The following is a 72,089-nucleotide window of genomic DNA, read 5'->3' as shown; positions in this document are numbered from 1 at the left end:
AGAGTAGCATTAATGCGTACATAAATCTAAGATTTTTTTATAAGTTTTTATCATTTGTCATCAGTTTTCTGACTGGTCTGATGCACCCGCCATACTCTTCATCTCTGAATAGTACTTACATGCTACATCTTCGAAATTTTTTTGAGTATATCCCAGTCTCTGTAGGTTTTTCCTCTACAACTTCCTGAAGTGCCATATATGTTATTCCTTGATGTCTTGACACATATGACTCTTTCCCTTCCTCTTGATAATTTTTTTCGCTTCTTTTTCCGCCAATTATGCCCGGAATCCCCTCATTTCTTATCAGTAAACCCAATTTTTAAATTTCTCTTGTAGTATCAATTCTCTAAAACCTGGGTTCACTTTTTTCTTGTTTAGCCATAATTTATGATTCACTCTCGTTGAATGCTGTGATACAACCCTTTATTTCCTGAAATTTCGCCGGCCGCTGTGGTCGAGCGGTTCTAGGCGCTTCAGTCTGGAACCGCGCGACCGCTACGGTCGCAGGTTGGAAATCTACCTCGGGCGTGGATGTGTGTGATGTCCTTAGGTTAGTTAGGTTTAAGTAGTTCTAAGTTCTAGGGGACTGATGACCTCAGATGTTAAATCCCATAGTGCTCAGAGCCATTTTGAACCAGAAATTTCTTCCTCATAGTAAGACTTATGTTTGATACTTGCAGACGTCTTTTCACCAGGAATGCCCCATTTTCCTGTTTTAGTCTCTATTTTGTGTCACCCCTGCTTCGTCCATCATGTGTTACTTTGCTTCCAAATTATCAGAATTCTTCTATCTGTTTCGTGTCCCGAATGCTGATGTTACGTTTATCGCTAATATTGCAACTACTTCTCGTTATTTTCGTCTTTATTCAGTTTATTACAAATATATGTTCTGTTCTCGTTAGTCGATTGTTCACTCCGTTCAACATGTCTTGTAATTCTACGTCACTTTCACCGTCGATAGCGATATCATTCACTAACGAAAGCAGTGTCATCAGATAATCTTATCACTGATATCCTTTCAGTCTGAATATTAATCCATCGTTCGGATCTTTCTTTTATTCCTGTTATTGCTTCCTCAATACCCTAGCTAAACAGCAGAGGAGAGAAAGTCAATGCCTCTTACACCATTTTTAATTAGAGCATGTCTTTTTGTTCTCCCATTCTTATTGATCCCTCTGAGTCTTCAGCATATTGTGCGTTATCCGTCTTTCCTTCTAGCTTATATCTATTTTACGCAGAATTTCGAACGTCTTGCACCATTTTACACTATCACACCCGTTTTCTATGTTGACATATCCTGTGAATTTGTCTTGATTTTCCTTAAGTCTTGCATCCTTCATCAAGTGCAACATTCGGTAGTGACTCTCACATTCCTCTACCTTTTCTTAAGTCTAACTTTTCGTCATCTAACACATTCACAGTTTTCTGATCCATCCTTCTGCATAATACTTCTGTCAGCGACTTCGATGCAAGAGCTCGTAAACTGACGGGGCGACATCTCTCACATTTATCTACCTTTGGTATCTTCAGTATAGTGTTCACATTATTTTCTGAAAGTCTGATCTTCGCATAGGTACTACACACCAACTCAAACCGTCGCTTAGTTACCGTTTCCCCAACGATTTAGGAAGCTCCGCAGAAATAGTGTCTGTGCCTTCTGCTTTATTTGACCTCAAATCTTCCAAATCTCTGTCACGTGTAGGAATATTATTACGTTAAGTTAAATCACATCACATAGTTTCAGCTTATTACCATCATTAACATACCACATTAAGTTCAACTGTCAATCGATATCAGTGTGTCCTCATTTCCGCACGTAGTTGTTTGCTCTGGCAGAAAGACGACGCGAATCAATGTTATAAAAAAGAAGAGCGTTTTTATGTGAGTGAATCATCTATTTATTGATTAATTTATCTACATACACAGTAAACAACATAGGAAATGATGACTGCGAGTTGGTTGATTTTTAATGACTAACTACGTAGTCATTGTTGACTAACATTAAAATTCGCTGGTCCTATAGGAACTTCCAACGATTTGTGTTTTTCAGCTGCTACGATATTCCTTCCTCCTCTGATACATCCTAGGATTTAGGACAGATTACCAAGTAATAGATTAAAAAACGTGTTAGTGTTTCTACATTTCAAAAATGTGGCTTTTGCTATGAATTATGTCATAATCAACTGTCCGTTAGAGACTAGAAACGAGGCTACATATAAGGTTCCACGTATTTCAGTTTTGTAGGAATCGCCCCTACTTTTCTGTATGTTCCCGGCCGGCCGCGATGGTCTCGCGGTTCTAGGCGCTCAGTCCGGAACCGCGCGACTGCTACGGTCGCAGGTTCGAATCCTGCCTCGGGCATGGATTTGTGTGATGTCCTTAGGTTAGTTAGGTTTAAGTAGTTCTAAGTTCTAGGGGACTGATGACCACAGATGTTAAGTTCCATAGTGCTCAGAGCCATTTCTGTATGTTCCCCGTTTCCCTACGGACTGAAGTTCGTACTATTGGTACTTTACAGTTTTACTTTTTTAATATAATAATGCTTGATTTTAAATTCACATTCTTAAGTTTATGATCTTGTCCTTGTTAAAATCCCTCCGAACAACCCTCCGAATGCCCAACGATACCGCACCCAATGTGCCATCTTCAGCCGATAGGCGTCATTGGATGCGGATAAGGAGTCAGCACACCGCTGTCCCGATCTTTGTCAGTTTCCATGATCGGAGCTGTTTATTTTCCATCGAGTAGCTCCTCAATGGGCGTCACAAGAGCTCAGTGCTGCCTGCTTGCCAAAAGCGCTCGGCAGATCCGGAAGTTTCCCCATCCAAGTGTTAACCAAGCGTGACAGAGTTTAACTTCGGCGGTCTGACGGGAACCGGTGTTAACCACTGCTGCGAGACTGTTATCTTTGTTCTTGTTAACTAAAGCCAATATGTGTAAAATACGCGGAAGAGCAACAAAACAGTGAGTTTTTAAGGTCAATCATTTTGCCTCCTCGTTTTCATAATGTAAATCTATGAGATAGGCGAAATACTGTCAGACTTCAATATGAGTGTAGGCTAATAATTCCAATTTAAAAAGAAACAGGTGGTGTCAGGTACAAATATTACCAAACTATCAGTTTAATAATTCAGGGTTACAAAATACTAATATGGATTCTTTATAGAAGAATGGGAAAACTGGTAGAAGCCGACCTCGGGGAAAATCAGTTTGGATTCGCAGATTCCCTACGATTTACTTTAAAAGACAGGTTGAGAAAAGGCAAATCAACTTTATAGCATTTGTAGACTTGGAGAAAGCTTTTGACAATGTTGACGGGAATACCCTCTTTGAAATTCTGAACGTAGTAGGGGTAATATACATAGAGAGAAAGCCTATTTACAACTGTGAGGGGAGGGGACGGCTGTAAAATTGTACAGGAAAACCGAGGGACGAATACAGCAAGCGGGTTCAGAAGGATGTAAGTAGCAGTAGTTATTCAGAGATGAAGAGGGTTACACAGGATAGAGTAGCATGGAGAGCTGCGTGAAATCAGTCTTTGGATTGAAGACAACGACAGGGACAACTGTGAATCCCCTCTATCTGTTCCAACAATGTTTGTACTTCATGTGCAAAATGAACTTCTATTTAAAATACTCTATAATACAAGCTGCTCAGCGTTCAGTCCGCATGCTCTACATGAGAAGAGACCCCTCAGTGGCATTACGTCAGAAAATGTCTACAGGTTCCGAGCCCAGCCCCATTGTTTTTCACCACTTGTAAGGTAAACGCCGTTAACTTTTACATATTTTAAGTTTCAAGTATGGTATTTGTACTTTAGCTTTGACGAACTAAACCGACAAAAGTCAGTAAGAATTATACACATAGTGTATTAAGTGCTACCTTTTATTTGAAGCCGCCAGGCTTTTGACTTGCCAATGAAGACAGTGTCCCTACTTGTAATTTGCCAAAGGTGGCCATCCTAGCTGCATGGTACATCTTCGTACAGCTAAAGTTACACAAATACCCTGGAAACCACTTCACGATGTGTTGCTTAGGGTGCTTCAAGTGCCACTCTCTTTTTTCCTGTTCCATTTGTGACTAACATGCATCGGTATACATTATCAGTAAGATTCTATTGATTTATTTCATTGTATAGCCTAAAATAAATTAAATTGCGTGAACTTAGTCAATATTATGAATTAGGTTCTTCTACTTTTTGTTGGCCGAACACTTTTCCATTCTTTCAGATCGTGCCCTTCTCTCCTCATCCGAACTCAGGCTTCCCATTCTCTGTTCGTTAATTTTCATTGGTAATGTGATATGTTTGTTCTGAAGTATCTTGAGCGCATCTGCCTTGCTTTTCAAATCCACAACTGTAATCTCTAATTTCATCGTGTCCTCCTTGATCTTTGCGATCCATCTAATGCCGCTCCTACTATTCTGTAACTTTTCAGTTATTCTCCTGCTAATTCTATTGTCTGTTGTCCTCTTCAGAAGTCCTAGGAAAGATATCCGTTTATTTTCCATTGTACTTGTCACTGGTTCTATTTCTTTATAAAGTGTTTCGTTTGAAGCTATTCCCCAAACACACACTTTTGGAATTTTTTATTTATACTTGTTCTGATTATCCGTCGTTTTATTTTGAGTAATCTGTCTATTGCTGCAGTGTTGTTTGTTTTAAATATAGTTTCGCTAGCATATGTTATTTGCCGCTGTGTGGCTGTTTTGTAGTGTTTCAGTTATTTGGCTATTGAGAGGCATTTTTGTTATATGTGTCTTGATGACGTGATGTGTTTTAGTCAGATAGTTCTTTCTGCTTTGCCATGATGGTTTCTCTTCCAGGTTGTGTACTGTTATTTCTCCCATGTGGTTAAACTTTTCAACACTTTTTATGTCGTGTTCTCATATTCTAATTTTTTTCAAGTGGTGAATTAGTTAGCATTATCTCTGTTTTTTCAAAAGATATTTTAAGGCCAATACTCTGGGCTATTTTCTGTAATGATTGTGTTTCTTTTTTTGGTTTCGTGAATGTTGACGTAGGACTACATTTGACGTAGAAAATCTCTTATTTTTCCGTCAAAGTCGTTTTACGAAATGAATGTCGGAAACAGTAATGTGTTGCGTGATTCTTTTTTGGAACGTAGGCCGACGCTCTCAGTATTTTAAAAGTTATCCTCCCTGCAGCGCATAATACCTGTGTCTTCGGCTTCGCAGACGTTCGTCAAACGTGTGGAGACTACTGTAATATGACATCTTTTCTCCAAGAAGACCAGATTTTCGAGATTCTGATTAATCGGTAAATGAGTACATTATTATTGTGATGTTTGTGGCTTTGATATAATCTAAGAAAATACCAGTGCTGCTGATGTTGTTTTAAACGCTTCTGCTGAGATGTTATGTAAACGTTTTCACAACGGAAACCAAAATATATTTGCAGAATTACTGCACATGAGAATAAATCTGGACATACGACGTTTTCAACGCTCTAACACAAAGAAAGAATTACCCTTAAATCAAATTTTCTATCCTCTTAAGTGTGTGGATTAAGAAAGAAAACAGAAAATGGAAGCTGTTTAGCGGATTACGGCCGTAAAATACTGGGGGCACTAAACTAAGAGATCTGTCAGGAGTGGTTTGTGTCTTTGTAGCTTCATTGCAGTCCCCCTTCTCCAGCTCAGACGCGAAAGCGTTTCTGCAGCGTATGCTCACTGTCTGATGGAAATAACTGATCTATCTGTTACCAGATTAGCATGACTTGTCATTCACAAATTATAATTATTGGGCATCAAGTTAAACTTTAGCAAATGTTAAAGCCTGCTTTTGATGTCCTTTCAATGTTCACAAGACTTGAAATTAACCTGTTTGGTTGAGATTTATCTTGTGTGTCTGTTGACATAAATTTCTTGCAGAAACAAACGTCACAGCATGAAAGCTCCATGAGATACCAATGGACGTAATGACGATACACTGTCTGACAGAAAAAGCTAAGCACCCAGATTCGGATAAGGAAATGAAATGAATCTTCACCGGTTGACACGATATGTGATGTTATTTCAGTGATGAGAATGTCAAATGAAATTTACAAAGGGGTTGGCATTATGGGCCCACTTACCAGTATGACGTTGCAGCCCTTAGATTAGACGCACAGGGCGATTATAATTATAAACTTTCAAAACGCTGTAGAAATAACACCATTTGTCAGATTGACGTCAGATTACAGCGGAGTATTATCAGAGAAGGAGGAAAACGGATGGCATAAGAAAAAAAAGGTATAAAAATTGATCAATAGATGGCGCTGAATGTGTCAGAAAACGTAAATGAAAACATGTATCATGCACACGACCCATTGAAGTTGGTATAAACACGTGGGGTGCAAGGCTTTTCCTCCTTTCGCGTCTGCGACGCTCGCCATGACTCTCTCAATGCAGGATAGCGCTCTGCTTGTAAAGCTGTATTATAAGAATGATGACTGTGCACACGTCGCTCTGCAGAAGGCTTTGAAAAATGGTGTTGGTCCGATGACTGCGGTGGGTCTGGAGAAAATGATTCGGAAATTCGAAAAGACGGGTTCTCTTGGTGTGCAACCTGGTAGAGAGGGGAACGCCGGCCGCGGTGGCCGTGCGGTTCTAGACGCTTCAGTCCGGTGCCGCGAGACTGCTACGGTCGCATGTTCGAATCCTGCCTCGGGCATGGATGTGTGTGATGTCCTTGGGTTAGTTAGGTTTAAGTAGTTGTAAGTTCTAGGGGACTGATGACCTCAGATGTTAAGTCCCACAGTGCTCAGAGCCATTTGAACCAAGAGAGGGGAAACGAATTGATTCGACGTCAGTGGAAGCACTGGCCACAGCAATACAGGAGGAGACGAGTGCAACGTGTAGTGCACGGAGAATTGCCCGAACACTGGACATATCCGTGAGCAAAGTGCGTAATATCCTACGAAACATCCTTGTTTGCTATTCATTCAAAATTACCCATGTGAACGAGTTGCTTCCTGTTGGCCTGCTGGCAAGAGAGACCTTTGCTTTAGAATTTCTTGCTCGCGTGAAAGTGGACAATAATTGGCTGTGAAAGTTCTTGTGGACAGACGAAGCCCACTTCCATCAGACAGGATATTTCAAAAAAATTGTTCAAATGGCTCTGAGCACTATGGGACTTAACTTCTGAAGTCATCAGTCCCCTAGAACTTAGAACTACTTAAACCTAACTAACCTAAGGACATCACACACATCCAGGCAAGATTCGTACCTGCGACCGTAGCGGTCGCGCGGTTCCAGACTGTAGCGCCTGGAAAAACTCGGCCACTCTGGCCGGACAGGATATTTCAACACACAGCATTGTCGAATACCCACTGCACGGACATAATTCACCACAGCAACGGCTGAGATCGGGAAAGAGCTTCCTGAGAACATCCGAGAAGCTCACCATTTCACCAGAGAAGGCAAGGCTGGAGTTACAGAAGAAGTCGACGCCTCACCTGCACACGCCAGAAGCTGAAGAACTACCACCTGGACACAACGAGAGCTGGTTGGTGTGGAAATCTTTAAACAGATTACGATCAGGAGTTGGACGATCCAGAGACAACCTGAAGAGACTGGGCTTCATAACAGAATACACTTCCTATGAATGTGGACAAGAAAAAACCAGAAGCCACATGCTCCAGCGCCTTTTGTGCCCTACACCCTGCACGAAGAATGATCTCCTGCAAGCCACTCCAAGCGCCTTGGAGGTTGCAAAGTACTGGGCACATGTTATATAAATATATATATATTTGCCCTTAAAGAGCGCAACTGGACTAAACTACATGGCCAGTTCCTTTTGCTGCCTTCCTTGCTGCCCAAACTTCCCTCATTCGCTCGCTGTGTTTCTGTTTCCGGTCCTCTGTCCATGCTTTTTGTCGGCTTTGTGTCTTCGGCTTCATCTTGATTGCCTTTTTGGTTGCCCATATTTCTTTCATCTTCTGGCTGTGATCTTGCTTGCGTTCTTCGGTCCATTTTATGCCTGTTCGTTTGTCACATTGTATCTCATGTAGTTTACTCTTCTTAATGATGTTTCTGAATTTTATTCTATCGTTTATTGTGTCTGCTGTTATGTTGAGTTGGTTCAGGTCGTTTTCTACCTCTGCCACCCATTTGTTGTTTCTAGTGGTTACCCAGTCAAAGATCAGTTTGGTCAGCCTGTGTGATGGCATTCTGTATAGGTGTCCATAGAATTGTAGTTGCGTTTTCTAATCTTTTCTGTGATTGTCTCCGTATGTTTGTACAGTTCCTCTGTAGGTTTCTTGATCCATATTCCATTGTTGTTAGTTGCGCCAAATATTTTCCCAAGTATTTTCCGTTCTACTTTTTCTAATTGTCTGATACGTGTATGCCCTAGGAATAGTGTGGTCTCTGCTGCATACAGTGCCTCGGGGAGCACCACCGTGTCGTAATGGCGTAATTTGGCCCTACTGACTCGAGAATAAACTGTCGAATATGGGAAACGGAAATCGCAAATTGCAAATCAGCCACTACCACTTCAAACTGAAAAGGTCACTGTGTGGTGCGGGTTTACGGCATCATTTATCAGAGGGCCATATCTTTTCGAAGAGGGTGCTTCCGGTCCTGTTACTAGTACCGTCACTGGTAATTGCCATGAGTTTCTTTTGCGCAACGACGTCATTCCAGCTCTCCAACAGTGTGGCTGGGATAATTTTTATGCAAGATGGCGCACCTCCGCACATTGCAAATCCAATTAAACCGCTGCTGAAGCTATATTTCGGAAATTCTAGAATCATCAGCCGCCATTTCCCTACAGCCTCGTTGTCCCGATCACCTGATCTTAATCCATGTGACTTCTGGGCTTTCTGTAAGATGTTGTGTTCAATGTTCTGATTTCAAACTTAGATGCATTGAAGGCACGCGTTGCGCAACACATTCTGACCGTGACCCCGGAAACACTTCCATCAGTTGTGGAAAATGCAGTTCCTCTATTTCAACTTGTTGTAGAAAACGGTGTACAGCATACTGAACATGTTTTGTGCCAGTCACACGGAAATCAATAATCCGATTTGATTTTGATTGATGCTTTTTATACGGTTTCTGGCCTTAGGACAATTTGAAACCGATGTGATTGATGCTTTTTATGTGGTTTTTGGCCTCATGACAATTAAAAACCGATTTTTTCCATCCGATGTGACATGACCTTGCTGTGGTGGTTGGGCTTACGTAACTATCAGTATCACACCTGTACACGCACGCACACTGAGTAGTACAATTTGTTTAGTGTCAAACGTAAATCTTAGACATTGTTGTATGATTCACTTGTCATTTGTAGTCGACCGCTATTAAATTATGATGCTTACAGCTCCATCTGTTGCTACAGTTCGTAAGTATTTTTCTTCTGCCATACGTTTTCCCCCTTCTCCGATAACATTCAGTTGCAATTTGACGACATTATGACCAGCGGTGTTATTTCTATAGCGGTTTTAAAGTTTAACTTTAATTATAAACGCCCTGTACCTCTCTGTTATAAAAGGTCTATAGTGAGGAGACGGAAGGAGGTGAACCAGGATGTACAGAGGATGGACAAAAGTATGGGTTAGTGTTCGTGTGGTGGATGATTCTATTACCAAGCCAGACGAAGTGTTTGGTGTTTCAAGGGGCACCATATCGAAAATCCATACTATTGTAGGGAAGACGGTGAAAACACGTCATTGGCTATGTCACAACGTGGCCGAGAATGTGTGTTGAGTGCTCTCGACGGATCTTCATTGAAGAGGATTCTGACGGAAAATAAGAGGATGACAGCTGCAGAAGTCGGCAGAACTAAATGTCGCACTTGCGAACAATATCAGCATCGAAACAACACGATGGGTCCTTCAGAAGCAGGGAACTGCAGAGCGAGCCGGAATTGCAAAACTACACGTCAGTGATGCAAATGCCCATAACAAGAGAACGTGGCGCCGAAGTCATAGAATCTGGACTGTGAACAATGGGAGAAAGTCGTTTGGTTGGAAGAGTCTTGTATCGCACAGTTTCCAACTTCTGTCTGAGTTTACATCCAAAGAGAGAAACACAGAGGCGGTTCGATGGTGATTTGGGGAGCCATATCGTGGTATTGCAATTATCCCACGGTTATTCTGCAAGGTCGCATTGCTTCGAAGGATTATGTGACCATTTTGGTGACCAGGCCCACCCCATGTTACATTGCTTGTTCCCTAATGGTGATGCTGTGTTCCAATACGACAGGGCCCCTGTTAACAAAGTTAGCGTTGTCCAGCACTGGATTTGTGAGCACGAGCCTGAATCGTCACATCTCACTCGGCCATCACAGTCACAAGGTCTCTTCATTATTGAGCCTTTGTGGTCTACATTGGAGGGAAGGATACGTGATCGTTGTCCTCCATTTCACAGGAAGAACTGTATAAGATTCAATATAAAAGCATACCGAACCTGAAACTATAGTGAGATTAAAACTGTATGCCAGACCGGGACTCGAAGTTCGGGAACTTTTGGGAACTTTCCCTGGAAAGTGCTCTAGGGACTCCCCGCCTCAAGCAAGACTCACCCCCCCCCCCCCCGTCACAACAGCTTTACTTCGGCCCGTACCTTGTCTCCTATTTTCCAAACTTCACAGAAGCTCTCCTGCGAACCTTGCACTCCTGGAAAAAAGGATATTGCGGAGACATGGCTTAGCCGGAGCCTGGGGGAGGATGTTTCCAGCATGAGATTTTCACTCTGCAGCTTCAAAGAAGCTCTCCTGCGAAACTTGGTAGGTAGAGAAGACATAGGCCCGAATTCGAGTCTCGCTCGCACACGTAGTTTTAATCTGCCGAGAAGCTTCATATCTGCGCAAAACCGCTGCAGAGTGAAAATTTCACTCTGCATACGTATTAAAATCCATGGAGAAGAAATAAAAACTTTGAGGTTCGCCGATGACATTGTAATTCTGTCAGATGAACATCAACAAAAGCAAAAAGAGGATAATGGAATGTAGTCGAATTAAGTAGGGTGATGCTGAGGGAATTAGATTAGGAAATGACTCACTTAAAGTAGTAAAGGAGTTTTGCTATTTGGGGAGCAAAATAACTGATGATGGTCGAAGTAGAGAGGATATAAAATGTAGACTGGCAATGGCAAGGAAAGCGTTTCTGAAGAAGAGAAATTTGTTAACATCGAGTATAGATTTAAGTGTCAGGAAGTCGTTTCTGAAAGTGTTTGTATGGAGCGTAGCCATGTATGGAAGTGAAACGGACGATAACTAGTTTGGACAAGAAGAGAATAGAAGATTTCGAAATGTGGTGCTACAGAAGAATGCTGAAGATTAGATGGTTAGATCACATAACTAATGAGGAGAGATTGAATAGAATTGGGGAGAAGAGGAGCTTGTGGCACAACTTGACTAGAAGAAGGGATCGGTTGGTAGGACATGTTCTGAGGCATCAAGGGATCACCGATTTAGTATTGGAGGGCAGCGTGGAGGGTAAAAATCGTAGAGGGGGACCAAGAGAAGAATACACTAAACAGATTCAGAAGGATGTATGTTGCAGTAAGTACTGGGAGATGAAGAAGCTTACACAGGATAGAGTAGCACGGAGAGCTGCATCAAACCAGTCTCGGGACTGAAGACCACAACAACAACAACACAGAACGAATATTCATCCATTCTGAGACGATGGAGGCTATTTTGAATGCCAATGCGTTTCCTACACCATATTAGGCATGATAATGTGCTGTATTTTTGGTGCTTCCCCAAAGAACATGTCAGAAGACGAGAATCCATAATAATACATTCACAATACATTTTGCATTCTCTGACGTTTCGAAATACTTTGGAACCACGGCGAAGGGTATCGTTAGTTCCGACGTGGCCAGTGGTATAGTCATCGCGCCGTTTGTGTCAACTGGCTGGCAGTAGCTGTCTGGGCGTGCCGTAAGTGGAAACTGCTGCATCTGCAAGTGCTGTTATCAACATCAGCTGATAGTCTAAGCCCCACTGCATTCCGAACCAGTAAACGGAACTGTCAGACTGCTGATTAGCGGATTCAGTTAAACTAGTTCACACTTACGATGTTAAGGTCAGCAGTCTAGTAAAATTGTCGAACCCTCCGTGGAGCCTGGATCAGTCTGGAAGTGATTCTGTAAAAAAGAAATATTTTAGTTTGGGACTGTCTGTTTCAATTTTTCTTGTCATGCGTAAGCATATGTGTGAAATCTTATGGGACGTAACTGCTAAGGTCTTCAGTCCCTAAGCTTACACACTACTTAACCTAAATTATCCTAATGACAAACACACACACCCATGCCCGAGGGCGGGCTCTAGCCTCCGCTGGTGCGCAAGTATGAATCAGTATTACACTCGGTCTCTCTTAGACATATAAATAGACCACTTTGTCCCCAAATAATAAGTATTAAGTTAAAAGAAGCATAAATAATGACAAGTTCAAACTACACTATACTATTTTACTCGTCATCATTCATTACCAATACTATTCCTCACAGTTGCTCTTATACCTGCTACATTATGAAGTTGGAGCTGAGAAGTCCAGACCTAGTAACGTGTTCAAACTTTGTTAGTTCTCAAATACTCATATTTAGACACATTTTTTGTTCATCCCGATGCATTTCGTAAATTTTTTCAGTTTATGGATTATTACAGACAGCAGAAGAATGATAGATCCTATTGAATGAAAAATATAATGAACACAGAATATGGATTGAGAGGAAACCAAAGAACGACTAAAGTAACGTGGAATTGCAGAAATGAGATCAGTAATAAACATAATAAAAATAGAGGCAATCATTCATTCCACTCACTATTCGCGATTGAAGAGTTGGAGCGCTCAGTTAGCGGTACAAAAGTACCCTACGCCACACACCATTAGTTGGCTTGCTGAGTATCACGTAGATGTAGAATGAAACGCTATCTGGAATGAGGCAACAAAGGCAATACACAGAATGTTAGACAGTTACTGTAAGGCGTACAGAGGAAACAGCTCCCCATCGATCGACAGTATATCATATTTAGCGTATTATACGGGAAACTAATGAAGTGATTAACGAAACTACATTTGTCATACATGTTAAACTATAAAATAGGAAACGATAACTTCTCAAGAGGTCAGAGCTTTAGCACGTACATGAGGTAAGAAATGTAGGCTTAAGACAACTCAAAGAATCTATATTGAGATTCGTCTAATGAATTACAGTTAAGAATATCAGTATTACTATATTAAGCTGATCGAGCTCAACCTAAATCCAGTAACATGTCTTAGTCGTTTTCCAAATGTCTTAGCGGGAGACGAAGTATTTCGTAGAGACTCAATGCGTTTTGGGTGTTCTGCTTCGGTCAGCATTTACATTTATGACCTGGACAATTTGTAAATGCAGCTATTTGTGCGTAACTTGCGTCGTAGCCCGTAGATTTAACGACCCTAAATCACTTCTGTATCCTCTTACACGCATGAATTTAAGCGGGGAACAGAAGGAAATGAACAAGCTTTAAAGTATTACGGCTTAGAGCTACTGAGCCTCTGAATTATCTCCGTGTGGATAACAAGTAGCTACCATCCTTTCGTTCTCCAGCACAATGGTTCCTGGTGTCTTACAACGGCAGGAAACGAAAAGCAACACAGCTTTTCATGAATACTGGGCAATGTTTTGCACTTCATTCGTATCGTATGATTTGTTTGAAATTCAACGGCCAAATTAACAAGTTTGACGGAGACGTCTTCATGTCGAATGAATTATGAAAGTTACCAACTGTGAGGGATTGTATGACTTCCTCAGGAAAACAGTAAACTAGTAAATGAGCTATTATGGCACATTCATCTTTTCAGAGCCGCCTTCACAACATACTGCAACTGAATATATAGCGAACTTAAGCATGCAGGACATGGTGAATTACGTGACAGGGAGAATCAAATGAATTTAAATGAGGCAACGCATGAAAGATGTCTAACACGAGTAAATAATTATATGTAATTACCGCCTTATCACCGGCATTCTGTTACACAATATTGCCTAGAAAGCTACTTGATACTAACTTACATCACGCCGGCCACGGTGGCCGAGCGGTTCTAGGCGCTTAAGTCCGGAACCGCGTGACTCCTACGGTCGCTGGTTCGAATCCTGCCTCGGGCATGGATGTGTGTGATGTCCTTAGGTTAGTTAGGTTTAAGTAGTTCTAAGTTTTAGGGGACTGATGACCTCAGACGTTAAGTCCCATAGTGCTCTGAGCCATTTCAACCATTTGAACTAACTTCACTGGCACGGCTGCAGCGCTGCCCACACAACATACATACCAATTCAGCAACACACTAGGACTCTGAGGAGAGGGAGGAGTAGGTATCTGCTGCCATGTAGTAAATTCCTGTAACCTGTATACTGACCAGATGCTGTTTTGACAGATATGTATCGCCTGAGTGACGTGGAGAGTTCTACAATTTCCTACTGATGAACTGTTTTCTGGGAGAATCGACCTACAGTAATAGCTGGTACTAAACAATGGGATTGCAATTGAGAATTATGAAGATCACGGATAGTTCTCTCCGAAATACTAGGCTAAATCCCTTTCGTGGATATTAGCTGTTGAATAAACAGTGCTTGAAGTCAACTACGAAATTAGTCATTTTGTGTCTGTATCGCTCTCTCGGTTATAGTGTGGACAATTTTTACAATAAAGGAACAGAAGTTCGAGATAGAATCTGAAGTACGAATGTCAACAAAACTTCGTGTGGAGACGTAAACCCAAATACAAATGTCATTAATAAAACTAGAATTATGGCATATATCTGTTGATCAATAGTTCAACAAGGGTTATTGCAATGACTGCATCAGTAATTGACCATATGATGCAGCTGTAAATGATCTTCGACTACCAGAACATTTCTGCCAAATAATAACAATAAAATCATGTATGGGAAAAAATCCCTACGCTGCAGGCCTACAAAAGATATTCATCAGATATCAGAATAAAAGATTATTCAAAAGAACTAGCAAATCAAAGCTGGGATGAAAGACAGAGAGAATCCAATGAAAATGAGATAACTTCTTAATCCTTAGTAAATCCTTAGTAGTATATAAACTGAGCTTGGAATAAGTGTCTGTGAAAGTACTCACACAGCGGCTTTTTTTTTCCTTTAAGGAGAGCAGCGGGCATAAATAAGTCCTCCCAAAAACTTAACTACTTGAAATCAATGAAAATGAGTCGTAATGAGCCAGAATTCTTAAACTTGTATCATAGATCATAGGTACAATTATAAATATAGGAAGTGTTGACAAGTTATGATACAGGACAGAGAATAAAAGCAAAGTAGTTTGGGATGTCATAAAAATGGACTTCTAAAACTGCCCCCAGTGATATTCGCACCCAAACAGATATTTGTGAAACTTGCTGTGGGTATTCCTGGAAGCTACCTCAGAGTCCTCCTCCGACGGACAGGTTCCCTGTGAGATATAGTCTACTGGTACTCTGAAAGTTCTCGTCCACCCCAGTGATTGACCGCCTAGAGAATCAATGTCAGTACGACTAACTTGCGTAATGCCCAGTTCACGCGCCTTGGTGTTTGTGTGCCTACAGATTGGATACGGATGTGTCAACGACCATACGCGGTAAACCACGTCGCTACAATGAACGTTACAAAGTAGACGAGAGAGTGGCGCTGTTCAGAACATACATCAACGTAATAATGAGTACTACATAAGATCAAAGATTGTAAGGTGCTTAGTTGAAAGGAGAAGCAAAGTGGAGCACAGGATGACGCTCGCTTATAAGTAAAAACCAGGCGAAGGAGAGATCACGAGAGGAAAGGACTATGATATCTAAAATATATGCCGAAGAATTAGGTCACCTGCAAAGGCGAGGGTATGATTTTGTTATTGAAACGCGAGAATAGGAAGCAACACAGCGAATGTAAGACAACCACTGGACGAAATCACGAGGAAATCAGAAAAAACGAGAATCACGACAAGAAGTTAATCTTCAATCATTGGTACTAACTATGAATAACGGTAGTTGTATTCTTTTAACTGACGAGACTTTTGGAGATAGGGTCATAGTTCTTGATGGAGAAGTAGGAAGAGAAGCTCTAAAGAGTAACACTTTTTTATGGTTGGGAACTTAAAACGCTGTAGCAAGCAGTTTCCTCAAATATACACTATTCATGCAGACATTGGAAGTTCAAAACATGAGGCAACCATCCATCCTGAAGCCTTTATATTCTACCAGACAAAATAAAAAGACATATATTCGTCTTTTCCACAATATTATTGATGATGTCCCAGAAGAGTATCGTAAGAGTGTCATCGTTCATTACGAATCAGTTGTAAGCTCTACTCTACAATTTGTACCCTTTGTTGTTGTTGTTGTGGTCTTCAGTCCTGAGACTGGTTTGATGCAGCTCTCCATGCTACTCTATCCTGTGCAAGCTTCTTCATCACCCAGTACCTACTTCAACCTACATCCTTCTGAATCTGCTTGGTGTACTCATCTCTTGGCCTCCCTCTACGATTTTTACCCTCCACGCTGCCCTACAATACTAAATTGGTGATCCCTTGATGTCTCAGAACATGCCCTACCAACAGATCCCTTCTTCTAGTCAAGTTGTGCTCTCTCCAATCCTATTCAACACCTCCTCATTAGTTATGCGATCTACCCATCCAATCTTCAGCATTCTTCTGTAGCACCACATTTCGAAAGCTTCTATTCTCTTCTTGTCTAAACCATTTATCGTCCATGTTTCACTTCCATACATGGCTACACTCCATACAATTACTTTCAGAAGCGACTTCCTAACACTTAAATCAATACTCGATGTTAACAAATTTTTCTTCTTCAGAAACGCTTTCCTTGCCTTTGCCAGTCTACATTTTATATCCTCTCTACTTCGACCATCATCAGTTATTTTTCTCCCCAAATAGCAAAACTCCTTTACTACTTTAAGTGCCTCATTTCCTAATCTAATTCCCTCAACATCACCCGACTTAATTCGACTACATTCCATTATCCTCGTTTTGCTTTTGTTGATGTTCATCTTACATCCTCCCTTCAAGACACCATCCATTCCGTTCAACTGCTCTTCCAAGTCCTTTGCTGTCTCTGACAGAATTACAATGTCATCGGCGAACGTCAAAGTTTTTATTTCTTCTCCATGGATTTTAATACCTACACCAAATTTTTCTTTTGTTTCCTTTACTGCTTGCTCAATATAAAGATTGAATAACATCGGGGACAGGCTACACCCCTGTCTCACTCCCTTCCCAACCACTGCTTCCCTTTCATGTCCGTCGACTCTTATGACTGCCATCTGGTTTTTGTACAAATTGTAATTAGGCTTTCGCTCCCTGTATTTTACACCTGCCACCTTCAGAATTTGAAAGAGAGTATTCCAGTCAACATTGTAAAAAGCTTTCTCTAAGTCTACAAATGCTAGAAATGTAGGTTTGCCTTTCCCTAATCTAGCTTCTAAGATAAGCCGTAGGGTCAGTATTGCCTCACGTGTTCCAATATTTCTACGGAATCCAAACTGATCTTCCCCAAGGTCGGCTTCTACTAGTTTTTCCATTCGTCTGTAAAGAATTCGCGTTAGTATTTTGCAGCCGTGACTTATTAAACTGATAGTTCGATAATTTTCACATCTGTCAACACCTGATTTCTTTGGGATTGGGATTATTATATTCTTCTTGAAGTCTGAGGGTATTTCGCCTGTCTCGTACATCTTGCTCACCAGATGGTAAGAGTATTGTCAGGACTGGCTCTCCCACGGCCGTCAGTAGTTCCAATGGAATATTGTCTACTCCGGGGGCCTTGTTTCGACTCAGGTCTTTCAGTGCTCTGTCAAACTCTTCACGCAGTATCTTATCTCCCATTTCATCTTCATCTACATCCTCTTCCGTTTCAATAATATTGTCCTCAAGTACATCGCCCTTGTATAGACCCTCTATATACTCCTTCCACCTTTCTGCTTTCCCTTCTTTGCTTAGAACTGGGTTTCCATCTGAGCTCTTGATATTCATACAAGTCGTTCTCTTTTCTCCAAAGGTCTCCTTAATTTTCCTGTAGGCAGTATCTATCTTACCCCTAGTGAGATAAGCCTCTACATCCTTAGATTTATCCTTTAGCCATCCCTGCTTAGCCATTTTGCACTTCCTGTCGATCTCATTTTTGAGACGTTTGTATTCCTTTGTGCCTGCTTCATTTACTGCATTTTTATATTTTCTCCTTTCATCAATTAAATTCAATATTTCTTCTGTTAGCCAAGGATTTCTAATAGCCCTCGCCTTTTTACCTACTTGATCCCCTGCTGCCTTCACTACTTCATCCCTCAAAGCTACCCATTCTTCATTGTACCCTTATTGTCTGAAATGCATGGCTGCAATTTTCACACGAAGAAAACTCTCTGGAGGAAAGTGCAATATTTTGGTGAAAATGTGAAGAAGTAAAGATGGAAATTTGCATGTGTACTGTTTGGCGTTTCATCGATCTGATGATGACTGCAACGGCTGGCTCTAGTTGCGTTCGTTCATGGCTCGAGATACATTCACAAGCACCGTATATAACCAAGATTTCTCAGTTTTTCGACTATTTTTTAGATAGGTGGTTTGAAAATGACTAAGTCCCGATCAGCCTTTGCAGCTGGTACAGACAGCACAATTGTATAAACAACGTTGTAGAATGTTGACACAACAAAACTAATGATTTGCTCGGAAAATCAAATCATAAAGTTAAAGAGGTGATCGAGTGTATGAAGAGAGTAGCAGAGAACTCGGCGTGTGCAATAATGTCAGAGTAAAGTACGGATAGCAAACGAAAGATTACAACCTCCATGAAACTTGATGCAAGGCTTAAAAAATGGTAAAACAGTACAAAGGGTATGGTGACCTCAGGGCTTGTTTGTCTCCTACCTCCAAAAATTTGGCCATTGTTAGATGATATATATAAAAACAGGAAAATAAAGTAAATGGTACCTCATAAATTTTAAAAATAATATACTCTCATTCAAGCTGATTTTAAAAACCGCGTGGATGGCAATTTACTTTTGCGATTTAGTCAGAAGCATGGATAGAATGTGACGGGAATTGTTTTTTTATGAAAAATCGGCTAGACTGAACATCATCACTTCCTGGAAGAAACGAGATTTCGTGTATGGAGCACCGTGATGTACAATTGCGACCAGTTTCGCCAACGTCGACCATTTCCAGAAACAATGGAAAACAAAAACCAAATTACAAACATGTAATTTAAGAATCGCATAGCTTCTACTTTAAGAAAGCACTCTATCGAATAAGCATAAAGTAAAATATTGATTATTTCTGCGGAAGGTATTGTAAAGTAAAGTACATTATATGCGACGTCATTATAACTAAAGTGTCAGAAGTATGCACGTATATAGCTATACACAGTTGTATACAGGGTGTTACAAAAAGGCACGGCCAAACTTTCAGGAAAAATTCCTCACGCACAAAGAAAGAAAGTATGTTATGTGGACATTTGTCCGGAAACGCTTACTTTCCATGTTAGAGCTCATTTTATTACTTCTCTTCAAATCACATTAATCATGGAATGGAAACACACAGAAACAGAACGTACCAGCGTGACTTCAAACACTTTGTTACAGTAAATGTTCAAAATGTCCTCCGTTAGCGAGGATACATGCATCCACCCCCCGTTGCATGGAATCAGTGATGCGCTGATGCAGCCCTGGAGACTGGCGTATTGTATCACAGCCGTCCACAATACGAGCACGAAGAGTCTCTACATTTGGTACCGGGGTTGCGTAGACAAGAGCTTTCAAATGCCCCCATAAATGAAAGTCAAGAGCGTTGAGGTCAGGAGAGCGTGGAGGCCATGGAATTGGTCCGCCTCTACCAATCCATCTGTCACCGAATCTGTTGTTGAGAAGCGTACGAACACTTCGACTGAAATGTGCAGGAGCTCCATCGTGCGTGAACCACATGTTGTGTCGTACTTGTTCTAGCAGCACAGGTAGAGTATCCCGTATGAAATCATGATAACGTGCTCCATTGAGCGTAGGTGGAAGAACATGGGGCCCAATCAAGGCATCACCAACAATGCCTGCCCAAACGTTCACAGAAAATCTGTGTTGATGACGTGATTGCACAATTGCGTGCGGATTCGCGTCAGCCCACACATGTTGAGTGTGAAAATTTACAATTTGATCACGTTGGAATGAAGCCTCATCCGTAAAGAGAACATTTTCACTGAAATGAGGATTGACACATTGTTGGATGAACCATTCGCAGAAGTGTACCCGCGGAGGCCAATCTGCTGCTGATAGTGCCTGCACACGCTGTACATGGTACTGAAGCAACTGGTTCTCCCGTAGCACTCTCCATACAGTGACGTGGTCAACGTTACCTTGTACAGCAGCAACTTCTCTGACGCTGACATTAGGGTTATCGTCAACTGCACGAAGAATTGCCTCGTCCATTGCAGGTGATTTCGTCGTTCTAGGTCTTCCCCAGTCGCGAGTCATAGGCTGGAATGTTCCGTGCTCCCTAAGACGCCGATCAGTTGCTTCGAACGTCTTCCTGTCGGGACACCTTCGTTCTGGAAATCTGTCTCGATACAAACGTACCGCGCCACGGCTATTGCCCCGTGGTAATCCATACATCAAATGGGCATCTGCTAACTCCGCATTTGTAAACAGTGCACTGACTGCAAAACCACATTCGTGATGAACACTAACCTGTTGATGCTACATACTGATATGCTTGATGCTAGTACTGTAGAGAGATGAGTCGCATGTCAACACAAGCACCGAAGTCAACATTACCTTCCTTCAATTGGGCCAACTGGCGGTGAATCGAGGAAGTACAGTACATACTGTCGAAACTAAAATGAGCTCTGACATGGAAATTAAACGATTTCGGACACATGTCCACATAACATCTTTTCTTTATTTGTGTGTGAGGAATGTTTCCTGAAAGTTTGGCCGTACCTTTTTGTAACACCCTGTATAAGCTATACATAGTTCTCCTTCCATTCCTACCGTTACATGTGCGCTAGCTATATATGTGGTTTCAAAACGGCATAACAATCGGTAAGCCGTGAGAAAAACTGAAATTATACACAAAATGTTCCTAACTTCAGCCAATAGTTTGTGTAGTGTGTTGAACATGTGTAGCTACTGGAAGTGAGAACTGAATGAACAGTGCAGCGTTAGCTCTTTGAATCACTAAATTGATTGCTTTTAAAACAATATTGTACGATGGGGATAAATCAAATGAGGTAGCACTGTTTTAAACAGAGTGACCTTATATTCTGGAGAATACAGGCGCTAGCCTTCATCCAGCAGTCTTGATTTAACTTTTCCGTGGATTCCCTAAACTATTTCAGACAAATGGTGGAATGATTCTTAGTATAAGGCCTGTGCCATCCTTGTCACACCTTGTCATACTAGACCTGTAAGTTTGCGAATGATTTCATTTTTGTTGCTCTTTTAATACCAAGACATGTCCAATATCCTTGTGAAAGCGGTCTACAGAAGAATAAATCTACTAATATACTGTCTAGTCACGTAAATGTGAGCACCTGTTAAAGCCTAAATAGCCATATTCTGCTGCACGAACCGCTGCGAGACGTGCAGGAAGAGGTTCAGTGAGGTTCAGCGAGGTTCTGGACGGTACCGTCAGTGCTGCGGTGGCATGCCGACACTAGTGCTGTGGCCAGCTGTATTAGGTTTCTCGGTTGAGGGTCCATCGCGCAATAGACCAATCTAGGTGGTCCCACAGATTCTCTATTGGGTTTAAAGCTAGGGAATTTGATGGCATGGGCAATGTTTGTTGTTGTTGTTGTGGTCTTCAGTCCTGAGACTGGTTTGATGCAGCTCTCCATGCTACTCTATCCTGTGCAAGCTTTTTCATCTCCCAGTACCTACTGCAACCTACATCCTTCTGAATCTGCTTAGTGTATTCATCTCTTGGTCTCCCTCTACGATTTTTACCCTCCACGCTGCCCTCCAATACTAAATTGGTGATCCCTTGATGCCTCAGAACATGTCCTACCAACCGATCCCTTCTTCTGGTCAAGTTGTGCCACAAACTTCTCTTCTCCCCAATCCTATTCAATACTTCCTCATTAGTTATGTGATCTACCCATCTAATCTTCAGCATTCTTCTGTAGCACCACATTTCGAAAGCTTCTATTCTCTTCTTGTCCAAACTATTTATCGTCCATGTTTCACTTCCATACATGGCTACACTCCATACGAATACTTTCAGAAATGACTTCCTGACACTTAAATCTATACTGGATGTTAACAAATTTCTCTTCTTCAGAAACGCTTTCCTTGCCATTGCCAGCCTACATTTTATATCCTCTCTACTTCGACCATCATCAGTTATTTTGCTCCCCAAATAGCAAAACTCCTTTACTACTTTAAGTGCCTCATTTCCTAATCTAATTCCCTCAGCATCACCCGAATTAATTAGACTACATTCCATTATCCTTGTTTTGCTTTTGTTGATGTTCATCTTATATCCTCCTTTCAAGACACTGTCCATTCCATTCAACTGCTCTTCCAAGTCCTTTGCTGTCTCTGACAGAATTACAATGTCATCGGCGAACCTCAAAGTTTTTATTTCTTCTCCATGAATTTTAATACCTACTCCGAATTTTTCTTTTGTTTCCTTTACTGCTTGCTCAATATACAGATTGAACAACATCGGGGAGAGGCTACAACCCTGTCTTACTCCCTTCCCAACCACTGCTTCCCTTTCATGTCCCTCGACTCTTATAACTGCCATCTGGTTTCTGCACAAATTGTAAATAGCCTTTCGCTCCCTGTATTTTACCCCTGCCACCTTTAGAATTTGAAAGAGAGTATTCCAGTCAACATTGTCAAAAGCTTTCTCTAAGTCTACAAATGCTAGAAACGTAGGTTTGCCTTTCCTTAATCTTTCTTCTAAGATAAGTCGTAAGGTCAGTATTGCCTCACGTGTTCCAGTGTTTCTACGGAATCCAAACTGATGTTCCCCGAGGTTGGCTTCTACTAGTTTTTCCATTCGTCTGTAAAGAATTCGTGTTAGTATTTTGCAGCTGTGACTTATTAAGCTGATAGTTCGGTAATTTTCACATCTGTCAACACCTGCTTTCTTTGGGATTGGAATTATTATATTCTTCTTGAAGTCTGAGGGTATTTCGCCTGTTTCATACATCTTGCTCACCACATGGTAGAGTTTTGTCAGGACTGGCTCTCCCACGGCCGTCAGTAGTTCCAACGGAATATTGTCTACTCCGGGAGCCTTGTTTCGACTCAGATCTTTCAGTGCTCTGTCAAACTCTTCACGCAGTATCATATCTCCCATTTCATCTTCATCTACATCCTCTTCCATTTCCATAATATTGTCCTCAAGTACATCGCCCTTGTATAGACCCTCTATATACTCTTTCCACCTTTCTGCTTTCCCTTCTTTGCTTAGAACTGGGTTTCCATCTGAGCTCTTGATATTCATACAAGTCGTTCTCTTATCTCCAAAGGTCTCTTTAATTTTCCTGTAGGCGGTATCTATCTTACCCCTAGTGAGATAGGCCTCTACATCCTTACATTTGTCCTCTAGCCATCCCTGCTTAGCCATTTTGCACTTCCTGTCGATCTCATTTTTGAGACGTTTGTATTCCTTTTTGCCTGTTTCACTTACTGCATTTTTATATTTTCTCCTTTCATCAATTAAATTCAATATTTCTTCTGTTACCCAAGGATTTCTACTAGCCCTCGTCTTTTTACCTACTTGATCCTCTGCTGCCTTCACTACTTCATCCCTCAAAGCTACCCATTCTTCTTCTACTGTATTTATTTCCCCCATTCCTGTCAATTGCTCCCTTATGCTCTCCCTGAATCTCTGTACAACCTCTGGTTCTTTTAGTTTATCCAGGTCCCATCTCCTTAAATTCCCACCTTTTTGCAGTTTCTTCAGTTTTAATCTACAAGTCATAACCAATAGATTGTGGTCAGAGTCCACATCTGCCCCTGGAAATGTCTTACAATTTAAAACCTGGTTCCTAAATCTCTGTCTTACCATTATATAATCTATCTGATACCTTTTAGTATCTCCAGGGTTCTTCCATGTATACAACCTTCTTTCATGATTCTTAAACCAAGTGTTAGTTATGATTATGTTGGGCAATATGGTAAATTAATTCATGCTTTAGAACCACCTGCTTGCACTGTGAGCTGTGTGACAGATTGCATTGTCCTGCTGGTAGATGCCATCGTGCCAAGGAAGAGCAGACTGCACGTGTGGGTGGACATTGTCCCCAAGGAGAGATACATCACTCTGTTGATCCACTGCGCCTTCCAGTATGGTGAGATAAGCCAGTAAATACCATAAAAACATTTCCCAGTCTATAATGCTCCCTCCTCTGGCCTGGACCGTTACGACGACGTTCCACGCCGATGGAGCATAAAACGTAATTCTTCTGAGAAGACCTCTTGTCCCTATTCAGTGGACGTCAATTTGCAGTATTCAGGTACAAATTCCCGGCTTCATCGCCGATGAACAACAGACATCATGGGTCCACGAACCAGGAGCCCGCTCGGGAGGCCCTTAGGTCGGTATGACACTATCAAATTTCTTTGTCAAATGTCTTTATCAAAGAAATTTCATGGTGTAATAGGGAACTTTGTCAAATCTCGTCTGTCGTCAAATAAATTTGATCAAATCTAGAGCGTCGATGTAGAGTTGTTCAAAGAAGTCGCTTGTCTTCTGTTCACTGGAATGTGACATGTTACCACGTGGAGCGCTAGCATCGCTGCAGCGTTCTGTCATCTGTTTTTATAAACATTGCCAGTAAATACAATTGGTGTGTACCGACAACTACAAAATTAATAGAGATATATGAAGCAGATGAGGCGGTTTACGTCGTGAGGCACTCTGAATACAAAAATATATTAAGAAGATTGAAGACCTGACCTGACATGACGTAACCTAACCTAACCTAACTCTCTCCTGTAGCAAGGAATCGGAGTGTTACAACGAGCCTGTCTTCTGCACATATAGCAGTTCTTAACTGAGTATTGTGCTTTGTGATATGAGGATACTCTTCACTGTGCACATACTGAAATGTATACTCACCCATTCTTAAGTAATCAATGTACGACTTGACGTCCTCCACTACAAGCTCACGTAATAAGTTTTGCTGAATGCTTTTATTGTGTCGTCGTAAAACCCACGGCTTCAGCGTCGTACTTTTCCTTTTTACCCCCGCTTCTCTTCCGCATGTGCACACAGTGCAATTGTGGTACATGCAACTGCTACGGTTAATAACAAGTTGTTGTTGTCAGCCATCTTGAACTTTGACGAAAAATATGATTACGGTATATTAATAATTTTTACTTATGGACCGTCTGGCAGCAACTGAATAAAACACAATTTTAGTGCCTTTATTTTCTGCAAGGCATCATCAGTGGCCTGGAATATGTACATATGTTAGCTATTTTATTTAAATTTTTGTCATTGTGCCTATAGGTTATAAACAGTTCTGGTGGTTGGTATTTCCAATTAAGTAGTAATGTTTTGAACTGTACATACAGGTTGCGTGGACAATTTCCTACATATTACGCTCCTGTTGCATTTTTGTTGTTGTTCTTCTTCTTATGAACGCCAATTTGCGGTTTTTTTCCCCATTCCACAACACTATGCACTGAACGCTTGTTTTAAAGCAATGTTTTGGTTTCTGTTGCCGACTATCAAATGTTTCTGCCAAAGATCGAATGTTATTGCCAAACTTATGTGTGTAACTATTGAAGTATCTGTGGTCTGTTCGTGTATGCATTTGTGTGTGCGTTTGTGTATGTGTGTGTGTGTGTGTGTGTGTGTGTGTGTGTGTGTGTGTGTATGTGTTTTGGTGTGATATATATTTTTTGTGCTGTGTGTGTGTATTTTGGTGTTTATATGTTGCTGTGTGTGTGTGTGTGTGTGTGTGTGTGTGTGTTTTTGTGTGTCTCCAGATGATGTGGGGAAGAATTTTCTTTTTTTTATTATTATTTTTTGTTGTATGTTATCATTTCCTTTACTAAGTGTAGTAGGGAGCCTGTGCTGATGTGTGTTTGTTCATTTATCACATGTTTGTTTTCTGCTATGGCTTTCTGGATGGTGAAGTTTTCTTGCATTTGTATAAGATGTTTGTCATGGTTGCTTGTCCTCATTATTTTCATTTCTTGTTCCATGTTTGTAGGATGATGGTTGTAGTGTTTTAAATGCTCTGCAAATGTGGAATGGTTTGTTTCATACTTCCAACATCTGTTCTTTGTATCTTGTTTGAAAATTCCTGCATGTCATGCGTATGTATACTGCATCACAACTTTGACATTCAAGTTTATATATTCGTGATTGTTGGAATTTGTCTCTCTTGGTAGCTGGCTGGCTTAGGTGTGATTGAAGGGTTTGCCCAGGTTTAAATGCTATTTTGAAGCCCTGTCTCTTTAGGATGTTTGCAACTCTGTGTGTTAGTTTATGCGTGTAGGTCATGGTGTACCATCTGGTTCTTTTCTGTGTGGTGTTGTCATTGTGTGTGTTTGTTGAGTGTGTTTGTAAGTTTTCAGCTTGTGAGTTCTTTTGTATTGTGGAACTGTTGTGTTTGTTTTTTATTTGTGTTTTATTTTTTCATTAATGACTGTGTAATAACCCTTTTTAGCGCCACGTCAAACATCTTTGTCAAATATACACTCCTGGAAATTGAAATAAGAACACCGTGAATTCATTGTCCCAGGAAGGGGAAACTTTATTGACACATTCCTGGGGTCAGATACATCACATGATCACACTGACAGAACCACAGGCACATAGACACAGGCAACAGAGCATGCACAATGTCGGCACTAGTACAGTGTATATCCACCTTTCGCAGCAATGCAGGCTGCTATTCTCCCATGGAGACGATCGTAGAGATGCTGGATGTAGTCCTGTGGAACGGCTTGCCATGCCATTTCCACCTGGCGCCTCAGTTGGACCAGCGTTCGTGCTGGACGTGCAGACCGCGTGAGACGACGCTTCATCCAGTCCCAAACATGCTCAATGGGGGACAGATCCGGAGATCTTGCTGGCCAGGGTAGTTGACTTACACCTTCTAGAGCACGTTGGGTGGCACGGGATACATGCGGACGTGCATTGTCCTGTTGGAACAGCAAGCTCCCTTGCCGGTCTAGGAATGGTAGAACGATGGGTTCGATGACGGTTTGGATGTACCGTGCACTATTCAGTGTCCCCTCGACGATCACCAGTGGTGTACGGCCAGTGTAGGAGATCGCTCCCCACACCATGATGCCGGGTGTTGGCCTTGTGTGCCTCGGTCGTATGCAGTCCTGATTGTGGCGCTCACCTGCACGGCGCCAAACACGCATTGGCACCAAGGCAGAAGCGACTCTCATCGCTGAAGACGACACGTCTCCATTCGTCCCTCCATTCACGCCTGTCGCGACACCACTGGAGGCGGGCTGCACGATGTTGGGGCGTGAGCGGAAGACGGCCTAACGGTGTGCGGGACCGTAGCCCAGCTTCATGGAGACGGTTGCGAATGGTCCTCGCCGATACCCCAGGAGCAACAGTGTCCCTAATTTGCTGGGAAGTGGCGGTGCGGTCCCCTACGGCACTGCGTAGGATCCTACGGTCTTGGCGTGCATCCGTGCGTCGCTGCGGTCCGGTCCCAGGTCGACGGGCACGTGCACCTTCCGCCGACCACTGGCGACAACATCGATGTACTGTGGAGACCTCACGCCCCACGTGTTGAGGAATTCGGCGGTACGTCCACCCGGCCTCCCGCATGCCCACTATACGCCCTCGCTCAAAGTCCGTCAGCTGCACATACGGTTCACGTCCACGCTGTCGCGGCATGCTATCAGTGGTAAAGACTGCGATGGAGCTCCGTATGCCACGGGAAACTGGCTGACACTGACGACGGCGGTGCACAAATGCTGCGCAGCTAGCGCCATTCGACGGCCAACACCGCGTTTCCTGGTGTGTCCGCTGTGCCGTGCGTGTGATCATTGCTTGTACAGCCCTCTCACAGTGTCCGGAGCAAGTATGGTGGGTTTGACACCCCGGTGTCAATGTGTTCTTTTTTCCATTTCCAGGAGTGTATTTGACGAATATTTGAACAAATCTTTGACAACATATTTCATAGTGTAATATCGGCCTTAAGCAGAAATTTTCGCTGAACTGTCACTGAGGAGACATTGTTGCTAGTCCCTTGGTTCACCTGGGCGGTCAGTTGTTCAACAGTTGCACATCTCTTCGCCTTTACACCGCAACAGTCGTTCATCCCTGCCTATGGGCCACCGCAGTTGCCTCGGCGCCGATTTCGGACAGCTCCATTTTGCCTTGCAAGGTATACTTCAACCACAACTGCACGCGAATACTTTACAAACTTTGTGGTCTCGGAAATGCTTCCGCGCTTTGCCCGAAGTGAACACGTCCTTTTCCAATTTAGATAATTCGCTCAGTTTCCTCATTACGATAACGAGTGAACTGTACGCGTGTCCCCCCGACACGCTTTATATACCGTCTATTGCTAGAGCTGTCACTTGCAGTCTGCAAATGGTTGTCGCACGTTGACGTCGAAGGCGATGGCCACATTAATGTGACTAGACCGTACTACAACATGGACTAGTTTTTCCTCATCAACCACCAGGGTGTTGTTGGAATACTTGTGTTGTGACAGAAAGCAAAGACTGCACCCAAAAGTAGTGATAATTAAGCCTGCAACATTGAACATTGAAGCTGTGCACAAAAAAAAGCTATGCAAAAAAATATAATTCTTATATCCCACAAAACAATTTGGAATCACTGTCTGGCTCGTTATGTTTAGTAGAAATGGTCGCAGTAATATCACAAATTGAGTCCGCCTTGATGCAAAACACCGTGTTATTTGTTTATGTCTTTATTATCCCAAACTAGAAAATATGTCACAAACAGCGCCAATAATACTTAAAACATGCTGTAGCATACAATAAATAAGGTAGTATAAAAGTATCAATGCAAAACTATATTTCAAAAGATGATTTGTAAAAATGTAATAATGTTTTACTGTGTTTGTACAACCATACCATTTTCTGCATGTTTTAGATTTTAAAAACCCCACTGATGATGGTGATATTTCTCGCCTAAAACTAGTTTGGGAAAATAAAGAAACAAACAAATAACACGGTGTTTTGCATCAAGGCGGACTCATTTTGTGATATTACTGTTTTTCTATGCAAACACGGACCAAATGGAAGAGTTCCAAGATAATAGAAATGGTCACACATGCACACGTACTTTCATGCATCAGGACAACTGATGCACGTTCACTTGTGCCATCACTGTGCACACAAAATTCGAGGAATAAAACGTCCGGCCACTGTTTATGATGTACGTCGACTTCTTTCAGTTTCTTCGAAGGAGATACAGTTTTGTCCTTGTCGTAATTTGCAGCCAAAAGTATCACCTGTTAAACGTGTACAATTTATGACGACCTTGGAAACGGCGTGTCAATGCCATCTGTTTTTCCCACTTTGCTTGGTTTGGGCTTGTATCGAAGTTGCTCTTATATAATAAGGGAACACGTAAAAATCAAATACTGCAATGGTTGACCACTGTGACGAATACGCCAGTGATTTTACGCCATGCAGTCGATAGTGGAGGGAAAGTTGAAGATATACCGAAAATGCAGACAACGGGATGCTATGCCAGGAGTGAGACTGGATCGTTCTAAAGCTTTAATAACCTATTTCCGGCTCTGTTCATTGCACTTTCAGTAATGTGTCTTCCTGCTGCCTTCGTGGCCCTCTTACAAGGTGTGAGTCAGACAAAATATCCACATTAAGAAGACTTGTATTGTTTCTAGTGTACCAGAAAATTTACAAAAAAGCCGCAGGGAATTAACGATATTCCATTGTACGCATTTTTCCGTCTTTGTTTTTGATGGCAGACTGAAATACCCAGTTGCCCCTTTTCCCTATCACATACAGGGTGTCTCAGGAAGAATGATTTATATACGTTCCAAGCAAAAAGTTTACTAAACATGAGGTCTAAAATGCATAGCTTAAGACCCAAGAACACTTGGTCAGTAGAAAATATGTGTTTCATACTACGAGGGATGATCAATAAGTAATGCAACACATTTTTTTTCTGAAAGCAGGTTGGTTTTATTCATGATTTCAATACATCATATCATTCCCCACAATTTTAACTACATAATGCTATTTTCCAACAAAAATCTCCGTTCGATGCGACATCCCTACGCCACGTTACTGGAAGGGCATATACGCCCGCTCGGAACGACTCAGCTGGTCTTCATCGGTGCCAACATCTTTCTGCATCAGTAATCTGCATATTATTCACGTATTGTTTACCGCGCCAAACAGATGGAGGACGGAAGGTTCGAGATCTTGGCTATAGGATGGATGAGGAAGAAAGATGCCAATTTGGTTTTGTGAGCTTGTCCTGGATGTGCAGTATTTTTTGAGGCGTTGCATGGAAGAGGAGAAGTTCGTATGCACTTTTGTTGCGATGTTTCTTTAATTTCATGAGGGTGGCACAGCTGTGTACTGCCGACCGGCACGTGGGAGATCGGACAGGTTTGCGCGACCTTGTTACGATGACGACAGAAGCCTCGACCAACGACTTACTGTGCCTTTGTTCAATGCCAGGTCTCCATAGACTTTCATCAAATGCCTATGAATATCGGTGATGCTCAGGTTTTCCTCTGAAAGAAACTCAGCGACAGCTCTCTTCTTTGAAAGCACCTCCGTTACAGACGCCATTCTGAAGTATGTGTTGCGAATACATAGAAAGAAGGATCATTTATTGTATGATTATATGATAGCAGAACAAACAGTGGTAGCAGTTACTTCTGTGAAATATCTGGGAGTATGTGTACGGAACGATTTGAAGTGGAATGATCATATAAAATTAATTGTTGGTAAGGCGGGTGCCAGGTTGAGATTCATTGGGAGAGTCCTTAGAAAATGTAGTCCATCAACAAAGGAGGTGGCTTACAAAACATTCGTTCGACCTGTACTTGGGTATTGCTCATCAGTGTGGGATCCGTACCAGGTCGGGTTGACAGAGGAGATAGAGAAGATCCAAAGAAGAGCGGCGCGTTTCGTCACAGGGGTATTTGATAAGCGTGATAGCGTTACGGAGATGTTTAGCAAACTCAAGTGGCAGACTCTGCAAGAGAGGCGCTCTGCATCGCTGTGTAGCTTGCTGTCCAGATTTCAAGAGGTTGCGTTTCTGGATGAGGTATCGAATATATTGCTTCCCCCTTCTTATACCTCCCGAGGAGATCACGAATGTAGAATTAGAGCGATTCGAGCGCGCACCGAGGCTTTCCGGCAGTCGTTGTTCCCGCTAAACATACGCGAATGGAACAGGAAAGGGAGGTAATGACAGTGGCACGTAAGGTGCCCTCCGCCACACACCGTTGGGTGGCTTGCGGAGTATAAATGTAGATGTAGATGAAGGCTACGTCTGGCACGCCACCCATCTGAAGTTCATGGAACTATAGGGGCTGAAGCGGGAATATTCCACGATGTTCCACAAGAAATTCCTCATTTTTTCAACCAAAAGTGGCTGAGACATTATATTGCATTGCTTATTGAACGCCCCTTGTAGCAAAGATGAAGAAGTGCTTACACCTCTTAAGGTACGCAGTTTAGACATCATGTTTACTAACTTTTTCCCCCTTGTTTCTGACGGTAATACCACCTCTCAAAATATGGAAAGCAAAGAGGTTGCAGGAGAAGAGAGATGCTTCATAAACGAAGATGGAGTGATCATAGCTCTTAAAAGGTATCCATTGCTGGCCCCATGTTTTTTGGACTTTTTTACTTCGAATGATCGTTCCTGTCATATCCCTGTATAATGACCACTCCGCCTAGAACACCCTCTATTTTTATAAATGATTGAGAGAACATAGTCAGATGAGTGAATATCTCAGTAGCTCCTACGGCTAGTGCTCCACTGTCTGCACGGTGCTACACTCAGAGAGTTTTATCATTTGTAGTACAGGCGGCGACGCTGAAAGCCGGCGTTTGCACGCACTTACCCCGCAGCGCAAGTTTTGCGTTTGCTGTTGCGCCTCCGGATGTGCTTCCGGCAGTTAACGAGCACGTCGGTGCCGGGCGCAGCCGCCGCCGTCTTTCGCTGTGCAGTAGAGCCCTCGAAGAGGACTGGGGAGTGCGGGGTGCGGTTTCCCGTGCTCCAGTGTGTTGGGAGCTCTGGAGCAGTTTCACTGCTTAGGCCGGCGTGCGTCTCGGTGGAGAGCTGCAATGCAGACAAGGCAAACGGGACGGCTACTCCGTGATCATTAGTGGCATTCATTGTATAGACAAATGGTTAACGCCCAGTTATAGTACACGTACTCTACTACCTACTAGGGATGGGAGAAATCCGTCGGTTAAAACCGATACAGGTATTTTGGTTCTGAGTAACCCTACATTTTCGTTACTTATTTTGTTTCGTTTCGTTTTTCAGTATTTTGTTAATGAGCGGGTAAAAAACTGGCGCATGAAACTGCTGTTGCCACAGTGCTAAAATTTTTGGTTTTTATATACCCTCAGACCTATGTATATACACTGAAAACCGGAACAGAAGAGTATATAAGCATTTGAGATGCGATGCTACAGGAGAAAGTTTAAGATCAGGTGGAATGATAGGATAATGGTTAAGGAGATTCTCTGCAGAATAGGCGAAGGAAGGAACCTATTAAAAACACTGACAAGAAGAAGGGACAGGATGATAGGACATTTGTTAATGCATCAGGCAGTAATTAATCTATATGGTACTAGAGGGAAATAACCTACATGGTGCTAGAGGGAAGTGTAGAGAGTAAAACGCTGTAGCGGAAAAAAGAGATTTGAACACATCCAACAAATAATTAAGAACGTTCGTTGCGAGCGTTATTCTGAATGTGTGAATTTCTAAGGGACTAAACTGCTGAGGTCATCATTCCCTAGACCTAAACACTGCTAAAACTAACTTATCCTAAGAACAACACACACACCCATGCCCCAGGGAGGACTCGAACCTCCGGCGTGAGGGGCCGCTGAATCCGTAACATGGCGCCTCTAATCACGCGACCACTCGGCGCGGCGGTTATTCTAAGATGATGAGGTTAGCGCAAGAGAGGAGTTGGTAGTGGGTCGCATCAAACCTATCAGAAGACTGCTTGAGTATGACACAGGACACCACGTAAGCACAGAACATTTCATTGTCCAAAGTGCGTAATGTACTACTAATTCATCTCGATTTAGATGTTTGTTTGAATAAAACAGACTTTCATTGTAAAGTTATCATTTATATCAACACAGCGTATATTTAATATTGTTTTTCCATTAGTTTATTGAACACAACAGTAAATTAAAAAGAAAAATTAACCATTAACAACACTTTCTCTAACAATAATTAGAAAAGTTTGACATTTTCGAGTAGTTAACCAATTCTACGCCTTTAGAAACCTACTCACTCGGAGTGTTATTCAAGGTTTGAGGAATTTTCGCTCTGAATGGAATTTTCAGTACGTAATGGGAAAGGTAAACATTTGAGGTCACAATATCAGAAGAATAAGTGGCTTTCCAAACGAACTCGCGGGTGGTTTTGTTTGTGAAATCAGCAGAGTGTGTTACGATAAAGTAGCAACACTTGATCGAGTTTCTTTGGTCGTTCTTGTTACATTGCGATTGAAAGGTGTTAGTTGTTGGCAACATATGTCAGCTGTGGCAGATACAGTCTTGTGGAAGATTTGGTTGTGCGCAACATGCTTTTTGTGTCATCAGATGTAAAATATTATCTGCTCTCATTGCCCTTTGTCACAATATCTCTTTTATGGCTCGGTCAGTAATTTGTTCCTTAGAAGTTAAAGTAAAAACCTCATGACTCGTTACCAATAACAGTATGTGAACTGTTAATGTTAACAAATTGTAGTAACTGTCACCCGTTCGTTTTGTTGCTTTGAATTCGAGCATTCAGTACTCCTGCATCCGACGTCTCAAATTTTCCTACTGAAAGCAGGTTCCACGAGAAGGTCAAATGTCCTCATTTCATCACACTTGTCAGTTATCAAGCTGTAAAAGTTTCGCATATGCAACTCAGGTTGCGATATTGCACTCACTTACAGGAATATATATATATATATATATATATATATATATATATATATATATATATATATATATATATATATATATATATATATATGATTTTTCCTCAACTGACGGATGTTTAAAGAATGTAAAGAGTGATGCTACCACATATACACCAGAAGAAAGATTTTCGTTCAAGAAATTTACCCCATTATTTTTCGTGCACTCAAGGCACACGATACTCTTATTTTATAAGACGTGTAGGCATCTTCTTTGTCATATGTACACTCACATAACTCCTGTATGGCAAGTTACCGGAGAAGCCGTCCCAGGAAAGTCGGAAGCAGGCCTTACCATTCTTTAACAGTATTTGAGGATCCACATAGTCAATCTGCATATTTTCGAGCAACCAGTTAATAAAATTCATTTCCTTGAAAGAAACTGCCTCTGGACAGCATATAATCTCAAAGAATGGTTTATATACAGAGTGTGACAAACTGATACTAACAGACTTCGAGTATTCGTTGATGGGGTCTTGAGGAATAAATTGAGAGAAAGAAATCACATATGAGTAACGTCACCAAACGCTGAGGGCGTTAGACGGTGTAGGATGCACACATGCCTATCTCAGCAACGCACCTTGTTATATGAGTGTGTTGTGTCCATTCTTTCGTAAATGTCCGAAAGAACAGACACCACGCATTCATGGAACTGATTCGCCTAGATGGGCAATGGATTCACCTTCTTCAGTGCGGTTGCACAAGTACGCCTGACCTCCCGCGGAAATCTTAGCGTAGCGATCATGCGAGAAATGGACGGGGACTGCAGACATGTGTCGCTCGGTGGGAATGTGGGTCGGCCGTTAGGCGTGCTGAGATAGTCCGCACGGTGGCGATAAACACTGTGCCCCGGCTGACACAGTGGTTAACGCAACTGCCTAGTAAGCAAGACATCCCAGGTTCGAAACCCGAAAATGTTCAAATGTGTGTGAATTTCTAAGGATCAAACTGCTGAGGTCATCGGTTCCTATCACACACTAATTAAACTAACTTATGCTAAGAACGACACACACACCCATGCCTGAGCACTAGAACCTCTAGCGGGAGGGGCCGCGCAGTCGGTGACATAGCGCCTCAAACTGTGCAGCCACTCCGCACGGCTTAGAATCCCGATCCAGCACACACTCTCGTCGCCGCTGATTTCATGTAATTTCTCGATGCAGCTTGTAGGGAAGCAGCCTACTCACGCCATATACAATACATATGCTTTCCATTGTGTGCCAGCCTAGTACGCTGTAACTACCTATGACATCACAAATGTTGCGCAATAGCTTAAAAATAAAGTAAATAATCTGAAAAGTTAATAGAATGTCAGGAGTGATGCTAAAACAATAATGTGTTAAGTTTCAGTTTAGTAACTTCAACAGTTTTCGAAATTTGGACGTTTAACATAAAAGTCATTGACACAACAGGAAGGAGCTAGAAACTTCAAAATTTATATTCAGATTCCTTTTTCATTGTAATTTAATGGAAACAGTATGCTAGATCTCACAAAGTAATATTTTGGTTGAAATTCATGATTTTCTGTTTTTGTGTCCTAAAAGTTCGGAAGCAAGATACATTAAGTAAGTGATTAGATAAAGCTAGGATGTTTAGATGTAGGTAGATTGTAGATACGCTATAATAACAAAGATGTGGGAAGTTTCAAAAAGGTAGCTATAAAACTATAGCTGTAGCGTCTCTTCAAAGGGCAGGTTCAGAGCTCATCTATTGCGTGCAATACAACTAAAATAATTCTTTCGCCAAAAGTATTTAACCTATCCATATTAGAATTTTATTATAGATACTTAACTGTGTGATGATTATTTAATAAATTGAAGTGGTGGTTTGCTAGCCCAGCTGCTACTCAGTAAGGCATATGTTGTCGGCTGCGCCTTCGGCAGTCCTCACCACTGCTATACAGGGTGCTACAAAAAGGTACGGCCAGACTTTCAGGAAACATTCCTCACACACATATAAAGAAAAGATGTTATGTGGACATGTGTCCGGAAACGCTTAATTTCCATGTTAGAGCTCATTTTAGCTTCGTCAGTATGTACTGTACTTCCTCGATTCACCGCCATGATTTCATACGGGATACTCTACCTGCGCTGCTAGAACATGTGCCTTTACAAGTACGACACAACATGTGGTTCATGCACGATGAAGCTCCTGCACATTTCAGTCGAAGTGTTCGTACGCTTCCCAACAACAGATTCGGTTACCGATGGATTGGTAGAGGCGGACCAATTCCATGGCCTCCACGCTCTCCTGACCTCAACGCTCTTGACTTTCATTTATGGGGGCATTTGAAAGCTCTTGTCTACGCAACCCCGGTACCAAATGTAGAGACTCTTCGTGCTCGTATTGTGGACGGCTGTAACACAATACGCCATTCTCCAGGGGTGCATCAGCGCATCAGGGATTCCATGCGACGGAGGGTGGATGCATGTATCCTCGCTAACGGAGGACATTTTGAACATTTACTGTAACAAAGTGTTTGAAGTCACGCTGGTACGTTCTGTTGCTGTTTGTTTCCATTCCATGATTAATGTGATTTGAAGAGAAGTAATAAAATGAGCTCTAACATGGAAAGTAAGCGTTTCCGGACACATGTCCACATAACATATTTTCTTTCTTTGTGTGTTAGGAATGTTTCCTGAAAGTTTGGCCGTACCTTTTTGTAACACCCTGTATAGATAAGAGCGTGTGAGCTAGAGTAAGGCCCCAGTTCTCTTCTAGTTTCCATCAGCGCGCACTCCGTGTCGGAAGCCGCGACGCGTTTGTGCAGTTGCCAGGATCAGCCTTGGATGCCGTATTATGTAACTCGATATGCAAGTAACAATGAGTTCGCATTGTGGTAAAGTGTTGATTATGGAAAGACTCCAGTGATTTAGTCTCAGTTTGTGTATGTCGTATTTTCACGTGTCGCCCCAGGACAGACTTTCTACCATTACTAGCGTGGCATTTGATGAGTATTAACATCAAATTTTGGTGAGGATTCACATTGAACATTTACATCGATAACGATGATTGAACAGTTTCGTTATCTAGGGATAATAGGATCCGCACAATAGACTCTGAACAGCTCTGATACTACAATAGCTGATATGAGTAATCATTTATCTGGTATTTTACGCTTTATCGTTTTCAGAATATAGTGAAAATTGTTATAGTAAACTGCATTTTTTTATGAATCCGAAACATCATCCTAAATCCTCAGAGTAATGAACTTCAATAATTAATACTCTAATTACAGGCATCACGTTTTTGCTAATCACTTTCTGGTTGCCAACATTGTAGATAGAGAGCCTGTGTAGAGAATGGCAAACAAAAGAATATAGTAACTTTAATTTTCCACCTGCACCCCACAAGCTGACATCACTAACCTCTTCCCTTTCCTTTCCTTCCTCCCCCCTCCACCACCAATTTACATATAGCACTGCTTGCAATTGTCAGCGTCTGTGTTCGCAAGGAATGACATGCAGGCAGGTGGTGGCGCCTGTAATTTCGACGCTCTGTACCTTTGTTTGGTGACGTTCCTGCATAGCGGCTCCTATTTTCAATTTGTTTCCGAAGACATAGGCATAAGCTCTGATTTATCCTTAATAATTTTGTCATACTCTGCGACTGTGTGTGTGTGTGTGTGTGTGTGTGTGTGTGTGTGTGTGTGTGCGTGTGTGTGTGTGTGTGTGTGTGTGTGTGTGTGTTGTATATGGGCATAGGTGCAAATGATGATAGGGAAATCATTCAAGTGCATGAAAAAATGTGTCCACATTCTGATTGTCAGGTGTTAGTTGTGTACGGAGACCTGGGAGGACACGGGCGATGAAGATCATCTTCTGCTCCTCACAGGTCTCCAGACCTCACACCTTGTGACTCTTATCTGTGATGTTACGCAAAAGACTGCTTTTTTATCCCCCCCCCCTTGCCCCCTCGCTCCCCTACACGTGACACTCTTGGAAGTCTGCGACGTCCCAGTGTTGGAATTGTGAACTGGATAATGAGAGACCAGCTGCTTCCAATGTGCAATGTGGCAGGAAATGAGCAGCCGTTTTGATATTTGTCGTTTAATACATGGTGCTCACATTAAATGCGTAAATATTTGACCTTTTTTCTTTCCAGAAACGTTGGAGTTGTGTTTCTATCTTTTGTATTTTGCAAACTATTAATGTTTGAAATCTGTTTCTTCTTTTTGAGTAGTCGTGTACGTCCAGCTGATAACATTATCAGCATTTTGACTACATACAACATTTTGGCTTCATACATCATTCGAAATGTTGGTAGTTTTATTTCTTATGACGGGGCTACACACCCAGAATCTTATTCAAACTAACTCCATCAGCAAAAGCACAGATATACTTTTATATTGTCAAATTTTCATTACGTGCACTGCACTGTAAATGTCTCTAATACTGGAAACGAATAGAGACCGTATTCTGTAGTCCTCAGTTTCGAATGATAATAAACAGATCCAGTGAGAATATTGGTGAATGGCATTTGGCAAAACTTTTCAAAGGCTTAGAAATTTATGTTTGCTGCGCTCGGTGTGGATTCGAAACGGGAGACGGTAACTTGGAAAAATGGGTTTACGATGGACATTTGCAAAACTGCTAGTGCAAATATCAGTGTGCTGCCGGCAGTTTACGGCAGCAGCTAGGAACAGAGGGCGTATGAAATTTTTTTGTGGCTGTGGCTATTGCTGCTGCAGCACTGTGCCGTGTGCCACTGGTTGCCGCACCCAGAGGGGTTAGAGCGCGCTCCTTATTGGCTTCGTCGCGCATTCGCCGGCGCTTTTATGCGCCACGCTGCAGCGCTGCGAGTTGGCGTTTCTGGAATATTCACTCCCTCAGGTCCTCCTGCGTGGCCGCCCCAGGCTCTGGGCCACAGGCGCACTGCAGCTGTGCTCGTGTTTCACTCCACCAGCTACGTGCTCCGAGAGCTACAACACGCGTACGCGTTTTAATTTCTTCTAACATGGTGCTCACTGTTAGCGGAATCCTCTGCATCACTTCACCCTCCTGGGTTCCGTTGGCATTTAATTAGAATTTTTCATTCATTTTATGTCATTTTTCTCCGTAGGAAACATGTTCTCTCCCTAGCTTCTCCCACAACTCACCTCACACACAGACAGACACACACACACACACACACACACACACACACACACACACACACACACACACACACACGCACACACAGAAATTGTCCATGTATAATGTAGCAAAAATTACTACCTTGTACTAATTACTACTTCATAGTATGAGCAACGTTTAAATAATTTGTAAGACCAAATACATTATATTTGCAGACAAATAGTACTTTTCTTTTTAAGTCGGTCTCGATGTCTGCTCTGGCACCTTTGTTCCTATACAGCCTATTACACGACGGTTGTTGAAATGACAAGCCACCGGTTTTAGCTATTTTCTTCTTTTATTTATCTGTTCTTGAAACAAATTTTACAATAACACTTTTCGCGTACCTATTATGCCACTTTCTTGAGCTAGATGGTTCAAATGGTTCGAATGGCTCTGAGCACTATGGGACTTAACAACTGAGGTCATCAGTCCCCTAGAACTTCGAACTACTTAAACCTCACTAACCTAAGGACATCACCCACATCCATGCCCGAGGCAGGATTCGAACCTGCGACCGTAGCAGTCACGTGGTTCCGGACTGAAGTGCCTAGAACCGCACGGCCACCGAGGCCGGCTGAGCTAGATGAAGAAGGTAGTCGAACAGAGAACATCACGTACGAAAGGCAAAGTCAATATTTACTAAAGCCCCTCCCTCATGAAGGCTAACACGATCCTTACCCTGTCTGGCGCTGCTTTGACGCACTTCGAGTCAAAATTACGTTACGGATTACGAGCCGAGATTCCAGTACTTCCTAGAATATGATGTATTTCAAACTGGTATTAATACGACAGTATTAACTGAAATAGTTCTTCAGATTCAATTTACATAATATTTTCTGAAATAATTATTTACGTGAAGATTTATAGGCTTAATGGTTAGTAACAAAGGTTGCTGATTCTGACAATATGAAAAACAGCAGCTTTCTGTTATTTCATAAAATTTGGTTTTACCCAACAAATATGTTCGTAGATCCTCTTCAGATGAAAAATGTAGAGCGTAATTTAAGGAAGGAAATTAACCCAAATCGGGCCACAATTTATATGGAATCGAACATTTCAGTTATCCTGCGTAAGTTCTGATGAGGCAAGGCTCATTACAACACAAACACACTCACACACACACACACTTTATTATTGTCATATACTTTCTAGGGTCGTGGGCACGTTTATATGATAACCAACTGACACATATATGTATGGTACTAAAGTCTTTGTATACAGGATGTCCCAGGAGGAATGGACAACATTCAGGGGAATGAGAGGAACCATCATTAGAAGTCCAGTAGACACGGCCTCTAAGATGAGTACGTCAAGAGCTGTGAGCACTTCTTGATCTTCGATACATGAAGAAAATATCATCTACTGAACACTCTTCGCTTTCCGTAGCTTCCGAGCTGGCAGTAAGGATAAAAACAAGAAATAAGTCTAGTAAATTTGGCTTCCAAACCGCATACCTTAAGAGATATCAGCTCTTGTTCAGATGTGTTTCACAGTGGCGAAGAGCAACAAGTGCTCATAGCTCTTGAGGTAAGCAGGACATGTTTATTAGACATTTTTTACTTGTTTTGGTCCGTACTACCAGCTCTCAAAATATGGAAAGCAAATAACTGGCAGTAGAAGAGATTTTTATCGTAGTGCTGAAGATAATGAAGTGCTCTCATCTCTTCAGGTATGCATTTCAAAATATTCCCCATTCCTCCTGTGAAATCCTTTATTTATCGAGGTCGACTTACGCTGTTTCGAGACTTAAGCGTCTTCAAGAAAGCACACTAGTGCTTGAATTTAAACTGCCACTCACGTAATTCTTTTAATTTTACGACGTGTTTGCGAACCGTGGAGTACGGTCAGGCCTGTAAGTGGCCCTCAATTATTTCAATAAATTAATGACAAAAAGCAGTCTAGATCACAATAAATTATTTATTTTTAAATCTGGTAATTTAATTTGGTCTATTTGACAATGGTTCTCCAGACCAAAAGTGTTCAAATGTGTGTGAAATCTTATGGGACTTAACTGCTAAGGTCATCAGTCCCTAAGCTTGCACACTACTTAACCTAAATTATCCTAAGGACAAAAACACACACCCATGCCCGAGGGAGGACTCGAACCTCCGCCGGGACCAGCCGGGACCAGCTCCTCCAAACCAAAACCTACTACCACAACTAAAAATGAGTAGTTAATTGCGATTGGAACTGTATTTAACTATCAAAATATTAAGTACGATCTCTGTGGCTTCTCAGTGACGTCAAAAATTATTATTTAAATAAATATTTTATCTTTCCTAAAATCCCATCATACGCGAATTTAAAGCTTAATGCTACAAAAAACCTCTCATATTACTGGATTTCAATCGAACAGCCCAACTAAACGATAACGAGCCATGCCAGCACTTCCCTGTTGTTCGATATTAGAGAGGTTTGCCACGAGTCCATTGTGGCGCTGGTAATCTGTGATCGAGGCGGAAGTGAGGCAGCGTTGGTAGGTGCGCTCTCTGCCTGCGAACGAGGAAGGACAGCAGCCAGCCTGTGTATCAGAGTTGTGGCCGCGATCGCTCACCCACGAGGTGACTCCTGCACCGCATGCAACGAGAGTAGGCTGTCTGATTGCCAGCCTGTTCCCGGTGCCAACCACAGAGGGCAGAACTCGCATGAATGTGGTAGAGAAAGCAGCACCAGGTGCAGGCCATAGGCCCGGCTTTACCTCGGTGAGGTGTACCGATTACAATGGCCTCATGGGTGCTGCGAAATCACCTTCAACAGGCATAAGCTGTCTGCTTTTCATTTTCTAGATGCTGTGTGTATGGCTCCCGGGTACGTGCTATGCCTGTCATCGCTTGGTGTGGATGCGAAAACGGCGGCGTCACATTAGCATGGTGCTCAGCTCAGGCTGCACAAGAAGTCGATCATGTGCGAGAGCGACGATGCTTCGTCGGGCATTGTGGTTCGTGAGGGGATGCGGTTTTTTGGTATCTTTTATGTCACGTTTGAGTCGTTCTTTGAGATGTGTTAGTTTTCTCTCAGTGCATGAGCCCATGTCCCTGTTGAAACTGATACACGTGAGCTCTCTGTGTCTGTAAAAATATGTTTCAAGAGGTGCACATGAATGTCATTGGTTTTTGAGACGCTAAATTATAAAGATTTCCGACGTTACAACACCTTTAAATATTTATTGCGCTGTTACCGCTGAGGCCGTCTATCACATGGTTCGATATCTGTTATTGATCTCTTGGCGCCACCGTTTGAATCTGTTTAGTGCGCCAGTTGCGCTAGTGTTATGTAAATACTTCGATCGTGACAGGCTAACTGATGTACACGTCATGTATGTTCTTTTGTGTAGAGTTCTTGCATTATTGTTTAAAGAATTTTTTGGTTGCTTGAAACGTTTTTCACGACTGACAAGGAAAAGGTTCAACTGGTTGCGATGTTGCTATTACTATAAATTTAAATTTTGCCATAACATTTCTTCTTTTAATATTGGTAATTAGCATTCAGTTTATCAACTCCAGTGAATTACGGTGCGTTAATAGAATATGTGTCACTGAGTTTATTATTTGTTTTTGATATAATGTGCATGATAGGTTACAGCTACACAGCGTGAACATTAATAAAACCGACATATTGCACGGACAGGTTTCTGACTGGAAATGGACGAAAAAAGCTCTTATGAATACGTGTCCAGAAATGCATCGTTGCCACGGTAGATGCCGCTGACGAGTAAAAGTTTCTCTGACCACGTGCTGTGTGCTCGTTGTGTGTGCAGCGTACTGTAAATAGCAAAATGGTTCGGTGTTCACGTCGGGAACAACACGAGATGGTGTTTGTGTACGGCCAAGCAGATGGAAATGGTAAACACACAGCACGGCTACACCAAAAAAACTACCATCACAGGCACCAACCGCATCATACAACTTTCCAAGCCCTTTTTGGGCATTTATGTGATCGTGTGCCCTTTTGGACAGACGAACGTGCGTACACCAGATTTGGAGGACCAGCTTCTCCTGGATATTGGGACGAGGGCTCTGAGCACTATGGGACTTATCATCTCTGGTCATCAGTCCCCTAGAACTTAGAACTACTTAAACCTAACTAACCTAAGGACATCACACACATCCATGCCCGAGGCAGGATTCGAACCTGCGACCGTAGCAGTCGCGCGGTTCCGGACTGAGCGCCTGAACCGCTAGACCACCGCGGCCGGCTATGGGGACGAGCCTCAGTACAAGCTCCAGACAAGTGGCCCGCTAACATGGTGTAGAATTATGTGTAATCTGCAAGACAGGTATCTTTGAAAGCGTATATTGCATCCCATGAAGGCCACTTTGAATATTTGTTGTATCTTGGATGCGATGCAGCTCTGTACTGTGTTCCGGGACAATCTGTTATCGTTGCTCACACTGCGTCATTTTCCGGCGAGATGTTCGTAGGACCTTTCCTCCTCCATTTCCAGTCAGGAATCCGGTCCTGCAGTTTGTCGTTTTTATTCGTGTTTACCCTGCATATTTTGCTACAAGCTGTAAGACTTAAGATATGTTGTCCTGTTGTCAGATGTGGTCAAAAATCAGTCAAGATCAAACTGTTGTGATCAACCAGGGTTAAACTGCTCCTATAATGATGTGTAATGTTCTTATTTTGTTTCTATTAATAAAGTATGAATTGAAATTTGTCCAGTAAAATCCACCCCTCCCACTAGCATGCTCCCTGCTATTTCAGATTATGTCTGGTCTTTCACGGAATATAAGCCCAATTATGTTACTTCGTCAAAATAGAATGCAACAAACAGTGTTGATGGCGGTTCGTAACAGTGACGACGATGAAGGTAGTCGGAATATAGTGTCCAAAAAAATGAAAAAAATTAAAACACTAACTAAAACAATTTTCAAAATTTTGTCTGCTTTTAATTCTGGCAGGTAGTCAAACCCATGAACTATTCTACGTAATTTACTTACAAATAAATGTTTATATACAGCAGCAGTTTTTCACACACATTACACAGATACTGTTCGGAAACTTTAATTGTATACAAATACGTTTTGTTCTTTAACTTATAAGAGAAATTATGGGTGGTTATACAGGGAAAAGTGATTTAATGCAAAAAGTCGTAGTGACAAACACCTACTGCCGATAATGCCTCGGACTGAATTAGAAATATGGAAGAATATAAAAACAACAAACAATAATTGTGCTAAGCTGAATGAGTGGCTCGTTAATAGCTCAATCGATACAATAAAAAGCTAAGACCTCGGGTTCGTGTCCTGTTCCAGCGGGCAGTTGAATCTGCTAGAAAGTCTTGAAACATGTACTGTTCATAAGGATCAAGTGTGGTGTAGATACATCACGTACAGAGTAAGATGAACCTGAATCTGTGGATCCGCAACGATGGATAACACAAAATGTCATCGCGAGAACTATTTACGCCCTGGGTATATAGGTAATATTTGTGCTAACGGCGTATTGTAGTCTATAACAGCAATAAAAATTTCTAACACGTCGAGTTTCGGACACAATCACCAATAAAGCCGTCACCAAGGGCCAGCTCGGACCGTCTGTGGCGCATCCCTCCCACTACTGCCGGTCCCTGCAAACCGAGATCGCCCCACAGACCACGTGGAAGTAAAAAAAGAAATGGACGAACAAATTATTAGGAGGAGCAGAGCTTTACCACTGAACTCCTCGTTAATTTTGGCTCATCAGCCTTCTGGTTTCAGTCCTCTGGTTTAAAGCAGCCCGGCAGAATTTCCTCTCCGTTGCGACCTCTTCATCACCGACTAACTCCTGCAGCCTATGTCCTCAGTTCCCAGAATCAAATTTTCATATTGCAGTGGAGTGGGAACTGATATGAAATTTCCTGGCAGATTGAAACTGTGTGCCGCTCCGAGACTCGAACTGGGGACCTTTGCCTTTTTCGGGCAAGTGCTCTATCAATTGAGCTATCCAAGCACGTCCCCACAGCTTTAATTCCGACAGTACCTCGTCTCCTACCTTTCAAACTTCACAGAAGCTCTCCTGCATTCCTTGCAGAACAAGCTCTCCTGGAAGAATGAATATTAAAGAGATTGGCTTAGCCACAGCCTGGGGGAGGTTTCCAGAGTAAAATTTTCGCTCTGCAGCAGAGTGTGCGCTGATACGAAATTCGGAGGGTAGGAGACGAGGTACTGGCGGAATTAAAGCTATGGGGACAGGTACTGCGTTGTGCTTGTGTAGCTCAGTTGGTAGAGCAGTTGCCCGCGAAAGGCAAAAGTCCGTCGTTTGTCTCTCGGTCCGGCACACAGTTTTAATCTGCTAGGAAGTTTTACGTCCTCAGTTATTTTGCTAAAGATTTTCGAAACTCTGGTTGTAGCCTCTACAGCTCCCTCTAGTACTCGATATCTCAACACGTCCTGTCATCCTGTTCCTTCTTACTTGCATTGTTTTCCAGATATTTATTTTCTTGCTGAGTCTGCAGAGAATCACATCGTTTCTTATCAGTACTCTTAATTTTGAACATCCTTTTAGCACCACATCTCAAATGCTTCTATGTGCTTCTTTTCCGATTTTGTCACAGCCCGTTTCACTTCTGTACAAGCTGTGCTCCAAACATACATTCTCAGAAATTTCTTCCTCAAATTGAGGCCGATGTTTCATACTAGCAGATTTCTCTTTTCCACGAATGCCCTCTTCACCTGTGTAAGCGGTTAGTTACGTCCACTTTACGTTTCATCAGTCAGATGCTAGTTTACTTCCAAGACAATAAAATTCCATCACTGTGTCTCTTGCTTGCTCAATAATACTGATCTGAAGTTTTACGCTAAAATCATTTCTGCTCCTACTCATTACTTTCGTCTGATTTCCGTTAACTCTCAAGTCATATACTTTAATCATGAACCTATTCATTCCAATAAACACGTTCTGTAATTCTTCTTCACTTGCGCTGCTGAAATTAGCCATGTTATCAGTGAAATTTATGACTGAAATCATTTCACCCTGTATTTAAATCCCTCTTGAACCTCTCTTTTGTTTTTGTCATTGGTTCAATATACAGGCTGAACAGGAAGGGACAAAAGCTGCATCTCTGTCTATAGCCTCTTTAGTCAGAGGCCTCATTCCTGATCTTCTGTTCAAATTGTTCTCTCTTGGTTTTCGTACATATTGCCCGTATTTCTCTAAGGCATACGCTATTTTACTGACAATTTCGAATATCTTGCACAGTTATAGATTGGCGAAGGCATTTTGCTGTGTATGTCGACTAATTATGTGACTGTGCCTTGATTTTTTCAGTCTTGCTTCCGTTGTAAAGCGCTACATTAGAACGTCCAATCTGGTGCCTTCACCTTTACGAAAAACAAACTGAATTTACTTGCCTCGATATCTTCGAGATTACATCGATAATATTTTCTTCGAAAGTCTGATAATATGTCTCCAGTCTCATAGATTCTACACACCAATCTGAATAGTCGTTTGTAGCCTGATTTAAGAAAGAGTTATATGCATTCGGAAAGAGTTATATGCATTCCTTTCGCCTTGATTTCATGTCTTTCAAAACTGTTCAATTCTGTCTCTAATACTTGACGCTTCTATCTTCCATACCAACTCCAATTTATTCTTCTATCATGTCGTCATGCAGTTTTTCACACGCAAGGAAGACTTCAATGTACTCTCTCTATCTGGTCGCTCCTTCTTCCACATTTAACATTGTAATACGTCTTGTACTATTATTGTTGACGCCTTTGGTTTTAATTGGACCGAATGTTGTTTAAATTTTTCTATATACTGAATCTGTCCTGTCGAAAGGACATTTCTTCAAATTTTAGGTCCCGGCGGATGTTCGAGTCCTCCCTCGGGCATGGGTGTGTGTGTTTGTCCTTAGGATAATTTAGATTAAATAGTGTGCAAGCTTAGCAACTGATGACCTTAGCAGTTAAGACCCATAAGATTTCACATAAATTTGAACATTTTTTTTTCAAATTTTACAAGAAACATTTCGCGTTAGGTTCTCAACACTTCCTGTTAATTTGATTTCTATGTGAATTGCGTTCCTGTATTCCTGCCACATGGTAAATATTTGTGTACGTCTTTCTTTAGTCGATCAGTTCAAGTATTTCTTTTGCTATCCAATGTTTGTTTGCAGTTAGCTATATTTGTCTCTCCAACTTTTTTTACAGCCCTTCTTAGAGGTGTCCAGACCGCATCAACTGAGCCACCTAATGTTGCATTCATTGTTGCTGTATCTAGCGCCTTAGAAATGGTTCAAATGGCTCGAAATGGTTCAAATGGCTCTACGCACTATGGGACTTAACATCTGAGGTCATCAGTCCCCTAGACTTAGAACTACTTAAACCTAACTAACTTAAGGACATCACACACATCCATGCCCGAGGCAGGATTCGAACCTGCGACCGTAGCAGCAGCGCGGTTCCGGACTGAAGCGCCACAGCGCCCGGTTGCGCCTTAGGTAACTTAAACGCAAATCTTTATTCCTCAGCAATTCAATATCCCATTTCTTTCTACACAGATTCTTCCAGCTGATTCACTGAAATTTTATCTCACTCATCATCATTACTAATTCGAGTTCTTAATATATATCTGCTTCTAGTATGCCCTAGAATACGTTATCTGATTTTGGAATCTCTGTTTGAGCATGACCTATTGCGTTGGAATCTTCCCATGTATTCATGCATTTTCCAATTACATCCCCACCTCTTATGATTTTTAAACAGTGTATTCTCCGTTATCAGCTGAAGTCTACTAAAGAACTCTACCAGTCTTTCCAATTTCTCATTCCAACTACCGAGCTCGTTTTCCCGTATCCGTTTCTTCTATTCTTTTCTCTACTGGAATGTGCCAACCCAATGATTATTAGATTTTCACCTCCTTTTACATGCAGTAATAGCTGTTCGATGTCCTCATACACTTTCTCTATTTCATCTTCTGCTTGTGACGCCGATGTGCATACCTACACTGTCGTTTTTGGCGTTAGTTTGGTGTCGATTCTGATGAGAATTAAAATTGCACTTTTCACAATTACTCACTCTCTGTCCTCCAACCCCCCCCCCCCCCCCCCCCCTTCCTGTTGGCGACGAATCCTACTTTTGTTACACAATTTTCTGCTGCTGTTGATATTACTTTAACTCCTCTGACCAGAAATCCTTATCTTTTTCCATTTCACATCACTATCTCCAAATATGTCTGGACCTAGCCTTTGCAATTTCCTTTTTAGATTTTCTGGCTTCCCTCTCGCATTCAAACTTCTGGTATTTCACTCTCTGACACGTAGAATGCCACACTTCCGCTGATTATTCAATCTTTTTCCCACGGTCGCTTCCACCTTGGCAGTCCCGTAACAGAGACCCGAATGGGGGACTAATCCGAAATGTTTTCCTAATGGAAAGATAATTACGTGACCTTTTCAATTACAGACCACATTTTCTGTGGGTACACCTTATGTGTCTTTAATTCTGTAGTTTTCATTGCTTTCTGCAACTTGATGCCGTTGATCATAGCGGTTCTTCAACGTTTATGGGGACAGTCTGCCACCCGAAAGACTAGAGAGTACCTGAACATCACTATCTCTTCCACCGTCTGTGACAAACCCATTGGTGGAACGATGTGACTCCTTGTACCAAAAGTCAGTGGCTGCCATTGCTGAACACTTTTATTTAAATTTTAAGCAGTGGCTGATTTCTTACCCGAGATCCAGAATGTTTTGATTCCTAGCAGAAGACACTACGCCTAGATCACAGTCCTTCTCCCTTGATACCCGTAGAAACATTTGTACAGAAGGAATACATTTAGTCATCACAACGGATGAACAATATGCAGAAACTGCATTAGTAAACTGCTTTAATGGATTGCTTTGTGTAATCACAATACCCACTGGTGGCCATTAAAATTGCAGCGCGATGAAGATGAAATGCGATAAACTTGAAATTGTCTTCAGGTGCACTACATGCTCGATTATGCAAATAACTTTCAGCGCATACATACAAAGTATGTTGATGTAATGGCTTGCACATTTTGCACATAAGAAAACTGTTTGCCGTTCAGGAGTCGTAAGTGAATGTTGTTTGTTTGGATGAGATACTATTATGCCTCCTGTAAGAAGTAGAAACTTTTAGGAGCATGCGTGGAAATTCGAAAAATGTTCAAATGTGTGTGAATTCCTAAGGGACCAAACTGCTGAGGTCATCGGTCCCTAGATTTACACACTATTTAAACTAACTTATGCTAAGAACATTACACACACCCATGCCCGAGGGAGGACTCGAACTTCCGCCGGGAGGGAAATTCGACAGAAGCAGGGTGGTGTCCTATGGAGACTTCGTTTTATAGTTACAGTTGCCTGCTTTGGTCAGGATCGCACGACTGTAATTCAAATTTGGGATCGATGACTTGAGAAAGGTCATTCGCAGCGTAATACACGATCTGAAGGGCTATGAGTAACTAGCACCGAGGAGGACAGACAAATTTTTCGCTCCGCCGTGTAGGATCGTAGAGGAACGTCAAGATAAGGGACTGTTTACCCACACGGACACTGTGAAGACGTCTGGGCCCCCGTGGACTGCCAGTATAGCGAGTACTGTTGCGCTTTCCCTCGGCAGCAGCAGCATTGGTGCACCTAATGGCAACGCTGAATGTGGAAATAGCACTAAATTTCGCATCCTGTACACTTCAGATCGCCTATAAATACATGAAATTTTCTTACTATGCTATATATGCAAAGTAACTAAAGTTTAGCTACGTGCTATCTGTTGTGATGTAACCCTAAAGAACAGCACTTCAGATCATTATTAGATGTCTATTTGTAACGAGATGCAGGTTTCCGGTAGTGTGGGTTTGATTTAGGGATCGTCAACTGTGGACTTATTTTAAAATAACGTTTATTTTCCAGAACATGTATATTGGCAAACAAACAGAGTGACTCCAGTAGAAATGACAGGCAGTTAACAAGATATCAACAGAGTTTTGCCCAGAAATAGTCCTAATGTAAAATGGGCAAGGCCCAATAATAAATGATGAAATAAAGAACTTATTCTAAGGAGATAAGATACATAAAACTGTAATCTGACTCAGCCCCTGTGACACACAAGCGGACACCAACCGAGAACAACAAAGTAGCAACCAAAATCATCACAATTTCAGCCAGTAATACGTTTAACTGGGCAACCATAATAATACAGTACCATAAAATAATAAAAATCAACAGTAACTATCTCTGTTACCAAGAACCTCGACCAACTACTCTACTTCTACAGACTAAAGGACTACTCTAGGCTACCTGCTCTATTGACAATAAACATTAACATAACATTCACAAGGCTTGTATCCGTGTGCAATAGTTGAAATTACCTTCAGCGTCATTACAAAAGGCAATACGGTAGTCTCTCTTGTAGACAGTTGGATACATCTTCAGATCCCACAACATTGCACTGACCTCAATTTTCAGTAGGATTTTGGAGCCTATACTGTACTCGAACATTATGAATCACCCTCAAGAAAATGACTTATTGATACATAACCAACACGGATTCAGAAAATATCGTTCTTGTGCAACACAGCCACCTCTTTATTCCCATGAAGTAATGAGTGCTGTCGACAAGGGATCTCAAATCGATTCCATATTCGTAATTTTCCAGAAGGCTTTTAGTCCCGTTAATACCGCGACTATTAATCAATTAGCGTCCATATGGAGTATCGCCTCACTTGTGTGTCTGGATTCGTGATTTCCTCTCAGAGTGGTTACAGTTCGTAGTGATAGACGGTAAATCACCGAGGAGAACAGAAGTTATATCTGCCGTTCCGCAAGGTAGTGTCATAGGGCCCTCTGCTATACCTGATTTATATAAATGATATGGGTGATAATCTGAGCAGCCTCCTTAGATTGTTTGCAGATGACACTGTAATTTACCGTCTACTAAAATCGTCAGACGATCAATTACAATTACAAAACGATCTATAGAGAGTTTTTTCATGGTGCGAAAAGTGGCAGTTAGCACTAAAGAAAGAAAAGTGCGAGATCATCCACATGGGTACTAAAAGAAATCCGCTAAATTTTGGGTATACGATAAATAGCACAAATCTAAGGGCTGTCAATTCGACTAAATACCCAGGAATTACAATTACGAGCAAATTAAATTGGAAAGATCACATAGATAATATTGTGGGGAAGGCGAAACAAAGACTGCGCTTTGTTGGCAAAACACTTAGAACTTGCGACAAACCCACTTAAGAGACAGCCTACATTACACATGTCCGTCCTCTGCTGGAATATTGCTGCGCGGTGTGGGATCCTTACCAGGTAGGATTGACGGAGGACATCGAAAAAGTGCAAAGAAGAGCTGCTCGTTTCGAGTTATCGCGCAATAGGGGTGAGAGTGTCACTGATATGATACGCGAGATGGGGTGGCAGCCACTGAAACAGAGGCGGTTATCTTTGCGGCGAGATCTATTTACGAAATTTCAATCACCAACTTTCTCTTCCGAATGCGTAAATATTTTGTTGACACCCACCTACGTAGGGAGAAATGATCATCATAATAAAATAAGAGAAATCAGAGCTCGAACGGAAAAATTTAGGTGTTCCTTTTTCCCACGCGCCGTTCGAGAAGTAGTATGAAAATGGTTCGATGAACCTTCTGCCTGGCACTTGAGTGTGAATTGCAGAGTAGGCACGTAATCATGCTGTACACTGTCATACGAGGACTGATCAAAAGAGACCGAATTTTTCCTATGGAGTCCGTGATAGTTGACTATCTGTATTACGAATATTTGAAAAGATCGGTTTCTATGTATAATTCTCTTAGGCGGCAGCTCTTTCGTGTATGTAAGTTGGTAGTAATACACTATTTTATAGACGCTCTTTGCATTTCGCTCTTTGCATTTAGAATATCAACCAGTGGAGGAGTCACGAGATGAGCGGGCATGCCTTAATAAAATTCTGTGTTCACTTAAACCATGCAGCCACTGAAATGTATGAAAGCTGCAGCAAGCATAAGACGCACTACCCGGTGCAACAGAGTTTAGGTGGTTCAAGGATTTCAAAGAAGGCCGATTTGTTTGTATTAAGCAAGGTGTTTCAGCTTCCGCTATGACCGAAGTCAACATCAACACAGTTTCTATGATTGTCCGTGGGAATCGTAGAATAGCATAATGTAACCTCAAGGAAGTGTCGAAAACTTTTTGTGGCAGTGTCTTACGACTAGACTTGATTTTCTCCATATAATCCAAGGTGTTGCGTCTCTTTGCTAATGGTGGGGGAACGTTTCATAAATCGATTATCACCAGTGATGAGCCATGGCTACATCAATATAATCCTGAATGGAACGAACATGCGCAATTTGGAAATCGTCATGTTATCCAAAAAAGGAGGAAGTTGTTCCATTTGCTGAAAAAGTGAAAGTGATCACATTGTTTTGGCTGTCATGGCATGACTTACCAGCATTCAATTCCATCCACACTACTGTCACAGCAACATACTACACGTCAGTATTGGCTAAACTGAGAAAGCACATTGCAAGGAAACAATCAGGACTTTGCGACGAGTCCATCATGACGATGTGCGGCCTCACGTCGCAAATTAAGGCATGCAGTTTCTGGATCAGTTCAACGTTACCTGTGTGCCGCATCCGCCTTATAGCGACAATCTTGCACACTGTGATATTTTTTATTCCCATCACTAAAGACGAAACTTCAGGGCATTCGATATGAGAACTCTGAAGCAGTGCTCAAGAAAAATGAGGTGGTTCTCAGGGACTTGACAAAGACTGGCCTGCGCCATATTTTCCAGTACTGGCAGAAACGCTGTAAAAGTCACGTTCAAGTACGTCGGAGTGCTTTGAAAAATATCGTGTAAAAACTGGTGTGGTGCAATAAACAGCTGAAAAAAATCAGTCTTACCCTTTGTTCTTTCTTGATCAGTCCTTATACTCGTAAGAAATGCGTCATATAGAAACACACAAACACACACACACACACACACACACGCCAGCCACTGGCTGCCGTGATGGCGCTCGCTAACCTCCATACAATAAAATCAGCCTGGTCCTTGTAAGCTACTCACCAATTACACTGGACAACTTAAGAAATTGCAAAGCAATTACAAATATAGTTTGCTAGTTTTTGAGTTGTATTAGCTTTCAGTTGAAAGCGTCCCTGCAACTGATTGACCTGCAAGGTAATTCCAGTTTTAATGACAAATCCTGTTACGTTAAGGCTGTACAGGGCATCTACACTGCTTTCCTCAGGTAGAGTTACCAAGTCTACCTAACGACGTTGTAGAAGCATTTCCATCGACATATTTGTGTGAAAGACCTTTCGATTATAAAACTACGATTACATAGCAAATTGAGTGCGAAAATCTGAAATTGTCAGCATCCGTATGCCGACAGTTTGTACGATATGAAAATTATACTTATATAGTGCACCAAAAAAGTAAATAGTACGATAAATTTGTTTTGTATGTGATCAATGTTGTTGAGGAATGAGGAAGTGCGATTACACTGCCATTTGAAAACGGCTCATTTGCAGTTTCCCCCTCTCCCCTCTCCAAGGGATCAGACAGCGTAGAGTGGCAGTATGCTAACCAGGCTGAGCCAGGCTAACCAGGCTATGGCGCCAGTACTGGGGCCCAGACCGCAAGCTGATATCTCTGTCGCCCCTGCCTTTGTAGATAAGACGCTAATCAAGGTGGTAGGGAGAGAGTACGACGGCTATTCATGGACTATATGGGTTATCGATGATTGGCGACCGTCTGCAGTTCAGCACGTTGCTTGTGGTGGGCATGATCCCTTCCTGGTGTGCACAGAAACTGACAGTTAATATAAAGCTGTTTGTTTACGTGGTCAGGTCGAGCATATTATAGTCTACGGGTTATAAAGTTCCATAAATATGACGCTTCGACACACTTTGCAATAAACAGAGCAACCTTTCCTCCTGTGAATGAGTCTTGCCTTGAGGAACACATTTGTAATACGATTGAAACGTCGGTATTTTATATGTTATACAATGACGTGGTACAACGCCTACAATAATTTTGATCATCTTGCACTGGCTATAAAACCCTATGTATTTATGTCATTTACGTCTGTCTACCTTATCCTTCCTTCAGTACCAACAGTAAATAATTAATACTACTTTCATAATGCTTAACCCTACCCTGTAATATATACAGTTGCACAAGGTAAGATATCTCACTTTCAAAAAATAGTCCGAGCGAGGTGGCGCAGTGGTTAGCACATTGGACTCGCATTCGGGAGGACGACGGTTCAATCCCGCGTCCGGCCATCCTGATTTAGGTTTTCCGTGATTTCCCTAAATCGCTCCAGGCAAATGCCGGGATGGTTCCTTTGAAAGGGCACGGCCGACTTCCTACCCCGTCCTTCCCTAATCCGATGAGACCGATGACCTCGCAGTTTGGTCTCTTCCCCCAAAACAACCAACCAACCAACCAAAAAATAGAAGTGAGCACCAACCTAATATAGTCCATGTCACTTCTCATATCCGTCTGCTTCTCCACTGTTAATGCAAATGGCTCACCCATGACCTGTCGAAATTGCAGGGACAGTGCTGCTCCTTAGAACGGTTAACATCAAAGCCAATCTTGGAATCATGCACTTCTTAACCCAAATGACAGTGATTTACAAAATGTTAACACTCCGGAGAGGGGCTACAATTATTACAATGAAAAACATAAACAGGGTAAACCGCTCTGACACGACACAGAAGAATCCATTGTTGGAATCATACACTTCTGAATCCAAATGATAGTGATGTACAAAATTTTAACACTTTGGAGGGAGCTATAATCATCGTCTTGACCTTTTTCCATGTTTTTTTCTTCTTTTCTTCTTCCTGGAGTCCTTAGTGGCCAACTGTGCTGCATACTCTGCTTTATCAAGGCGAACCTTGTCCATCTGTTCAAGTTTTCTAATGCAGTATGCTCCAGGATTAATTCCCATATGCTGTAGTACTTTCTCCCTATCAATGTTGCAATCATTAAAAGTAATAACAGCATCACTGACCCCCACCTTAATGTTTTCATTCCAATAAAAACAATTTTTGGCAAGCGAGTCTATACAGGGTGTCCCAGCTATCTTGTCCACCCAAAATATCTCTGGAACAATAACAGCTATTGGAAAACGACTTTCACCGGTATCAATGTAGGGCTAGGGCCCATGAATGTACATATTTGGAAACATTCTAAAACGAAAGCATATGTGTTTTTTAACACAAACTTATGTTTTTTTTTAAATGGACCTCCTATATTTTTTCTTCAGCAATCCATAGCATGACAAAGCACATACACAATGGCGTTGATTGCATCGCAATATTCCCATTACATCCCGAGATATTGAGACGCGAAGTTGACGCTTGAAACACCCGACATGCGCTGCTAGCGCACGTCCTGAGACTCAGACGTGAACCCCATGCTGCCCGTAATCGTGATGTGATTGACAAGTGTAATCACACCTCCATACTTATCAAGAGTTCCGAAACGAATAATACGGTCTGCTGCCATCAACTCTCATAAGCACATAATGGTTTCCCTCTTGCACGTTTTACGTATCTACGTACACAATATGAACCAGTACCGATAGGTGTACACCCGTCAGGTTGTCTTATTTATCCTGCACACCCCAAATAAGGTTTATCTAATGCGTTATATGATCCATTGTGCCTGTGCGCAGGGCCTGTCTCTTCCTAGTCAAGTGTCCAACGTAGTTACCACTACTGCCACAGTTACCACTTCGCCTTGTTTGTGATTTGCGACCCATGCAAACTCCTGTACTCCACCACCCTCCAAGCATTCCAATTGTTGTTGCTTTGGCGTGCAGTACACCGCTTGCCAGTGTAGTCGTGCATCAGAGTAATCTAGTGACGGCACGGAGGTAGTACACATTGTGAATAAACGTTGTGTTGTGGAACTTATACAGTACAGTATAACGTACACACATGAAGATATGGTAGAAATGCTGCTGATCTATGGAGAATGTACGTTGACGGGAAATACGTTATGAGATTGCTTGTTTGTTGATAGTACTGTTAGCGAACATTATGATTATTAAGTTAATATGTCTGTTTTCTACCCTACTCTACATACCTGTACTGTACCCTGTTGTAGGTGGACGAAACGCTGTTCAGGCAAAACGACTGTACAGAAGACGATTCCCTGACAAGCCATCGCCTTCGCGCCGGATGTTTGGTCGTCTCACATCTCGTCTACGTGAAAAGGGAAGCTTCAATCCAAGACTTCGACATCGTCCTAGAACACGCACAGATGAACGTGCTGAAGTTGCTGTACTCGCTACCATAGCTGTGAATCCTCAAATCAGCACACGTCAAATTGAACTTGAAGTTGGTGTGTCGAAATCAAGTCCACAGCGTATTGTTAAACGTCATAAATTTCATCCATACCATGTTCATTTACATGTGTCGAAATCAAGTCCACAGCGTATTCTTAAACGTCATAAAGTTCATCCATACCATGTTCATTTACACCAGGATCTTCATGGAAATGACTTTCGCATTAGGGTAACATTTTGTCGATGGGCTCAGCAAAAATTTCTGACTAATCCAAAATTTTTTGCAGATGTTCTCTTTACCGACGAGGCATCATTCTCCAACAAAGGAATTGTCAATATGAGGAATATGCACTATTGGTCCGCAGACAATCCAAAATGGCTCCGTCAGGTAGAGCATCAACGTCCGTGGAAAGTTAATGTTTGGTGTGGGATTATTGGAGATGCCATTATCGGACCTTTCTTTATAAATGGCATCCAAAATGGCAGACAATACTCCAGATTGATACGACACAATCTTCCTGTTCTCTTGGACACCGTACCTCTGAACCGGAGAATGGTCATGTGGTATCAGCATGACGGATGCCCTGCACAAAACGGCTTACGAGCACGACGACTTCTGAACCGTAAGTTTCCTGGTAGGTGGATTGGACCAGGTGGCCCAGTTAGGTGGCCTGCCCGATCTCCGGACCTTACACAGCTGGATTATTATCTCTGGGGAGCAGTGAAGGATGCTGTTTACCAACATGAACCAACAACACCAGAGAACATGAAGCAACGCATTATTGATGCTTGTACAGCCATCAAAGAGGAAACAGTAGCACGAAGTAGCGCATCCTTCATCCGCAGAATGACCCTATGTATGCAAGCCAATGGGCATCACTTTGAGCATGAGATGTGAACGCTGTGTTTAGCATGTAGTGCTGGTATCACAGTGGAAGTTTCTACAAAGGGCCATTTTAGCCAGTGATGTTAAGAAACATTTGTTTGCAACAATTTGTCATTTAACGCATTAGATAAACATAACGTTGATAATTATGTGATAATAAAACTAATTGGTTAAACATGTTTACATTCATCTTCTATGTCCTACCTGAACTTCCCAAATCAAAACGGTAAAACTTTTAGTCCACTTGCTCGTTTCACTAAAACCATCAACATGAATTTTACTATTACGAGTGAATGATTAACTGTCACTTGCGCTAGATCTATAGTAAAGTAAAGTTTTAACGTTGAACGGCATTACCTTTTTAGTAACGGATTAACGATAAGCGAAGTTAACTTTGTGACTAACGTTGCGGTACACAGATATGTTACAGAACCGCATCACCCCTAGCCTATGGGATAAATACCTGCTGGAATGTACGACGTTAATGCAGGATGGCAGCAGACCGTATTATTCGTTTCGGACGTCTTGATAAGTAGGGAAGTGTGATTACACGTGTCAATCACATCGCGATTACGGGCAGCAAGGGGTTCACGCCTGAGTCTCAGGACGTGCGCTAGCAGCGCATGTCGGGTGTTTCAAGCGTCAACTTCGCGTCTCAATATCTCGGGATGTAATGGGAATATTGCGATGCAATCAACGCCATTGTGTATGTGCTTTGTCATGCTATGGATTGCTGAAGAAAAAATATAGGAGGTCCATTTAAAAAAAACATAAGTTTGTGTTAAAAAACCCATATGCTTTCGTTTTAGAATGTTTCCAAATATGTACATTCATGGGCCCCAGCCCTACATTGATACCGGTGAAAGTCGTTTTCCAATAGCTGTTATTGTTCCAGAGATATTTTGGGTGGACAAGATAGCTGGGACACCTTGTATAAGATTTTGGGTTTTTGAGTCTGACCATGCAGAAACTTCTTCAGTAGTACAGGATTTGCCAGGTCTCTGTAAATAGGTTTTATGATATCCATCACTGCTGCCGGGATAGAATGTTTAGGGCTGTATGAACTGTTTGAGCACTGGGCATTGCGGTAATTGCACCATGAATCGGTCCCGGAGGGCAACGGTTGTGTACTGGTTTTTCATCAGTTGACAGTCTGTGGAAGAAGATAGCCCATACTGCCTGCTTCATTTTCAACAAATTCACAGTATTATTTCTAATGGCCATCCCATAATACTGCTGTAGTTCATCAATTATTTTGTCTCTCAGCCTGCCTCTTATGGTTTTACCAGGAGAAAGTTTCTTGTCTCAGAAACTTGCTCAAAATTTCCTCAACCTGATGCCCATCCTCTTCTGGACATGACCAACACATTCCAGTTTTGTGATAATCTTCTCACCATAAGGCTGAGCCGCTACTACACTGTTACATGCTTTTGAGTCTCTATCACATAAGAACTTAGTGTAATACACTCCCCTGTCGTTCACAAAGTTTCAATAGCTGTAGAGGCCTCCATACCACCACTTGTTCCTTCATAATTTCTTTCACAGATATGCCCTTCTTCATTCCATGATTTACACTTGTAACAATGTTTGGTTAAAATCTGGAGATCTATTACCCTTCCAGTATCCACGCTGTTCACCGTAGCAATAAAACTCTTAGAACTGTAGCTGAGCTTCTGCCAAGTGTCATCAAAATCTACTGGTATGTCAGTCATACCATCATTTATTTCAAAAGCTTCGTTTGCAGCAACCTTCATTGACTCACATGCAACAGATTCCACAGCAACTCCAATAAATACTCCATACATGTCGATTTTACAGTGTGGGCGTGACATATTCAGCTTGGCACACATTGTTTCTGCTGCAGTGTGTCCTTTGCCAGTAGCTCTCAATCCATAAAACCACCTAACATTTAGTTCAAAATAATTATCTTTACACTTATCGGAATTCCAGAATGGATGAGTATAATTACAATTGGCACAATTAATGATAAGTTTCCTGACTAGTCCATTTGATACCTCACTGTCTTCATGTAAACTAACTGGCCTTCCACATATTTTACAACATACATATTCAACTGACACCCTTGTTAGGATGTGTAAATCTATGCCGGCCTTTGGTGGCCGAGCGTTCTAGGCGCTTCAGTCTGGAACCGCGCCACCGCTACGGTCGCAGGTTCGAATCCTGCCTCGGGCATGGATGTGTGTGATGTCCTTAGGTTGGTTAGGTTTAAGCAGTTCTAAGTTCTAGGGGACTGATGACCTGAGATGTTAAGTCCCATAGTGCTCAGAGCCATTTGAACCACTTTTTTTTTTGTAAATCTATCACAATATAACCTAACCTACCATTTACATCACTTTCGTTTTGAGAAAACTGAGTATTACAGTGTTTTATTTTAATCTTCTAAGCACTAATGGGTGTTTCTCTAGATGGTGACGAGTTTGCTTGAATTTATTGTCTGTAACTTCATGCGCCACATGTTGAACACAACGTTTCTCTGTATTCGAAAATCTATTACCATGAAACCCACTTTTCTTAAAAACACTTCGTTTTGCAGTCATACTTTCCTTTTTGAGAGATTTACCAATCTATTCGTCACTTTTCCTCGGAAAAACGTTAGCACTTCGACATACGACTCGTATTATAGTATGAAACGATACGATACTGTTTTTGACAGCACTACCAATACAAGCCCGTAATTTAACCTTTATAACACGGCAATTCACAGCCTTCCATACAAAAAATTACCGGTTTCATTAGGTCTTGAAGTAATGCACGTAAAAATTTTAACGTTTTCACCTGGTGTAGATTATACTTTAAGAAAATAAAATAAAACACTTCGCATGTGAATTTATAAGTGATATGCACATAGTTTTATTCGAAAAATTGCAAATTTTATAATGAGATAAAAATCCGAAAATGTGGAGAAACATTTTTTCCATTCAAACTTCTCTTCATTTCACTGAACAGAAAACAGCTGTCATGAAAGGAAATTGGCGAAAACGTTCATCGTGTTCGTTCAAAATTAAACTTCTTCCATATTACATTTATGGAACTATTAGTTCATAGTTCTTCTTTTTGTTATGATAACTTGACTATAAAAGATGACCCAACGAATCTGCAGAACAATAAGCTCAAGACTAAATGTTGAATCATGTGGTTTCTTTACTCTGTGCTTTTTTTCTTTCCTCACTGTATTTCTGTTTAGATTAGGAGACTTTTTGCCTCATTTACAATTTATCTTTCTTTCTGTAGGTTTTTTCTTAGGTTAACTTCTTTTCTGTTTACGTGTGGTGTGAAATCGAGATAGCACCGCAGATTTTGCAGTGTGTCACAGTAAGCTTAGATATACTTCTGGAGGAGGTCGAGCGTATACTACAACACGCATAAAATATTAGATCACTTTTTTAATATTTGAACACTCCAAATTATTTATCTATGAAAAAAACCGTATGTCCACCCGTGTGTCACTATGTATTTGTTACCATCTCTGAACACTGTACTTGCTATCACATGAAAGAATACAGAATGATAGTCACATCTCGAAATACAATACACAGTCCTGACCAACAGTTGTGACAGTTCGCAGCCGGATATGAGCTAAGACGATGCTGTCGTCGTAGGCGATGATTACTGAGTCAGCTGAACGGAGCCGCGCTGTGACGTAAGCAAGTTTCCGGCAGCGGTGGCGAATGGAAACTCCTGAGAGCGTCTCTACACTGACATCCGTTGCTGCGTGTGGCAGCGATTGTATTTAGCTTGTGGTGCTGTTATGAGATGCCAACTGTGGCCTGGGACCTCACTCTTCGGTCGACGCCACAGATTTTTATTACTCTGTTGGTAGTGACAATCTGTTAAATTTTCTGAATATAGCCTAGATCCGGTCCAAGAACGATTTACAGATTATTGTGTGATAAAGTCGTCTCCTAAACCTGCTCGCTTTTGCTTTCATTTTTTGCATTACTGATTTAGCTGCTACAACCGATTCTTGATAGCGTTCAACATTTAATGTAATGAAATTCTTAAACAGCATAGCTATTCTTTTAATTTATGATGGGTCATATGGTAGAATGAGTCTACATCCGGGCGGTCTTGGGATAGATAGCGCCAGACACAGTATTCGTTACATGACTGGAAACATCTAAGACCCGAATCGCCACGAGGTTCAGTCTTAGGAGCCCGAAGTTGGTGAATGCCGATGATGAGACAGTAAATAGTGCTAGTAGAACATCGAAGCATTGTTTCATGAATTATTGGCCTTCAGTTGACTGTTAAACATGAGATTTCCTGGACGTTATTTCGACTGGTTACTCACAGAACTTATGAAGCAGAACGTCTATTACGTGCATGCTGAGCTGCCTTAACAACCCCTCAAGATAATACACTCAGTTTGGTAGTGGATGGTACCAAGCGCACATAATCGGAAATAAACATTCAGTTTCTCACAATTTTATTTTACCAAGTAACTCCAAGGAAACCGACCCATTTAGAAATTCAGTGACAACAATAAAGGCCACAAAAAAATGTACAACAATATTTCTGAAGAACATGTGCAGTTTAATTTCTTTGTGCGTGCAACATTTTCGAACAGCCTTAACAGAGCAACCGCTGTGTCCGGCATTCCAAACGTTCCTTTATCAAACAGATATCAGTTATTATTATACTGAAGGGATCACACTCTTCAGTGATCTAAATCACAAATAAATATAAATATTAATAACTGTCCCACAATGGAACACTCATTTAAAACGTTATTCACTCTAAAATAAAGACTCACTTCATACAAAAGCCCCTTGGTAAAAGACAGTGAAATATTCTGGGTAATGTATATTGAAAACCAATTAACGATGCTAGAACAGATCTTAAATCAGGGGGCCCTCCTTGGATCTTAATCCGAACATTACCTACGGTTTAGATATACAAAGTTTTACCAATACTTGACCAAAATGCTAGACATAAAGGAAAGATTTCTCTCAAGCACTATTTCAAATCACCTAGAATAACATGAATAACAGGCTAGTCACAACGTTTCTCTCAAAAAGACGGATTACTAATCTTAGCTACGAGCTGAGCTACAGAAATATATTTCTCTTTTAAACCGATTTAAAGTATTTAAAACTATTAGCAATTTTAAAAAGATTGCACCAGTTACTACAAAAACGAGCAATCAAAATGCTCAATGGCACTCAGCCAAAATTAACTAGTGAAGACATCAGTGAATGTGTCTGACAACAGAGTACGCCACTCGCCGTCGCTTCCAAACATCATCAAAATATTAAACAAAGCTAATCAATGGCTTACATTAATACCAGAGGCTGCCAAGTGTTTGCGTACTAAATTGTAAACCCCACCATTTGTTTTCGTGTTCTTCCTTCTTTTCATACAACGAACATCCGCCAGCAATGGGGTGGATTCCAGCCAAGTTAGCAAATGGCATACGCTCTACTTGTTACACCTGCTGACCTTTAGATAATCCAGAAAACCTACTGAAAATTGCATGAACTACTCGTAGCCTCCACGGAAAACTGTCTGGCCCACCAAGGGTGACATTTTCACAAAAGTGCTCAGTTTAGACTCAAGACATAAAACCCCACTTCAAGGTGAAAAACTGAACATATACTATAAAAGACGTCACCGAGCTTCCAAGTTGCCGTCAAGTCTTTGTCTAGTTCACATTCACATTTCGAGGGGTGGAAGGTTGTCCTAGTTCCACCTCTTACCGTTAGCGCTGAACGTCGTACTTGATTCCGTGTGAGTTCTCGTGCGCGTGGCACTGCTGTTTGTCGGCTAGTGTGTGACGTTTGTACAGCCCTTCTTGGCGCAGCGTTGTCTCGCGCCGTGATGTCCAACATGTTCCCCACGTCTGTTCCATGCCCAGGTAATGTCAGCTTCAGTTTTGGTAAATCTACGCGTTACGTTCAGCCCGGCTCTTCAGAGATGCACGAGTAGCTGGTGGAGAAGATATTATTACGGGCGAGATATTATTACGTCACAGTACTATGGTTCCCTTTACTCACCGTGATTGCTCCAATAGCACAGTTCTTTTGGCGCATGCAGAAGTGGTCTACACAAATTTTCGGGATTTTAGTCATCCACCCGTGATAGACAGTTTTCTGAGGTCCATTCTGCTCCCTTATGGGGATGTACGACATACCCAAAGGAAACGCTGGTCTGGTCACTATCGTATAGACGCCTATAGCAGTGTTCTGTCGGTAGAATGGTGATTAAAAAAATATTCCCTCACTTGCAGGCACGTGGTTAAATGTTAATATACCGGACAGAAAGGGACCTGCTTCATTAGTACTCGGAACGGCCACCTCTGTACTAACTGTCCGCGTCGTGTGGTGGTATTTACTCCGTTTGTGGACAGCATAAAAATTTAACTTTAGCGGATCTTCTCCTACAGGATTCTGCAGCTGAGCCAAGCCCGATTATTAAGGAGCAAAGTGGGTATTTGAGAGATAAAGGGACACGAACGCCGTCATTCCTGCTGTGCCGGCCCCAGTTATTCAAAGGAAGCATCGCAGACCACGAGACGATGATGCAGTTCAGGACTTTTTTCCTTTGTCTCGCCTTGGGATGGTACTCCACTAAAGGACTCTTTTCTCCGGTCTGAGTTTGTCGAAGAAGAAGCCATGCGTGCTGCTACATTTGATTAGGCGGTTACTGATTAGCCACCTGGAGATTCTCCCGTCATCCAGGCCGCCTCGTCGGTGCCGCTTGTTAAGGAATCTGTCTCATGACCCCACTTGTCTCCCCTGTTGTCTCAGCTTCCCAAACTACTTCTGCGGCTTCTGTCGCGACCTTTACGTCACAACGCCGTGATTAGCATAACTTGACCCCGTCGTTACTAAACAAATCTCCACACGCGAGCCCATGACCGTCGACGAGTGGGGTACGGAGATCTGTCCTCGTCTGAAACTGATTTTTGGTATGATCCACCCACACAATCGCATGAGGTAGCGACAATTTGGAGGAGCAGCTGTAAACAACGTATATAGCATCAGAAAGTCGCATCACGGAAGAAGATAAAACAGTTGGAATAAGGCGGAGATGTCCACACTTCTCCTTCCATCTCGTCCACTGATTCTGCCGTGGGTGATGGTTTTCAAGTATATGTAAGTGTATACTTTTCTCACTTTGCATATTAACAGAATTGGTTCTGAACTCCAGCTCGCCGCTTTGCGACAGGAAGTATTGTTTAACCGGTTTTCAAGTTCTGGGTTTTCAACCTTTATTGACGTGGCTTCCGAACTTTCTGCGGGCACTGCGTTGTTTTATAGGGAAGGAATTCTATTACGAGGTGCCGAAGTTAACGATGATGGTAGGGGCAGGGGATGCACCATTTGTGATCTCGCTTTATTTTTACTCTACGCTCCTTCTAGCTCTAGTCGTTCTGCTTTGTTGTATAGGGCGGGAATTCTATTACGAGGTGCTGAAGTTAACGATGATGGTAGGGGTATGAGATGCACCATTTGTGATCTCGTTTTATTTCTTCTCTACGCTCTTTCTGGCTCTGGTCGTTCTATGGAACGGTTGCGTTTCTACAAAGATAAAATCGTTTACCTACTTCGTAAATCGCCTAAAGAGATTCTATTCGGTGTGATTTGAATTGCGTTTTCCGGCCTGTGGACCACACTCCTAATTGTAGCTTTAATAAAGAACTGGATGACAAGGTAAGCTCCTTGCACCTAAGCAACGCCTGGGTCTCTCGGTATGCTACACTTGCCCGATACACTTACTTTACTGACACCTCCAGCAGTTGATTGCTTTTACCTTTCTGATTCCTTATGCGGGCACCTTTCTGAAGATTGTGCTGAAGGCATCACGTTTAGTTACGTGTAGCAGCCGGTGAAATTGTATCATTTTCCATGGATGCTCAGGACAGCATATATAGAGGTCCATCCTTTCGTGTTTTCATTCAGGAAGTATGGTCCCGTTGCTCTCGTGGTACAGAACGGTACTAGTCTATTGTGAAATGGTGGACGCTGCATGCCAAACCGCAGATTCGTAAAATTCGCCGGCACGGTAACTCAGCGTGTTCGGTCAGAGGGTTAGCTGCCCTCTGTAATAAAATAACTGAGTTAATGGATTAACGACGAGCTGAAACGGGTGTCTTGCGACGTCCGCCCCGAGCAGATACAACGAACGAACACGAAAAAGAAAGAAAAAAGAAAAAAAAAAGAAAATGCCGGCACGGTAGCTCAGCGTGTTCGGTCAGAGAGCCGGTTGGCCTCTGTAATAAAAAAAAAAAAAACTGAGTGGAAGGATTAACAAACGAACTTGAACGGATGTCATTGTGACGTCCGCAACGACCAAACACAACAAAAAAAAAAAAAAAAAAAAAAAAAAAAAAAAAAAAAAAAAAAAAAAAAAAAAAAAAGAAAAGAAAAGTGGGCAGCGCGACAGAATGGCCCAGGTTTGATTCCCCATTTTATTGTTTTGCTTTCAGAACCCTTTTTCGTCGCAATGCCATGCAACTACGTGTCTGGACTATATTGGGAGAACGGTTCGTACATACGCCGACGACGTTGTGGTTTTAGTACGAAATTTGGACGACATATCCGACCTCATGGATACCTTGGATATGTTTCGTCGCCTTTCTGGTGCTCATATTAATGATTGAAAATGCACGTTACTGCCGTTACGGGGCTTTAACCAAGCGGTAGTTCCTTGGATGACGGAAGTCAATTGCCACAAGATTTTAGGGATCATAGTAGATAGCAACCCGACCAAAATTGCGGCACTTAACTGGCGAAAGGTAAGGACTCGCGTTCAGGAAGGGATTCTTGAAAACGAACGCCGTTCCCTTACTCTCTGCGGGTCTTAGACAACTATATTTTTAATAAAAAGTATTACATTGCACAGATATTCCCGCTTACCGTGAGGATGATCACATGGAGGTTTGTTTTGTTCGCTTTTCTTTCTTATGCACATAAAAAATAAAAGAAAAAATATATAAATAAAATAAAAGAAAAATAGACAGTGGGTTGGGAGTTAGTTTCCTGGTCTTCTTTTCCTGTTATTTTGTTACTAATAATTATTTATTTTCTGAGTCTGCAGCTCATATTAAGTGATGATTTTGACTGTGGTCGGCAGACTGTTCATGAACTACCAAGTCAATCTAAAGACAAAAAGAAAAAAAAGAAAAAAAACGATAAAGCGCTTGATTCGAAACCAAAATGTCGCAGGATTGAAACCTAGTCGGACCTTAGCTTTTTCAGTGTACGTTTTAACTTAGTCTCCACTTTTCAACGCTGTGAGGAGTCGCCAGTTGGATAACTGGGGTACATTAGGGATACACAAGTGGCGTCCAGTTGAACGACTTTCACTAAACCCTTGAGCCACATGGACAAAACACTGCGTCATGTGGCATTAACGCTACAAGTTCACAGCTCTCCCTCCCTCGCACAAGGCTGCCTTTTTCAATCGCTGGGTTGCATATACGCTGCAACAAAGCGTCCAAACGGAAACTTTTTGAAAGCCCCTTATGTTACGGCTACCTAGAAAGTATAGTCTGCATAGATTCTTCTTTTTTGTTTCTCTTCAATCGAATTTTTATGATGTTCACAAATTGCAACACCTTCTAAACTATTCACGGTAATTAAGGCCGTAGAAGCACGGTCTTTTCCAGATGCGCTTTGCACCAAAAAGTGATTCTGATAGCTGGGATCCAAGGTTTTTGTTAACACGCATTTTGCGTTCTTGTGGAGATATTTCAATAGACTTTCATCACCTAACACATATTTCTATATCTAATCAAGAAGTGAAATACCAATTTTCACAGATTCATATTTAAAAATTTTTGTAGTATAACAAAATAATTTCTTAAAAGTTCTCATTCCATATTTCATCCGGTTTGGTGCCGAATTTTCAAAAACAGTGGTACGCGTATTTTTTTATTTCTGACAGAGCAGCTAAGCACAAATTTTCATAGATTTATCTTTGAAAATACTTTCGCTATGAAATAATTTCATAAGACTTTTCATCCCCTATTTCACTCCTTTAGGGGCCCGACATTCCAAAAACACTGAAACACGATTTTTTTCACAGATGTAGCTTTAGAAATACTTTAGCTTTAGTAGTTCTTGTATAATGATTTATACAAAAACCTTTCACCCACCATTTTACCACCTCAGCGGTTGAATTTTGTGTTTGTATCCTTAGCGGTTTCGCCTGGGTTGTTTGGCTTGGGTGATTCTGGGTCAGTAAATCATTATAGCGCTATTTAAGCCGTTAAGGCTGGAATTTGCAAAAAGAGTGAAAATAGAGTGAAATTTTCACTCTACAACGTTTGCGCTGATATGAAACTTCCTGGCAGATTAAAACTGTGTGCCGGACCGAGTCTCGAACTCGGGACCTTTGCCTTTCGCGGGCAAGTGCTCTACCAACTGAGCTACTCAAACACGACTCACACCCCGTCCTTACAGCTTTAATTCCGCCGGTACCTCGTCTCCTACCTTCCAAAGTCACTTGGTAGAGCACTTGCCCGCGAAAGGCAACGGTTCCGAGTTCGAGTCTCGGTCCCGCACACAGTTTTAATCGGCCAAGAAGTTTCACATCAGCGCACACTCCGCTGTAGAGTGAAAATTTCATTCTAGAAACATCCCCCAGGCTGTGGCTAAGCCATGTCTCCGCATATATCCTTTCTTCCAGGAGTGCTAGTTCTGCAAGGTTCGCAGGAGAGCTCCTGTGAAGTTTGGAATGGAAGGTAGGATACGAGATACTGGCGGAATTAAAGCTGAGAGGACGGCGCGTGAGTCGTGCTTTGGTAGCTCAGTTGGTAGAGCATTTGCCCGTGAAAAGCAAAGGTCCCGAGAGTGAAAGAAGTAGTTTTTCATTTCGAACTGGGAAGCCAAGTTTCAATATTCAAATATTAAGTTTTACAAATGCTTCCACAATGAAATACTTTCATAAAACATTTTACTCCCTATTTTACCCACCCAGGGGTTGAATTACCAAAAAGAGTGAACCACATTTTTTTTTTATTCGTAACTGAGAAGTCAAATACCAATTTTCATAGGTGAAGCTTTTAAAAACCTTAGTAGTTCTTTAATAATGATTTATTTTCAAAAAAATACTTGCACCCTCTGTTTAACGTCCGCAGGAATCAAATTTCCAAAAATGCAGAGACACAAATTTCTTTATTTCTGACCAAGAAACGAAATACCAGTTTTCGTAGGTCTAGCTTCAAAATTGCCTTAATAGCAACATATTTTCAAAAAAGGTTTTATCCCCTATTTCACCCACTTAAGTGTACAATTTTGAAAAATTCCATCTTAAACGACGCCTACACTATAAGAACAACATCCTTCCCAGATTTCAAGTTTTATCTTCAGCGGTTTAGGCTGGGCGATGATGAGTCAGCCAGTCAGGACGTTGCCTTTCCATACATAGATTGGGCAATCAGCTGTTTCAACTGCAATGTGCCATGAAATCTCTTGCTCTCATCAATCTGTCCAACACCAGGTGAAAAAAGTTAGTTTTCTACTGTTTCAGATTATCGCATATTGAGTTAGTCGTATCGGCAAGCATGCAACAGCATTTCCTACCAATATGTTCGAAGATGCCACACACAAAAATGGGACTTTTACGGCGCTCATACCCCGGCTTCCGTTGGTGATAGAAACGTAAGGCAAAGTGTTTTGGACAGCTACTGCGCTACGGACTACCAGTGTACCCAACTGAAGTATCGTCGTACTGTAACTGACCTATAGATCAGGGTCAAAGTTTGAATATTACTCACTTCTTCCAGCTAAGGCAAATGGAGAAAATAGTTTAATTATTTTTGTGTTAGATATAGTCTAGGATGTGCATTAAGTGGCCTATGGAGGCACCATTTAGTTCATGGTCCATTACTTAGAAAACCCTAAAGAACGTTTTTCACTATTTTTTCGCTGTCGGCAGTGGATATCTAAATAACAAACCGCAGGAAACTGCTCAGGTTTCAGCGATATATTCTGTAGGCATTTATCTACACGTGCCATCTTCCAGTTTTCAGAACTCTTTATCCGTGTTGAGAAACACCCCAAAAACATGGTGTTGGGGTATCAAAACCGAGCCGCAGATTCGAAGATGGCTATGCCTAGAAAATGGCTGTAATTATTACGATGTATTCCTACAGCCTGATCTCGAACAACCTCGAAAATTTTCTTGATATCTTTATCCGTTTCTGAGATACAGAGCTTCAAAGTTACCCTACATGGTGACAGTGAGAAGAGACAGCAGCAGTGCGAAGGAATTAATGGGGTGGTAGCAGCAGTAAGAGAGAGCAAGAGGGAGACAGTGACAATGAGTGCAAACTGCAGTAGTAGGACAGAACGAAGGGGACAGTGGCTGTGAGACAGAAGGCAGTGACATAGAGACACAAACACATAATAACAATGAGCTGAGCTGAATGAGAGTGTGTGTGCACGGGCGCGCAATTGGGAGTGGACGGGTATGAACGACTTACGTCGATGGACTACCGGGTGTAAGCGAGATATAGTCAGGGAAGCGTGTGGGAGTGAAAGGTGAGTTGCATTTCAAAAAGAGCGCCAGTATGTTCCCATGCAAAACACTTGGAAATATTTTTAAAGATGCTGAGGAAAGAATGAAGCAGCTGGTACCCCAGCTTTCAGTCAGAATCTTGTAAACAGGAGCATATTCTACTTTTTTTGTGCTTCGACAGGAGCATTTTACCACTGTTTATTAAATGACGAGCAGGCAGAGATTAATCAGTAACAAATCACTGTTTTAATTGACATTCAGTAACAATTCTGTAGGTGATCTATCTAGACTTCAGGACAGGTCTATATGTTCGTAGTACATAGCGCCTAGCATTTGCCTCTGAATTTAGCCTTTTGTGAAACGCGTAATCAGAAAGAGAGTGAAATAATAAAACGTGCGGTAGTCACCAAAAATGATAGGAAGGCAATGTGACAAGAATCGGTCGTCGGCTTCTGTAGTGTGTTCGGTGCATTTCTTCTGCGGACAGCCCTGGCAGAAACAGATTCCTGATGTCCTACATTCAAATCGACGGCTATCCGACTCACGTTAGGCCATCAATCGCCTCTTATTGCTGTGCGGAGGTGACGTCACGTCCGTTCGCCAAACATTTGTGGTCGTCCTATGCAACGACTAGCGCGTCTGGAAACAAGGTCTCTGCAATACTGAAGATCAAACCTAGAAACATGCATTGTTCCGTTTTCTTCGATGTACTGTAAACCCCTGTTTTTGCATCAGTTGCCATCCCACATTCAAAGTCGGTTAACTCGCGACGTACAGCTATATTCAACGCACATCTGTCTGTAAAAGACTGCTCAGGTATCGTGTCTACACTGGCGTCACACGAAACGTCTAACCTCAACCCATTTACAAGTAATACATGATGTTTGGTATCTTAGTTCACTTAATCACGCTGCAAGGTGATGTAAGGTCTCAAGCAGCTTGTTATTGGTAGTTGATGAGAACGATGTGCGTTCTCTTTTTTATTTTTTGAATCCTATTTCATAATTTCACACTGGATATTTCTCAGGCATGTCTTTCAAATGGTCCAAACGGCTCTGAGCACTATGGGACTTAACATATGAGGTCATCAGTCCCCTAGACTTAGAACTACTTAAACCTAACTAACCTAAGGACATCACAGACATCCATGTCCGAGTTAGGATTCGAACTTGCGACCGTATCAGCAGCGCGGTTCCGGACTGAAGCGCCTAGAACCGCTTGGCCACAACGACCGGCACAGATGTCTTTAATAGTCGACATGTTACGCCACAACAGTTCTGAGTACGAGCAATATAGTCTTCGGACATCAGTAGTTTGTCGTGGTCAGTGTAGTATTCGCCCTTATTAAACGGGAAAATCTGATGAAGTCACACTGATGAACGATTTGAGAAAAAACTGACAGAAAAGAGAGAGGCAATCGCAGATGATGTTAGTTTTTGGAAACATGGTTTTGTAAAGTGATTTTAGAAGTATAAAAACATTCCGGTAATGTTGCGGCTGCATTGCTTGCTCGCGCAAGCTTCATGATTAGCTTGAGACAGGCACATTTGCGGTATGATTTTTTCTTTATTGATTCAGGTCGGTTAGTTTGATGTTAAGATGAGATTAAACAAGCTTATATGCTCACAAGACCTGTACTCAAAGTCACAGCTTCCTCACTCCTTTACCATTTCACTTATGTGGCGGACATATATTTTTCTTATGAGAAGTGAGTTTTGTTGAGATTGTTATAATCATTAAAAGTCAGTTTCATAATTCAACTTTTCAATTCTAGTCTCTCCTTTATCATTCAGCAGATTCAGTTTCTTTCGCTGTCTCCCTGCCAACGTTTTATTTTGGAGTCGAGTGTCAGTGCATTGTACTTAGCCGAACACAGTTAGCTAAAGCTTAACGTACGATGTGCTTAGCATAGTTGCTTTTCCTTGCATTGCACTTGGGCAAGGATTCCCTTAACTGGTTTACTGCTGCGCTGCATTCTAATATTCACCACTTTCGAGCAGTACCGAATTTCTGTTGCCACAAGGTAAGCAACGAAGTTTTTTAAGGCCAGTGTAACATCACTGTTACTACACAGTAAGATTATTTACAGTTAAGCATTGCGTTTCAAATTATCATCAGGTTCATCTCACTTCTTTTGTCAGGCATTCTTACTCTTACATTGCTGCGTTACATGTTTTCATGTGTGTCATTCAGTGTTCGTCATTTTACTTAATTTGGGAACGTAAATTT

Source organism: Schistocerca piceifrons, chromosome 1 (assembly GCF_021461385.2).
Source record: "Schistocerca piceifrons isolate TAMUIC-IGC-003096 chromosome 1, iqSchPice1.1, whole genome shotgun sequence".
Classification (NCBI taxonomy): Eukaryota; Metazoa; Arthropoda; class Insecta; order Orthoptera; family Acrididae; genus Schistocerca; species Schistocerca piceifrons.
Note: the sequence above shows the minus strand (reverse complement) of the source record.